Source organism: Lagopus leucura, unplaced genomic scaffold, assembly GCF_019238085.1.
Source record: "Lagopus leucura isolate 7727_CA_CO unplaced genomic scaffold, USGS_WTPT01 Super-Scaffold_1, whole genome shotgun sequence".
NCBI classification, from domain to species: Eukaryota; Metazoa; Chordata; class Aves; order Galliformes; family Phasianidae; genus Lagopus; species Lagopus leucura.
Window position 1 is genome coordinate 27,537,218 of NW_024962250.1, and position 55,557 is coordinate 27,592,774.

General features: G+C 40.0%; 1 protein-coding gene and 1 long non-coding RNA gene across 2 annotated transcripts; both read right to left on the minus strand.

The window, feature by feature from the left end:
* Positions 1-2,215: 2,215 nt before the first annotated feature.
* FBLN5 (fibulin 5) lies at positions 2,216-48,525 on the minus strand. The gene is made up of 12 exons (XM_042864146.1): positions 48,411-48,525; positions 48,048-48,239; positions 46,053-46,107; positions 44,305-44,356; positions 42,938-43,180; positions 20,391-20,513; positions 16,463-16,579; positions 15,461-15,580; positions 13,035-13,157; positions 12,373-12,499; positions 9,572-9,767; positions 2,216-7,655 (listed from the first exon to the last, which is right to left on the minus strand). The coding sequence occupies exons 2-12, from the start codon at positions 48,062-48,064 to the stop codon at positions 7,494-7,496; spliced, it is 1,335 nt and encodes a 444-aa protein (XP_042720080.1). The 5' UTR covers positions 48,065-48,239; positions 48,411-48,525; the 3' UTR covers positions 2,216-7,493.
* Positions 48,526-49,539: 1,014 nt separating this feature from the next.
* LOC122176811 lies at positions 49,540-55,229 on the minus strand. The gene is made up of 4 exons (XR_006177846.1): positions 54,813-55,229; positions 54,061-54,138; positions 50,405-50,585; positions 49,540-50,014 (listed from the first exon to the last, which is right to left on the minus strand). It is a non-coding gene; the product is annotated as an uncharacterized LOC122176811 (long non-coding RNA).
* Positions 55,230-55,557: the final 328 nt, after the last annotated feature.

Consider the following 55,557-nt stretch of genomic DNA (forward strand, 5'->3'; position numbering starts at 1 on the left):
ATTCCTCTTTTGAAAATAACTATGATTACAAAGTGTAACATGTTTATTAATCTCAACAGACTGCAAATAGGGGTGAGGGAAATGATTGTTTAAGCAGGAGTTCTGTGAAACATTCATCAAGATGGGTAGTGAATCCTTCTCCCTGCACATGTACCTGTTGTGGAAGAAACTGGTAGTATAAGGTGATGCTTTATGTTCCTTATGTTATGCTACACTACACTTTCTGTCATTCAAAGGCCTGAGTGAAGCTAAAATGCTTCACATACACCAGAAGAGAGACTTGTCTCAGAGACCCTGAACACTGAGACCATTCCTTAGTACTTCACATAGTCTAAGTTCATCCTTCCCTTGCCTCTGGTCATGACTACTGCTTCCTTAGTCCATCCACCAGCCTGTCATTTAGTCTGCACAGTAGTAGGCTGATCTGTACTTAATCCTGCTAGAATGGTAGAAGACAAGGATTCTGGATTTCAAGTAGTTAACCCTTTCTTTTTCAAACTTCACATAGAATGTCTTCATTCTAGAACTGTTTATAGACTATTTCAGCCCTTACCTGTCTAACTAGAATCTCCTTTTCAGTATTTTGAGTTTCTGACTTATTATTTTTTGTCCACAGCAATGACATGATAATCAAAACAGTGAAGAACAATTAAAATCGAAGCTCTTTTTTATTGACTTTCTAGTTGAGTTGAAATTTTATTGCTCAATAATTCTCTTATTAAAAAAAAAAAAAAAAAAAAAAAACCAACCAAAAAAACTATGGGAATGAGTGCTATAACACACAGAATAAGAGTGGGCAATTCCAAGAGAGCCCAACCCCAAGGAATGCCAGGAGGATACACTAGAGCCTGCTGCAAGTAGAGTGCATGTTATAGGCAAGAGCTTGAGAATACAATTTAAAAAATTTCATACATGTATAAACACAATGAAAAAATCATATATACATTTGCAATGAGATGGAAAGTGCAGCAATGACAGTAGAACAGGAAGACCTCAGACTGCAGCAAGTGAGGATTTGCTCAAACACAGGAGCAGAGAAATGTAAGAAAAGAAGCTGCCTACCTTCAGAAGACCTCAGGTAGGCAGGGATCTCTAAATGAAATAGCCTTGTTTCCACCACCAACCCTTAAATGAGGTCTGGGAAAGGGTGGAGCCAGGATCCACCCCCTTCTGGTCACTCATCTGCACTGCATGCACCTGAGCTCCCCTGGGTTGGCTCTGCCTTCCCGCCAGGTGCTCAATCACTAGTTCAGGCCATGACTCAGCATTTCTCCTACAACATAATTAGTAAATCTCTGTTTGGCATCATTAAAAAGTCAATGAAGATCTCTCTCCTCCAGCAGAGCGTGACAGAACACTGTGATTCTGAGAACTAGTCTCTATGAATTTTGTGCCTCATTCACTGACCTGGGTGCAGACTAGAGCTAGCAAGTCTTTCTGGTTGCTGCAGGGGTCCCTGGATCTCTGCAAAGCAACTGCATTTCTTTAGGAAGGAGACAGTATTTCTGTCCCCATTTCCCTATCTGGGTGACATCAGATGTCAAAGTACAAAGAAATGTTTTTAAATGATGAACTAGATTCATGTTTTCTTGGGGATATTGATTCAAATAACAAATCAGTGTAATCTTGGCAGGCCTTCTACCTCCCTGTTTGTGCATTATCTACAAAATGAGTTCATTGGCTGAAATAATTATTAGGAACAATGGTTCCTGCAGCATACGGGAGAACTCTAGTACTGGACTTTTGAACTGTGTTTGTATTATACATAGGCAGACAGGAGAAACACCCACCACCATGTGTTTTGAGGATTTTGTCAAAACTAACCTTTGTTGCCATGGTTTCACATGTCAAATGCAGAACATTTGTGGCAATTTTATGATGAACAATCTCCAGACCAATGTTCCAGTCTTGAAAAACACATGTGCATACAGAGTCTTGAGGAAGTCAGCATGATCCCTCACGGATTACAGAGATAACTGTAGGAACAAGTTCCACGAAGAAGGTGTGAGCTGCGACTCTGTAAAGGCTTTAATGGAGTTTGATAGTTCAAAAATGTGTCAAGTGCCTGAGTTGGCCTTTGAACACCAGGGGCAAGAAATCATTCATGGAAAGACATCAGTGAATGGTCTGAAATATCAGAGAAAATCCTGAAGTAGCAAGGGCTGTCTCGGAAAATATTGAAGTACCCAAAGATATTTCCCACAGAGAAAGAGAGTGCAGTCATACTACTGTTTATTTACTGGAAACAATCTTTCAAGTCTACTGTCAAAATAATACATATCTGTTTACATATATACCACTGACACTGAGATTCAAGACTTAAAATAAAACTGAGCTAAATCCAGACCTGATGTTGGGGTAGCAATCGCTGACTTCAGCACAGTCACGATCACATTGTCCTATAATTGGGACAATTAATGTCTGGAAACTGAGAGAACCTCATCTGAAGTGTGAAGAGTCTAAAGATGTATCCCACAAGCATGTCCTTATATCTATTCTTAAAAACCTTTGTGATTCTCAAGACCGTATGACACAGACCCAATTTCAGGAAATATGACTCATCAGGACTTAAGAGAGCTTCCGATACCTTCAAAATTGTGGAGTGGCTATTTGTTTTTCAAATCCTTTTTGTGAAACGAGGTTCTGACAGCAGGCTGGGCAATTCTTTCAACTAACCACTTTGCTGAAAGGTTGCCTAATGATATTGTGGAGAGAAGGGTGCAAAAGCAGCAAATGGGCCAGCTGCATTTCCAGCAAAGCACGAAGAACTTGCTGGGAGAAGAGCAAATGGGCAGGGAAATAAACGGTCTGTCTTGGCTGTGAGACAAGTAACAGAGGTCAGTTAGAACATAAAAGAGACACAAAGCCTACAACTCATATCCAAAAAAGCAGAATGAAAAATGTTGGGTAATGCTACAGAAAACGTGGAGCTCCCTCAGCATGCATTTGCAGTGCATGACCATAATGAGATCACTTGTCCAGGACAAATACACAAAGGAGACTGGAGAACCAGTAGGGAGTTGAAAGATATTGAATATTTGTGGAGATTTTGGTTGCTGAAGTGTTTTCTAAGGATTCCTTTGCTACTCATTATTTGCTTACCAGTGTAAAAGCGTATCTGCCTTGTGTGATTTCATGGATATTACTTGAGTTACACAGGGATCAGTTTGGCCAATGGAAACTACTACAGGGATCTCAGAGGTCTGAACAAATCTACAGTTCGTGAGGTTTCCACTTCTAATTGCAGACTTAGACACATCAGATGCACCCTACAGTGAGACAGGTGAGGAAAAGGACGTCTGCAGGATCTGAGACAGCCCCACACAAATACCTCTGTGCCATTGCACTCTCTATTACACAAACTTTTGAGCACAGGTTGCCTGTCTGGGCAGACTTTCTAAAGAAATCTCATTGTAACTATCAGCTTCAGTTTTCATGCTTGACACATGCTTTTGGGCTGAGCTAGTCAGAAATGTTTCGAAGACATAAAGCAACAGAATGTGATAAGTTTAAGTCACTTGTAAACGCTCGTTTCAGAGGAGGATACACAATTTGCTTGTATTGTGTCATTTTATAACTCTTTAGCTTCCAAATGCAAAGCCACATTACTATAGTTTTAGTTTCCATAAATTTTCATTTGTATACAAATACATCACAGTGCTTTATATACACACAGGGAAGATCCTTGGTATACTTATTATCTTTCCATTGAATAGCAGCAGTCATGCAAATTAACACCAGCTGAGGGTTTTTCCATCCAGATTTATTTCAACAATGGTACCTTTCAGGCTTAAATAATGTTAGGGCATACTTTTATTTCTTTTTTATTTTTGAAACACCTTTGCACTATGAAATTTTCATTAGGTTCTAAAACAGCTACATAAAAGATCCAGTAGCAAACTCTGAGAATGAGCCAGATTGGATCACTTGAGTGACCACAAAATGTATCGATTCTGCTTGTTCTAGGTAGAGAGAAGTGAATGCATGTGTTTTGATAACTTAAAGCCATGTTTCTGAGATAATGAAAGCTGACTCTTATAGGGGATGAGACAAGATAAAGAAAATACGGGCACAGGCTCCCCACTTGAAAAGGAGAAAGTTGTTGGTTCTGCATGAACAGCGCAGTACCTTGGTGATGATAGATGTGCAGCCGCTCATAGCTCAGCTATTCCCACCAAAGCTATTGCAGTCAGAAAAGCACAAGTTGAAAAGTGATTCTGTGGGATCCAGCAAACTCTTAAGTGAAATAACATTTTGTTGTCTGTGTTAAAAAAAAAATCCACTTCCCTAAAAATATTTCCAAGACGAATATATCAGGTAGGACCCATCCAGCTCTACAACACTAGATCCTGTAAAACCCTGACGTGCATATTCCTTTTTTTTTTTTTTTTATTTGGCATGAATTGCTGTAATACACGAGCCTGTAACAATCTATTGGAAACAGACCTTTGAATAGGAAATGGAGAGTTTAGATGTTACAAACTGCGAGTAAGTTATTATTTTGAGATTGGCATATATTTTGGCAAAGTTAAAGTTGGCTGGAGTGATAGTGAGTGATGAAAGATGTTATGGCGATTGAGAAGTGGCTGAATTCCTTTGTTTCCAGACTTTACGCTTTTTTTTTAAGGCACAAAATGTTTACATAGAAAGTGTAATATTGTTTTATGAATATTTGTTGCTAAAACCAGGCGTTCGAGCCTTACCCTTTTAACAAACTGTTTAGTAATGGAATTCCTCTGTTATTTTTTTAATATTTCTTAATTAGGGTTAAATCAGGTTGGTATGTGGGAACCATGGGAGAACAGCCCAGAAGTGAGGAACTGTCTGATATCTTACAGAGTGCACTTCCTCTCCAGGAGGTGATGTGACAGCAGGAGGAGAGATGACTCCACTGGGCATGAAGAAGTGATAACATGGAGGCACAAAGAGGGTGAGGAAGGGCTTTTATGTTCTGGAAGAACTTAAAACATTGAGTTTCATTTACGATACTGCCTGCTCCATATCTGTGTGTTGGGCTACCAGAGCCTTCTTTCCTATGTCTGCATTCCATAACCTGGGACCCATGAGTTATAAACTAAGTGGTGGTTATAAACTAGCATTCCTCCTTGATCATTTCTATTTTCCCCTTCAAGGCTGGCATCCGGTGAGCCTCAATACACTCAGAAAGCACATTCCTGATACTTCTCTGTCCCTGCAGGGTTCCTCTATATTTGTACCCTTCAGTTGGCTACTCACAAAACTCATTGGCTTCCTGCCCTCTGCTTAGCCCCCTAAAGCCTGGAGTCAATCTTGAGCTGGTCTGTTTTTATAGTAAAAGACAGCCTGCATGCAGAGCTCTGAGCCATGGGAACCTAGTGTGGTGCAGCATCAATGAGAAAACTTTATTAAGAAGTGGAAGCTGCTGAAGCACACTCAACTCAGCTTTTAGCTGTTGTAAACCATTGCATCAGGACTTTCTCAAGCTAAGTACCAGTAAAAAGAGCAGTCACTTCTACAACTAGAGAAAAAACAACCCCAAACTAACTTGTAGAGCTTATCGAGAGCAAGAGTCAGCTGACGCAAAAGTGTCACACAGGCTGAGTTGTGATAACTTTTCTGAGTCTGTGTTCTCCCATCTAATACTTGGCTTTAATGAAGCCCTCCATATAAGAATGAAGACCTACTCTGCTCCAGTCTATTCATGCTATAATCTTCATAAACTCCTTTCCCAAGTAGCATTAAACAATCCCAATCCTTAAAAGGACTCAGCAAAGTTTATGTTTTGTGCTAGCAATGCTCAAGAGCAAATAAGACAATTAGGAAAAAGTCAGGGGGAAATAGCAAGTACTTACTTCAGAGAAATGTAGAACAAAGCATATGAAGCCTCATCCTTAGTAAATAAAACACTGAACTGCCAGTGACTTTAACAACATGAGGATAATACCTCCAAACTATACAATTAATTTTATTTTCAAACACCTAAATATATATATATATTTAGTCTAGCACTGTGAGGCTTCAGCTGGAATACTTTTCACAGTTTTGGGCAATGCACTTTGAGAAAGATGTGAACCAACTGGAGAGAATCCAGATGAGAGCAATAGGAATGATCAAAGGTCCAGAAAATGTGATGTATGAGGAAAGACCAAAAGAATTGGGTTTGTTTAGACTACAGAGGAACAGTCTGAGGGGAGACGTGACAACAGTCTTCAGACATGTTAAAGACTGTTGCAAAGGGGAAGATAAACTGTTCTCTATTTCTACTGGAAGTGTGCTAAAAAGCAATAGACTTACATTACAACAGGGGAGACTCAGATTAGACTTTAGGAAAAACTTTCTATTAATTACAGCAGTTATACCTGAGAAGACATTACCTACGGAAACTGTGGGATCCTGTCATTTGGGGTCTGGGTACTGGCATAGGTGGGTCTGCTTTGTGTCAAAGGCATGAATGACATCACTATTCCAACTCCTTTTCAGATTGTTTTCCCTTATTTTAGGAATGTAGGAGAGAGATTCTGTGCAAACAGAATAGTTATTATTTCTTTTCCTGAAGGAATTTGGACATATCTGAACTGAGTGGTTGTTGAACAAGAAGTTACTTGCAGTCTTAGCTGTAAAGTTAGTATTGCTAACTTACAACCATTACAAACTGTTTGCAACTATTACACTGAAAAACAGTGAAAAGTTCTGATTCTCACCTGCTCTTAAGTCCCTGGACACAATTCTGGCAGTGGAGACCTGTGTCAAAGAGCCTGGCTCTAACTAAGCATAATGCTCTAATCAGTGTAAAACATGCCATCCAGTGATGGATTTCTATGAGCTCTGTTATACAGAACGATTTAATACAGGAAGGAACCCAAAGATGTGACATGTTGTTAGAAAGTAGAAGATTACATAGTACAAGTATTTTGGAATGAATTTACAATGAATTTTAAGTACAGAACAGAATCAAAGAAAAGCAGGTGAAAGTAAGACAAATGCAGAGTGAATTGAAACAAAGTGCTTCACTGATAATTTCAAAGTTAATTGTAAATTAGCACTTCTGAGATCCCTTGTTTCAATAGGTGTCTTTTTTTGTTTGTTTGCTTGGTTTTCACTTGTTTGTCAGCTTTCCATTTATAATGAAAAAAATATGCAAGATTGCAAAAGCCAGCTTTTTCTGCAGTTTCTTTGGTGCTTTTTGCTAAGCAGCCTTGGAGCTACAAAGGTTCACAGTCTTTGAAACATAGACTCATACCCTAGAAATGTTTACAGTGGAAAAAAGAGTCCTTAAAATATATGACCACATAGAGAATCATACGGGATCTGCTGCCGATACACCTTCAGAGGTCTGCATCCTGGTGGGGGTGTGCATGAAGAGGCCTCCCTCCTCAGACAGGCATCTGTCACTGGGTCTGTGGAAATACTGACTTGGTTTTGAGCTGCTATACGTACTGGCTTCTGAGGAGAGAGTTCTGCAGAAGAGGAACCATGTCTTTTGTTTTAATGTTTACAGGGCACCAACGCAAGGTTTAGAATGAGTACTGTGATACAAATATCCTCAGCCGGATGACAGAGCTTCCTCTGAAGTTGATGACGGTGTTGACAGTGATCATTTCCAAGTCCAACTGAACAGTGCGGGGCCCTTTCACAGGACGGGTCATCACCAGCGTAGCACTGATTGGTCCTGTTTGCTGTGCACAGAACAAGAGGAAGCAGGTGAGATTTTCAGAAACAGTTTTGAAAACTGCCATCTCAGGCGAGACCACATGATGTGCATGGGCTTTCAGCTCATGTCAGTGTTTGGCTCCATCTCACTCTTTTGTGTGATCCATTGACTTCTACACTTTTTTAAAGCCTTTGAGAGCCCTGCACATAAAGGAAGCTATTGTGCAAAGAAATTTGCTATCATCTGAATAGAAAAAGATGAAAACATGGATTTAGAGCATGCACAAAAGATGTCACTTGTTTCTTGAGGGGGTCATATATTATTTAGTTTGATGTAAAAACCACTATTACTTTGAAGCAGCAAACTCCAGGAAGGGGTTATGTTACTGGAGCTTCGAGAACAGATGTTCCTACGTGAATGGAACCAGGGCTTGCTGTATAATTGCATATGTTAACATTGCAAAACCTCACCCTCTGAAGAGAGCTTTAAATATGTGAAGGCATGTTAGAACATTTGTCTTGTAGTAAGTGGAAGCAGAGCTTTGAAATGTCTGTCTGGAACAGCGGATTATGAATATTTAAAAAACAGTTTCTGAGGTTAAAACTGAACGCAGTTTGTTTCCCAGCAATTGCTGATGTACATAAAGTGTGACCTGTTTTGCTATGGAAAGGAGTGTTTACACTACCTCTGATAAGTCAGGCCCAATAAGTGGTGAGGAATAGCTGCCTGGTGAGCCAGCAGCATCCTGAGCACTGTGCATCCCGTGCCCTCAGCTCTGCCCACTCCTGCAGGGTGCAGAGCAAGGGACAGGCACCACCTGCTGGCTATACACCCGCATGGGAATGTGCTGCCAGGGAAGGAAAAGGGCAGCTTGTGCCAGCAGAGTACTTTAGGTGACAAATGGATGGTTATGCGATAAATGAATTCAAGGAGACAGCAGACTTGAGCAATGGTGCTCATCAATGCAGCCTTAGCAACTGCCAGTTTGACCCAGGCTAGACGAAATGGTCAGTGGGATCAGAAATGACTTTACAACAGGAAAGAGCTCATGGGATGTTCATAATCACTCCTGGACCAGTTATCACGTCAGAATTTTGGAAAGTTTTCTCTTTTTTTGGATGCTATTTAACATTAAAAGGCTGTCAAGAAGAACTTGTTTTTGAGGATCTATTGAAATCTGTCACGCTACCATTTTCTGTGAGGCGCAGGAGCCATCGGTAGCTGCTGAACACCATTTATTGCGAATATCAAAGCCAGGTTTTGACTGGGGTTAAAAATAAACACACTGAACATCATCGTCTTTGGTAGTTGTGCCTCACTCACTCACTGTGCAGGTGATTCCCATTGCCTCTGTGTTAGAGGTGGTGAAGATGACAGGAGAACAAGGATGAGTTCTGAGGAAAATTTGAATTAAAATAAGCATCTCTGTTTTCCCCAACAATGCCTACTGACAGTGTGTGTTTTCAGTGAAAATAAACATAAACACTACACAACAAAAAACCACCAGCAGCAAACAAACACATAAATGAAAAGAAAGAACTTAAAGTCAGTTCTTAGGACAAAGAATTTCTTTCTAGCTTTCAGATATTATTTTTTTTCAGTTACCAAGGGAGAGTATGAAAAAACAAGTGAACAGTGTTGACTCTCTAATTGACAAATAGCGGTAGTCTATAAAATTTTAAGAAGTTTTGGCACAACACTTTATCCTGGACACAGGAAACAGCTGCTCTTTGACAGGGCTACAACCATGGACTTTTGTGAATCTGATGGCTCATAAAATGAGAGCATTTGCTTTGAGTAAGTTACTAAAAAGCAACTGCAGCTCCCACAAACCAGTTTGTTGCTCTGCAAGTCTGAGTGTAAAAATAGTTCTGATGTCAGGAAGAAATGCAGCTACTAAGAAGATACTCCAGGTTTTTTCCCAGCCAGTGCCAGACTTACCCGCATGTAGAATTCCCTGCCCTCATTCCCTGATTTGATTTGGAAGATGTAATAGGCTCCAGGGTATCGAGTTGTTGCTTGCATCTGAAAGATGTCAGAAGGCACTGAACGCCCAGACAGAACATCCATGACTCTGAACAGGATGGTGAATGGTTGATCTCTGCAGCCGGGGTTTTCAGCTGGACACATACAGCGGCTAACAGAGAGATAGGATTGTCATCAATGGTTACAAATCCCTGCCACACTTCATTCTTAACATGCTAATACAGCTGCAAATAATCAGTCGATCAACCAATGAATCAAGTTGTCAACCAGCTAAAATAATCAATTTCACTTGTAATTAATTTTTTCTCTGATAGTGTTCTCTGCACTGCTACTCCAGTTTGCCTTCATCCCTGCTTTCTTTTTCTTGTCCTCCAGCTTTTGCCAAAATATCTTGGCAGTACCTATGTCGTTAGGTCACTTAGATATCAATACTTTCTTTGGTGTAGAATTCCTTGTGTTTTTTTGTTCTGATAGTAATTTATACTAGTAATTATGGGATAATTTCAATAACAGCGTGACGTAAATACTGTATCACTATTTAATAAAAACAAATAGTGAGATTTCCTGGATTGAAACCAAAGGTCACAGATCAATCACAAAGCTCTGAAGAAGAGCAGAATAGCAAGTCAAGCATATGACATTTCTACCAACAGCCTCCAATCATCTGCAGTGTCAGGAAACTCTTGAAACAAAGATGTCTTCCGTGTATTTGCCTTCCTGCAATGTATTTCTTACCTATTGTTGTGTTCAATTTCCCCTTACACATCCATGACACCTTGTGGCCAATAGCTCCACAGCCCCCGCCTGCGTGCCCACTTTCCTCTCCGCACTGCTCCTTATTGACTTTGATCCTCTCAGCTCTTGAAAGCAGGCTCAATTCCTGCTCATCCTCCATGTGCAGCTCGTGGCTTCATATTTGACTTTCTCCAAGGCTGGAGAATGCTAACCTTGATGCTTCTCATAAGGAAGCTGTTCCCTGCTTTTGATGCTCCTTGTCACCCTTCATAAATCTTTGTCCAGTCATATCACACTGCTCCTGTGAGGAGGTGATGACACTGGTGATCATCTTGAAGATACAGGAACACAGCTGCACATGCTTTAAGGATATTCCGCACTTCAATTTCAGATTGTTCTTCTGACCGCTACTCAGTACTACAGGTCATGGAACCATGTGGAACAATCCTCAAACCTAACTTGGGAGGGATTATGATCAGGTCATCGCTATTTATTTTATTTCACCTGAAAATTGGGGTTGTTTTTATACTTTACATTCATCTACACTGAATTTGAATTTAGCACAATTAGAGGCTCCTTCTGAAATTCTCCTCTTATCTTTCAACCTCTTATATATCTGTGCCAGGTATTTCTTACTTATGGCTGCTTAATTTCCATAGAAGCATGAAGTGTAGGGTTCTTTTCAGAAACCTTTGGAAACCTAAGCAGACCACATCAACCCATGTCCCTTAGCCACAAGCTGCTAATTTCTTCAGAGAGCTTTGATAAAATGCAGGATATCCCTTTATAAAAGCCATGTTGGGGAATTTACTGGATGGAAAATAAGGCTTTTTTGTCTATTTTTTTTTTCTATAACCTCCATCATTGACACCAGCTTCAGACAGTTCCTCTGGCAAATTCTCCATAAAAAGGTTCCTGGCATTATGAACAGCCCATTCCTTCCACAGAGAACACAGACGCAATGAATTTGCTTGGCTTCTATACTGACCACTTCCAGACATATGCCACAAATTAAATGCAGTCACATCTAGATAGAGCCAAAGCCACCAAATACAAAGCTTGAAGAATCAAGAACTTTGGTGCAAGCTGATTTGTAAGTACCCCACAGTTGGGCTCTGAAGAATTTAGACATTTAGATACAAAGGCTTTAGACATTTCAAGATCTAGTTTAAGATTTCACCACTTCTGAAGGTACATAGCCCCAGAATTGACAGAACAGAACTTGTCCACTCTTCAGCTGCCCTAGTTCAGAAAGCAATGTAAAAACACAAATGCACTGTCATGGGAAGCAGTGAATTCTTTATCTCTTGCTTTTCTACAAAATACATATGCTACCAAGTAATCTTAAGAAACTGGATTTAGCACAAACATGGATGAAATTCTGTGACTTGCACCATATAGAGAGCTGTGGCTGAAACATTCTAAGCTCCAGGCAAGTATATACAAAAATGTAAAAGAACTGAGCACTATTTAGAAATGTGGGCTCCACCACCCTATCCTGCAAAATACATTTGCTCAGAGGATTCCGAGTTTAGACACTAACAGTGCTAATTTCAGACTGTGCAAATCAATCTGTGGACTGCTGGTTTTCCGCACATCTAACCTTTGAGCAGTAGGAAACTACTTGTGTTCTGCTATAATGAGCATCTAATGTTTTTAAAGCACTTCCTGGACATGAGCTAGTTAGTGTTTACAGGAAATACTCACATTAACAAACAGCATTTAAGCATATATGAAGTCAGTAACATAATTGAAGTGTCTTTATTACATTACAAACCTTGCTGTTTCCTCTACTCACTGATAAGTGTTTTTCCAGTCTAACTTCCCACACATCTGAGTATCATATCATATCCCACCTGGTGACCTGGTAAGGAATTGCAATTTATTATTTGTATAAAGCTTTCTAACAGTAAACTCTCCAGACACATTTCATGGCTGTGTTGCAAAAAGCAGCTTATTTGGTTCACTAGATATGCTTTACACAGTTAGAATTTGCTTTTGTGGCTGTGGGTATTACTCACTTCTCATTAATCTGGATATAAGGTTCCTCGCATCTTACTGGGTCTAAACATTTATATTCTCCTGGGATATTGAAACACGTTTGTTGTAGAGTGCAGGTGAAGTTCCTAATTTCACATTCATTGATATCTAAAACACAACAAAACAAGAGAAAAGCTAAAATAGAGGCGTATGCTTAAGACACAGCTGTTACTGTCCAATGTCCACTGTATGGCATTGACCAAAAATTCACTCTTGCACCATGAGAAGTAGCTTTTGATAACTGGTCCCCTCCTAAGATTAGTTTTTACCCCACTCATTTCTCCTTGTTGGAGTGCTCCCCTATGCAAAATGCTGCAGCAGTGAAGAAACTGCTGCTCAAGCTCTCTGACCTCAGAGAAAGTGAAAACTAAAGAGAGACACGCAGCAGAGGGGAGAGCATTTGAGGGCTTCACTGTGTAGCTGTTTCTTAATCAGTAAAGCCTTCCTCAGACCATTGCACCAATTGACCTCAGTGGGGCTGTTCATGTGATGACATTCTCACCAGAACCACATAATTGGCCCCTATGAGTATGTCACTATGCAATGCCAAGACTAAGAAATGGAGTCCTTGAAAACCTCTTTCCAGACACTGGCCTTGTTTTCTAGTCCCTCTGGGTTTTAATCAGTGCTGGAATGCTCTTACCTTGGCAGCTTCTGCTATCATCAAGCAGATTATAGCCCGAAGGACAGACACAGTAGTAAGAACCAGGCCCATTCACACATTCGTGCTGGCAGAGGAACTCTGAGAAGCTGCATTCATCCATGTCTGCAGTGGTAAAACAAAGTTTAGAACCTTTGGCTTCACAGTTAAAAGCATAGTCCCACAAGCAGGTGGCCATCCAGGCGTGCCTATCATCCCAGCTGGAGGTTGGCATCCTCCAACTACCTAGAGCTCTGAGGCAGCCTGGCAAAATGCTGGTAAACAAGATCTTGGCTAAACTAAGCCAAAGCTGCTGCTCAGCAAGATGCATGACTCTGATTTATTTTTCTTTTTGAATACCTGTCACCAGTTGGCCATATTTTTAGTTCTGTTTTACATCAGAGATAGAGGTGCTCCAACTACAAAGCTGCAACTGTAATTTGTAAGGAGAGATTTGATGGTATTTTTCTTTTCCTTTTTTCTTCTTTTTTTTTCTTTTTTTTCTGGAGAGCATACTTCCCTTTCTCAGAGCCATATGGGTCCCAGTAGAAATCCTGTAGCCAGCCCCAGCCCTGGCTGTTTTATGTAACCTAGCCTCTAGCCAGTTACTTGTAACGCATTCTAGCAAGACTTCACAGCTCATCCCAGCTTGGGTCAGACTTACTGGAAGGCCCAGTGGTCTCTCAGATACCAAGGAAGCTAAGCAGTCTGTCCAATCTCTGATTAAAAGCAGTGTATGATCTCTTTTCCCCCTTTACTCATGAACTGACCAGAAATCATACGCCGTGGAACCGTGTTCAAATGAGAAAGATGAACATCAGAGCTGCAATGGAGGCATGGCTGACTGAGAGGAAAACACATACAAACATACAAAGGCGCTAGAATGAGGGAGGCTGCTGTTAATCATTTCCTTCTTTTTCTGTGCAGGGGAAGAGAGAAACAAAGACCAGAGTCCCAGCCAGGAACTCCCAAGTTCGAATTCCCAGCTCTAATATTGACTCTCCCAAACAAATCACTTTCACTCTTCAGACTGAATTTCCCTTTCTTTTCAATTGGATTCGGTCCATTTATCCACTTCTGGTGTTTTGTACAGATGTATTGGAGAGTGTTTGAAGTCCAAATATGCTAAAATAGCTTTATGTCTACAACCACATAATCAAAAGAGATTAAGGGAACTCTACACCTGCACACTTCTGTTGTTGTGTCACCTGCTTCAGCAAGTTCTCCGAAAAAATCACCTTCCTGACAAAACATGGACCAGGGTCTACCTCCATAAAGAGACTGAGATATTGCCCAGCCCTCTAGGCCTCCTAGCCAAGCCTTCCAGCACCATCAGATTCATAGAACCTGTGCTCAGCTGCTGTCAAATGCTGGAGGTAAAGGCACAAAGGCCATATGTTTTTGCTTATGAGTGACCCAGGGCAGACACCTTTGCTATTTCTAAATCCTTCTGCGGTGCTGCCAACTATTCTCACTGGGACTGTTTCCTTAGTGAGCCCCAGTGATATCTAGCAATTCCTTGTGAGGTGAAGGAAGCTCATCCAGAGGAATGTGACATGCTTGTGACAAGTGTTTTCTGGTATAGAAGGGTCAAAGGAAGGTTTGCACCTTCCCTCAGAACAAGGAGATGTGCATGAAAGAATAGCTTTGGGAACTCTAACTGACACACATACTGCATATCACTCTCTGTTTCTCTCTCAGAAACAGCATGTTACATCTGTTTACTGTAAATTAAAAAACAAGTATTTTCCAGTGTTTTTTCTTCCAAAAAATATTGGCTGGATTCTCTAATTTTATCAAGCTGTGGGAACATTAAGCACAGAAATACATTTCATCTTCAATTAAAATAAAGCAATAAAATAAAAACAAAAACAAGAGAGGAAAAGGTAGAATGACATAAGCAGTTTCATCTGCTATGAGCTGAAAGATCAGCAATAACTGCTAAGAAATGGCACATAATTTTTCAAGTGCAGACAGAGCCATGCAGGGGAAAATAGGGAAGGCTTAGGCAGAAGTGTGAGATCATAAGAACAAAAAGGGTACGTGCATTCAACAGACAAATGGAAAAGTGCTTTATGAATGAGTATTTCTTTATCGTGGAAAAATGTTCTAGGACTGTCCCTAGTTTACTTGCTTTAGTAAGATTCCCATTCAGCATTGGAAACCTTATGTTCCGCTGTTATCTTAGAGCTTTTTAATTTTCAGTTTAGTTCTTTAAAACCTTTTGCAGCCCTCCTCCCCTGCGCTTTTCTTGGTATTTGCTGCATACTGTAACTGGAAGGAAGATCACATTAATTGCAGTTATCCTGCTGCTAATCGTACACCAAAGCAGAAGACTTCTACAAAAGCCTACACAAAACAGTACGCTGGAAAAAGAAAGCATAATAGAACTAAAGAAACTAAAACAATAAATAACTGAAGACAGTTACCACTGCAGTTAACTCCGTCAGCTTCCAGTTCGTAGCCAGGTTCACAGCGGCAGAGAAAAGAGCCATAGGTATTGACACAAGTCTGAGAGCAAGGGTTTTCTCCCGTACATTCATTCACATCTGCAGGAAGATAATACCCTGAATCAGTAACTGCTCTCCAAACTCTATTTTTAATTCATTACTATAAGGCATTTCAAATGGATTACATGTATAGTAAAAATAATTTGTTCTGAAAAACATAACAACGTCAGTGTTATTTATTGAGATACCAGATGATGTCAGAAAAAACGTGTTGGAAGCAACACACGTGGAATTCAAACATTTTGGCAATGTCTTCAAAAAATAACATGAAAGATAGGGTGAAATATTTATTATAAATGCATGTCTGTTTATCTTGCAACATTAAAATCATGGAAAAGATTCTGCTATAACCGACCCGATACAAAATGCAGTAGGATAACCTTAGGGGAATAACACAATGAGGACTGATCCTTATGGGAACTCTGGCTGTGAGAAAACCATTTTTTATTCATTTAGGACATTAACAATTTCTGGAAAGTTCTTTTATCATTGTCATGTATCATCTTATGGAGAGGTTGTGTTGACTGTGATTCAGGTAGCACATCACAGCAAAAGCTGTTCTCATGCTCAGGACCCTCATCTGAAGCTTGGGTGACTCGGATGTAATTTGCTTATCTGGCAGGTTTCCTGTCTTAGGTAAAAGTGCTTCAGATCTTGGTAATTTCAGTAAAAAATCTAGGGGGGTTGGGCCTGTTTGCATATTCCTACTGATATACTGCTCAGGTTGCATCTGTAGCCCTCCTGTGTGCTGTGACGGCAAACAAATGTTCACAAGGGAGCTACAGAAATATCTCAGAGAAATCTATCAACATTTTCAAAGCAATGCTGTGGCAGTTACTTGCATGCTAAGAACTAAGCACATTTTAACAGCGTTGCTGGTTGGGAGCAAAGATTTCAATCATGGTTAAGAATGCATGGTACCTTGGCACGATCTTCCATCATCGTTAAGGGTAAAGCCTGGGTTGCACGTACAGGAGTAGGAACCAGGCACGTTGGCACACAGCTGCTGGCAGTAGCCGTAACGGCACTCATCTATATCTATGAATGGGAAAGAGAAAAAGCAGAGTGGTTGGTGTTTCTACATGCAAATACAAAGCATCAAACACCCTGAATCAATGGCACCAACAACAGAGAAATAACAGTGCGGTGGTTACAGACCTAACAGCCAGACTTTCAGGTGATCAGACCGAATTACAGTTAAAATGTATTTTTGCTCAAAAGAATGCAGCACTGCATTTTTCTCCACGTCTGACAGCAGATGCTATGAAATGACTGCCATTGCTGTAATGTTGAGCTCAATGCTATGTTATCAGAAGGCCCCTTTAGGCATTACCTGGAAGTCCACCTGACACCTGGTACTGCCCATCAACACAGACACAGCCCTGCAGCAAAGCTTTACCAGAATCAAGGGAGAAGAATGTTTTATTTCCATGCATACCAAAGCTACTCACAAAAAAAACCCAAGTATATCTTACTAAGTGCTCCTTTTTTTATTCCAGACTGGATGTTCTCAGAAGAATTGTTTTTCAATAGTCACATTTGCATTTTATGTAAATCTTTAAAAGATAAATTACAAGATCAAAAATGCAAACAATAAATTTGCTACCAAAATGAAATAGTAACTTGGGCTTAAATAAAGCATTAAAAATACATGCAGCCGACTGTTAAAAGTCGAAGAAAATGCTGTAAATTATGTATGCTGGAAGTGCTAGAAGAATTTTGTTCCTGGCCTAGGAACCGTAGTAGCTGTCACTTTCAAGGCTTTACATTCCCTTTAGTTTTTGGCTTTTGATTTATGGAGATTTTTTTAGTGGCTGCTCTCAAAGCTTTGCAGCTTTGCAGCCTTCCAGTGATGGTCTAAACATCGAATTCCTGTTCAGATTCTTCTTATGGGTGACTAAAATAAGATTAGAGCAAGTCTTACCTCTCATTCAACACCCATCATTGCTAATCTCTAGGGCCATTGTAATGACAGCAGAGGACAAAGCAGGTGCTGGAAGACCCTCTCTTTATAAATGCTTTCTGTAAGTATGACCATGGGAGATTGTTTTATTGAAAGAGCACATTAATTTTTTCCCAGTTTGAAAATAGAACCGTGTATGGAAAAACTGTAACTGTGTAAAAGGCTGTGGATAATTTGGAAAAGTGATGATCCTGCCATCTGAAAGACTCACACAAGAAGACACAGTTTTGAATGTCCATTCCTAAGGCTCTAAAGAGAGTAGGAAATGAGAGCATTTCATCAATGAAATGCTAAGCTAGGAAGACCAAACAAGTGTAAAATCTGCAGCCAGTCTGCTGTAAATAAAGTTTGGTGAGTAAAGTTCTGTGAGGAAAGGCACAGGTTTTGGTAGAGTGACCCTCATCGTGCATTCCAATGCACAAGAAAATCAAAATGACAGTATTTTCCCTATGGTTCTCATGCATACAGTTACATCTAGATGAATTCCAGCAGCTCATTATTTGTTAGCTAAATGCTTCCTGTTTTGGTGCAATATGTTAAGACTGTTTTGGGAAAATGAATTCTTGAATGACTTGAACTTTTACATGATTTGGTAATACTATAAAAACAACAACATTTTGAATCTGATGGATAAGTAGCTACATCCTGTAATTCAGCTTTACATTGTTGGCTTCAATAGCACGGTTTTGCCAAGTCTTGTGAAGGCATGCTGAAAATATCAAAGCTTTGGAAATACTCTCACTGTGTAAAATAACAAGGACATTGACACTTGGTTTTACCCTTACTACCTTTAATTTCCCACCACATTTCAAATAGCAGGATAACTCAAAGGCCAGGGTCAGCTCTGGTATGTACAACAGCACTAGGCTTGGCCCAAACTCTGCAAAAGTAACATTGATTTTAAGTAAATTAATACCTCATTTCACTGACACATTGCATTACTTTAAATACAAGCACTGGATTTTGTGGAAGTTATCTCGAGAGCATTGCAATTTTTGAAGGAAGAACTTCTACAGAGTTTCTTCTTGTAGGTGGTTCTTGTGGAATTTACTGTAATGTCTCTTGCTGTGTAAACATTACTGGGATTATTACAATAGACAGCAGTGTAGCTTTTTGTAAGTGTGGTATACTAAGAGTATTCCCTAAGGACCTGTCTCTAAAAACTCAAACCAGTCCTCTGATTGCATTAAATGAACAGTCTTTAACTGCCTAATGACAGAAAAAAATTACCTCTTCAAGCCCAATGGAAAGTATGGAAAACAGGCTTTTTGGAAGTAAAAAAAAAAAAAAGATTCTAAACAAAACTTGCTTCTAGCTCTTTGCACTACCCTGAAATAATCCACCCATGCATGCATAAAGTGGGCAACAGTAGAACATTATTGCTTATTTTAAATGGCACAAGCAGATTCTCAAATCAGTTCAGCAAAGCAGTCACTTCAGCTCTCTGGTATATCCATCAAGCAGCAAAGTGCTTTAGATCCATGTCCAAGTCCTGAATGATCCACACAATCCTTAAGTTTGGGCTGTAACTTGGAGAAGTAAATTGGTAACACAACAGATGACATAAAGCAAAATCCCCCTCCCTGCCCTCTCTCACCTCGTCCCCATCACAAATACCTGTGCAAGCCCCAACTCAAGGTTAGCTCCATGCATCCACATATTCAGGCTGCTCCTCACCTCCAGTTCCTTTGTGTATTCAAGAGAATACAGATGCTCCCTGTATGGGCTGGTTATAGTTTCCTCTAACCTGGCAGAATAGAATGGCTCCTTTCTGACATTATAGTCAGCCTATTTTATTTATTTAATAATGCACTTAGCATGCATTCTATGATTCTATTATTTTCCACTTTTTTTTTTTTTTTTTTCCCCCCAACAGGAATTACCAGAGATTAAGGAGCAGGAGGCTTGGAGACTTCATTTCCCTTCATTACATGACATTGATTCCCTGCCGCAGCCGCAGCCATGCAGACCCCCATTTAGCTGAGATAAGCTCTGTCCCATCAGCCTCCCCATGCCTGCAGCGTTACGCAGCAGCAGCTTGCAGTAGTTAGTAGTTAGATGACAGTCCTGCACTAGAACTGGTACTTGGGAGAAGAAATTCAGAAAACATCTGGAGAAGCTCCAGGACTGAATGGGCAGGGAAATCCCATTCTTCTTCCAGCTGAGGTGTTGTGACAGAATGGTCCAGCTCTGGATAGCTGGCAGGCAAACAGCCCACGCCCAGGGGAAAAAAGTTATAGAACAAATGTTAAAAAAGGTTTTTTTTGTCGTATCTCCCTTAGAGAGCTGTACCTAACATGAGCATCTCCTTTATCATCCCACAGGCATGTCAGACAACATGCAGGTCTGGGGAGACTGGAAATCTTTCCTGTGCTGTTTGTTAAAGGATGTTTTTTTCAGCAAGGCTGAGCTAAAAAGGATGAAAGGACATTGCTGCAAGAAAAATAATAAAATTTAAAAAAAAAACTGCCTGAAAGCTGCAGAAACTGCACCCGTTGGTGCAAGTTGGCTGAATGGATTTATGAGCTTGTTTCTTGGTACTGAATAGTTATCCCTTCCGGTCTGGACTATAACTGCGTGAAAAGGACATGTCTGTTTGGGAAGAAGCCTTTTTGTACACATCCTCTTACATGACTATTACAAAAGGGAATGTAAAAATCCCATGTGTAACATAGCAGCTGTCGTATGGCACTTACATCTACATTTTGTTCCACCAGGGAATCCCTCTGCCAAGCATACTGTTGGCACTTGCAAAGATGAAAGATATTAGTTTCTGCACAGCCATAGCCTTAACTCCATATTTGACACTCAGTGAAATGAGTTCAACCATTCACAGGTACAGATATAAAACAGATATGCAAATCTCATAAGGCAAGAGGTCCTTACCTAAACACTGGCCTTCTAGCAGCCAGTAGCCTTCAGTGCAGGAACAGGTATATCCCCCCTCAGTATTGATGCAGATCTGGGTGGGATTACACTGGTGAGAATCGGAAGCACATTCATCAATATCTGCAACACAGAAATACAACAATTAATAGTTGAAATGGGAACAAAAGGTTTGTCAAGCTGTGCAGGGAGTTGTAGTGTGTACACAGGTCTGTGCAAGGAGACAATGTGCAGTAAACCAGAGAGAATGACTGTAACCTGAAGTAAATTCATAAAAGTAAATGTCAGATGGCAACGAGAACTAAGTGTGCTCATCAAACCTTTCCCTTCTGCAGATGACCCACTGTGTCACAGAGAGCCTTGGGAAAGGCATGCTTTTCATTACTTCCACTCTTTTTTTGTCACTGCACTGGGATTTCCATGCTTTGGGACACTGGTCAGCCCTGGGCAGTGGCTGCTGCAAGGGATATGTAACTCAACTGCACAGCAAGAGCTGAGCAGAGGCTTGAGAGACACACAAACACAACCATTGTGAGGATCAAATGCATACAGAATGTTGCTTCCTACCTTTACCAACACATAATATCTCACTGCAAATTTTTAGTCAGAAGGTTCAAGCAATATCAACCTTTACCTGAGAGAAAAAATGTATACTTCTCTAGAATCAATTTCCTGAAAATAGAACTTTTTTTTTTTTTTTTTTTTTTTTACCATCCCCATTGTTTTTAATGTATTTGGCTTTTTATTACAACCCCTTAGGGTGCTTTGTTGTGGGCCTTTCTCTTTTTTCTTTTTTCTTTTTCTTTTTTTTTTTTCAGAGGAGGTGAATAACATTCCTACATTTATATAAGCCAGGACACTGGAACCTAACAGATTAAAAATGCCTTTCAGAGTCATAAGTTCAATTTGAATTCTTCCTTGCTCAGTCTTTTCCCTGATATTTCTGGCATTGTGTTTGTCTCTACATGTCAGAAGCAGAAATATCACAAGATAAATTGTGTCATTTTTTCAGCCAACTCAGATTTCTATGTTTTATTTACTGATACCTAAACTAATTTTTATTCCGGCATACCATGCACTGGCCTTCGCTGAAGTCCAATGTCATCTGAGCAATGTTACTCCCTTTATCACTCCCTGACTCTCATTAACCCAGACTTTTGTTGGGTCATGATTGAGAATATCTCACAATGCACTGGGCTGGATCAGGCAGAAGAGGGCAGGAACTATAACTCAATGAGGTGTAAAATCCTAGCAAACATGAAATAACTGATCCAGTCTACCACAGCAACATATCTAACATGTTCTGATATATAAATAAATACCTACACACTACACAAATGCAAAGAGTCTGGAGTTCTTATCTTCAAAAAATCTGTATCAGCAATTTACGGTGAGTTAAAGCTATTAAGATAACAAGAGTGGCACAGTTAGGGATAATTAACTATGTCAGAAATCTGTTCCCACGTCTTTATTGGCTAGAGGAAAGGCTGGCAAAATGGTGGGGGAAGTAGGAAAGCAGTAAGATAAGAAGTCTAGACTATAAGGATACATAAATATGTTATGCAGTTCATCTATTGCTTCTAAGATTGGGCTTCAGTTCTGGATCCTCCCTTCATACAGCATATCACACGTAATTGGTACTATTTGAACACAGATATTATCTAACCATAAATTTCGTAAGAATCACATTAATGTTTTCTAAATGAAAAAACTTTCTATTTGTTATGCTTACTTATTGTTTAAAGAGTGGGCCCTTGGGATCTAGCCAACCTTGCTGCTTCTAGCCTCTCCTGAACTTAAAAATAAGAAGAAATTTTATTTTTTCATGTTCACTGTTTCTAGTGTTACTAATAGGTGAAACCCAGCGGAGACAAAATGAGGCTCATGGTCTTACTGCCATGTATTGAAGACTGCAGTTCCTCTACTTGGCTGTGGTGTGTTTTGCTTGCGGAAAAAGCAATGGGTGGCTGTGCAATCAGTTTTGTTCCTAAAGCCATCTTTGTAATGGTTTCATGAGCAATAGTCACTCAAGAGAAGTAAGGCATCACTCCTCTTTTCATTGCTATCAGACAGATTTCTCCCTCCTCAGAAATAATCAGAGCCTTCTGGACATGTTTCTGTGCAAGAGGCTCTAGGTGGCCATGCTTGAGCATGCCAGATCAGATGACCTCCACAGATCCCTTTCGACCTTCAACTAGCTTTTGTCTCTGTGATTTGACTCCTTGCTTAGTCTCAGCCTGCACCTTCCACAGTGGTCTTGGAGATGCATTTCCATTTGAATGCAAAATTTTTACAACAGAGGATACCTGTGGAGTTCCTGCTGCCTCAGGAAAACCTGATCAGCCTGAAGTTTTCCCTTAAAAATACCTTGTTTCCTCTCATTATGAGGAAATACTTCACTGACTTCATTAATGATATTGTACGCAATAGGTATAAACAGCATCGCTAGTATCTTACTGAAATTTTTTTGCCTCTTCCTGAATGCATACAATGGTTCTACATTACGCATCTCTGTCTTTCTCTAAGATTGCTCCTTACAGTGATGTCCCATTAAACTCTGACAGGCCCAGCTAATGCAACCAGGTCGATAGTTTTGGGAGCTATTTACATTACATCGGCTCACAAAGTTAAAGCTGATATTTGCACTGTGAGAAAAATATCAGTGCAACAATTCGTTACCCATTAGGTATCCTCTTGGAGAATACTCAAGCTGGGACTCTGTGTCTTGCTCAGGCCATTTACAGTGTGAAAAACAATGAGAATAAAATCAAAATTATACATTTAACAGGAAGGGAAAAAGAAGTTATATCAACTGGAGAGAAAACTAGCCATGCTTGGCCAACTCTGGCCCTGTCTTGGCTCTTGGTTATGCTGTCGTATACTATCAAATTAGCAGTTAACAATATTCTCTCATCTGACCTTCTAGTTGTTGCATTGGTATTACTGCTCCACAGCTAGTTACAGGGCAGAAGTCCAGTCTGAAATTAAAATTTGACCTGAAGTGGGAACAGTTTGCATTGTTACTTCCCAAATGAATATTGAGAGCAACCACACAACCTGTCCAGACCACAGATATCTTCCTCTACAACATACCGTGTAGAACAAACACTGAGCACCATGACTCAAACCCATTAGTTTTAAAAATCTTCGGTTTACTGACTGAATGAGAGAATAGGTTGGAGGAATTTCTACACACACTTGTCAAAAGGCTCTTGCTGCAAGAGCCTGAGCCCAAATATTCCATCACTCACCAATATCCATCACTGTCTCTTAGCTCAGAATGTCCTCCTGAAGAATTTATGTTGGTGGTGATTTGGTCTAGCAACCCTGGCACGTGATGTTTTGTTTACTTGACATTTGGACAGAGGTGAGATGGCTGGGGCATTGGGGTTTCCTTTAGGGATTGGAAGGGTGGAGAGAGTGTTTTTTTACATTTCTGGTTGACTGGCTGGTTTTTTTTTTTTTTTTTTTTTTTTTTTTTTTTGTGGAATGTGATATGTTGATGCTTTGTTTTTATTGGTACAGATTGTATTTTTAATGGATTGCAAGATGCCTAATGACTGGATAGATATCATTTACAGTGTCAAAATAAATACATGAACTAATTGTGTTCAGCATGCAAATTACTAGCTTTATGTTTTATAATCTGTAAAAGCTAGTGGTAATCTTCAGATTCTTGTGAATTTAGCCATATAATAGAACAATGAAAGAAATCTTTAATCTCATTGTCTGGAAATAAATAACTATAAAAATAAGTTCAAAGCCATGCATATGGAAAACAGGGCAGTTGGAAAGAAAACCTAGCTATCAAACTGCAAGATACTACCACATTTCACCAGGGAGGCTAGCGCACAGTGACCTTTTATACTGACTCAGTAACAATACAAGAAATCACAGCATAAAAAGTAAAACAATACATCAGCTTACTGAATTAAAACCAGACATATTCAATGCTGGCCATATGGAATAGGCTAAAACTAGAAGACTAGAAAACTCAAGAGAGAATCTTAAGGGTAGAGTCATAATGTGAGTGTCTACGAGATATTCAGGATTTAGTTTTGGTCGAATTTTTTCCACATTTAGGATAAAACACAGAGGATCACAAATGGGTGGAGTTAAGAACTAAAAAAGGGAGCAGTAAAGATAATTTGCTAGATATGGTCAAATGGGTACATTCGAAAGTTCATTTCAAGGCAGACAAATGCAAGGTCATATCAAGAATAAAAAAATGTTAGTAATGAAAATAACTCCAGAGTCGTTAAAGATAATAATTTGAACATGAACTTTTCCTGACACGGCACTGCAAATACAAACATAAACATAAGAATGTTGAGTAGACACAGGAAATTGTTCTTACCACTGTATATTGCATTAGTAAAATAATTACTGAAATACATTTGTGGTGTCAGCAGCTCAAATAGCGATATTGCAAAGAGATCAGGAAATCTCCAAAGAGCACTTCCAAGTCACAAAAGCCTGTCTCACAGCAAGACTCCATTTATTCATCTATTTTAAAAAGATTCATGGTATATTTGACACTGATTTATAAAATTCTGCATGGAAGCAAAGTTTTTAGATGGTCACTAAAGCTAGCGAAAGATAATGAGATGAAATGCTTACACATTTAGAAGACAAATTCAAAATAGATGTAAGGCACAAACTTTAGCATTACTACTCAATAACCATTTGAAAAACTTAGCAGAACATATGTAGATGTTCCATTACTTTAGGGCCTTATACATGAACAGTATTTCTTCTCCAAAATGTGAAATAGAAAAAAATCATGCACTTGCAACATCAATTTATGTCTAAGGTTGTATGGTCACAATTACTGAAAAAGAGACTAGAAATTTGTGAAGTTCTTCCAAGTTACTTTTCCTTTGCAGAAGAGAAAAATAACTTCATTATTGCTCATTTTAAAATTATCCATGTTCAATTTTTCATCAAAATTTTCATTTGCAATTTTATTAATAAATTTAATTTTTAGTGAGAGGCACTGCATGTCTAGTGTTTGTAGAAACTGTAGAAAAAAATACTGAAAACTCAGAAACTGTTGATAACTTTCTTATGTCAAAAGATGCTAAGTCATCAACCTCCAGATGCTGAGCGCATTAATCACCTTTCTTTCAGAGCACATAGAACAATTACATCATTATAAAGCATGAAACAAGGGCAAGAGAAAGAATGCAAGTTATCACCCCAGGTAACCTGTTGAATCAAAGAGCCCACAGATGACTAAACTACTGCTTAGTGGAAATGGATATGCAGGAACTAGGAGATTGTTTGGCAAGCTGAGTAGGTTTAGGATGTGGAAAGCCAGGGGAGAAAGCCAGGAGGAAAGAAGAGAAGGAGCTTAGACAGAGAGGTGCTTAGGACACTGCCTCTCTAGAAAACTAGGTTCAAAAATTGTAGGCAAGGATGCTGTTTGCCTTTCTTGTACTCAGAAAAACAGAATTTTGTGCATAAACAGGACTTTAAGCGTTAAAGAGTACAGCAGACAATAAAGTCCTAAAGATATGTTTCCAGCCAAAACAACACCCTAAAAATTAGCTGATCAGTTCAGACACAACAACATCAAAGTCCTGCAGGAAAAGACTTTATTGACAAACCAATGCTTTCAAAAGGAATAAAGGAAAAATATACTGATAAATTTTATTTTGGAATTTTTGAGCATGTGGTTACATCCTATACAACAGAGAAAACAGACCTGACTGGAAAGCTTACTGAAGAAGCCTCATCCCAAGAATTATAGAACATTTAGGATTGGAAAAGACCACTAAGATCATCTAGTCCAGCTGTCAACCCATCACCACCATGCCCACTGAACCATACCATTCAGTGCCACATCTACCTTTTTCTTGAACGCTTTCAGGAATGGTGAATCTACCACCTCCCTGAGCAGCCTGTTCCAGAAAATGATTTGCACTTCTCACTGCAGGAGCCAGGAACACCTTATGCATCCACCTGTGCTGAAAGCAGTGGGCAGTAAGTACACTTATCTCTCCACAGGTGAAGTCCATGCTCACGGTGCCATAACTGATGCACTCTCTTTGTGACTATCCCTTTCTGTGCTGGCTGGAAAGGTGCTAATGCCCCTAGCAGAGCGCTATCACAAAAAGACATGGACTTACAGTTGAACTAGAACTACATTATTGGAGACTTTGGCGATTAGGATAGAAACTTCGCTTGGACACTGTATCCAAGAGGCAAGCCAATGTGGACAGAAGATTTCCAAGACGATATACTTTTGGCAATGTGCACTGTTTCACAGATGGACTGTTACATTTTGTTCTATTTGGAACATATTTAGCATGCATGACTTCCTTTCTTAAGTAATGAATTCTGATAATAATGCACAAATTTCTGTGGGTCACAGTAGTAGCTATTGCTGTGCTTCATCCTTTTGACCAACCATTGTGAACAAGTTTTTACCATCACAATTATTTGAGAGCAATTAGCACTGAAGGGCTCGATGCAGTAAGGCTGAGCAGTTGTAAGAGCAAGGTCTTGCAGAGAACGTTCTGATGGAAGCTTTTCTTCACCTTCTACCAGGAGATATTGTTGTTCTGGGGTCCGTACTTCCTTATTTTATTCCATTTTTATTTTAGTCCTGCCAATGTACCAACACCAACACAACCCCAGGAATTCACATTACTCTTGAGATACAAATTTCTTGCAGAGACTCAAATCTGTGAGCTCATTCCAGAATCTCTGTCTGCTGAAAAACTGAAGCTCATTCAGTCATTTATAACCCTCAGGGCTCCTTTTTAAAATAATACAAAGATTGGATGTCTATGTTTTGTAGGGGTAATTACAGGCCAGGACTAAACATCCGAGCTCAGTAATGTGGGTTTCAGATCCAAAATTACTTGGAAAACAGAACTTTCCCCAACTTCTCCCCCACTCCTTATTTGGACACTGAGAAATAATTTCCTCAGTAGTAGATTTTTACTTGGTGAAATCACATGTTTTCTCAAAAGTTTTTTTTTTTCTCCAGATAATTATATTTGATAAGAAAAGGGAAGAAATAACAATGCCACATTCCTAAAGTGTAAACCAGAGCTAAATTCAGGCTGCTGCTGTGTGGGGTCAGTGGCTTTTTCCAAGGACAACTGACCCTGCTGAGTTTGGACACGATCCGAGATCAACTCCCTAAACACCTGTTTAATTGCATATTTCAGTGTCTGAGAACTGGACGCAGATTGTTGAATTAGTTTTCTATTTGCATCCCACATGCATTACTGTTATTGTTTGACTTATAAAGAAGGATTAAAGTGCTTTTTTCACATAGATGGTCAGTCTGGAAGGGGATACTAATGTGAGCCACAAATGTGTACTCCTGCCTGGTATGAAAATTGCTCAACATGTGTCACAGGTTCTAGATCTCCTGCCAGCTATTGGAGCATTTCCGTAGCTAGCACACTTTTAACATTGCTCAAAGATAATAAACATCAGCTTAACTGTGAAAGAACTTTGCTCTCTGAGCACAGTTCCAGTCCTGCCTTTGTGGCTGAAGTTTGTAGGACAGCAATTGATATAAAGTATATAGCAATGGAGACAGAAGGGTGGCACCATCTTTCTGTTTTGTTTAGAAAAGTGCATTGCATGATTCAGTCTCAGCATCATCTGCACGACCATAGCTCCTCACTATCAGGAATTTCTAAGATCACAGCTGGTTGCATGGATTCCTCCCACGAAAACCTCTGCATGAAAGTACAGTCTGCATGTTAATTTTGGAATTGGAAATAAGCAAAACTAGTACTTTCAGTCGAGAGCTTTGCTTAAGCATCAGAAGCCCATGGATTGAGGTATAACTGTGCTCTCTGAAACCATGATTTCCCAATCAACATTCTGCCCAAGTAATGAAATCCATGGTCAATGCATGTTATTTGGGAATCTCAGTTATTTTCATGTTGCACTTATTGCTATTCCAAGTAGCTGTGGTACAGCAGAACCAGAGTGACCTGAGTATCCTGTAGAAGCAGGGTCAAGAATTGCTAGCATTCCAATTCCAGTGGCTACACTGCACCTGCTGAACTAAGAGGTACCAAGCTGCTGCTGCTCACATCAGTGGTTTCATCTTCATTGGCAGCAAACACCTTTTTCAGCTGTACAAATAGAATGTTACTGTTGTATTGTCCCTTTCTCAGAATGACCTATTTCTTACGATCATCTGCTACACTGAGATCTGCTCATATGGTGGTGAGAGCATTTACTGAGAATAATTCCAGCTGCTGGGAGGTTATGTAAGTGACACTTTGTATTGCAATGGAAGAGAAAGAGGAGTGCAATGCGAGCCAGCAAATACACAGGTGACTGAGACACGAAGGTGTACTTCTAGCAAAAGGTCCTTGCAGTCATCCTTTTGCTGCATTGCTTGAAATAATCTCATAGAAGTACCTCTAGAGAAGACTTGCAGAATTTCACAGAAGTAAAACCATTAACACTGAAGAAGTAATTTTTTCCTATGGCTAAATTGTATATTTTTTCTGCAGTTCTTTCAGATAGTTTTAAAAGACCATGTCAGAAGGAATATACTAGAAGTACAGGAGTTTAAAACTATTTATAAAGCTTTTAAACATATCTGTAAAATGCTATTGGCTTCTTCCAACAAATTCTTTTAAAGACTTTTCTGTTAGAGAACAGAGCATGAGAGAACTAAAAGAAGAGAACTGCTATTCCTGCTTACACTCCCCAGGGAGCTCTGAGAAATCACTAGCACAAATAGTCCAGCCAGCTGGTTTAGCCAATTGGTGGTCAGTTTACATTTCCTCTAATAAGTGAACTTCTTGAATGTACATTTTAACTGAGTCATTAAGAGCTCCTTTTCCAAATGTTTTGGCAGGCTGAAGAGGTCTGAGACTGTGAGCATACCACAATAACCAGTAAAGAGAACAGCCCTACTTATAATATAGCAGGAGAAATGGATCTAAATGGAGTCAGAAATTAAAGTTACAATGAAAACACAGAGATGCAAATCTCCACCTATGGGGCAGGCAGAATCTTTTAGTGAAACGATTGTGTTTTTTTCCATCAAAATGCATCTTCTTCTGACATACAACGTGGCAAAAGCTTTAACCACCACTCAAGCATGCTGTGCAGGCAGCTGTGAAAGTTAAATATTGCAGACCTGAAAATGCAAGGGATCTCCATTATGGGGAACACGAGTAGTGATAAGAAATTGATCTCTAATTGATCTCACACAAAACTTCAGCATTCATCACCATCATCTCATTTGGGAATGGACTGGATTCAAAGCAGTTTGGCTTGGCAACACACGGGGACTCTTGATGAAAGTGACATTGCTGTAGATCGTCTCATGTCACCTAACCTATTTGAGTTAAAAGCACACACACCAAAGACTGTATTTCGTCTTTCTTGAGAAATCAAAGACTTTGCCCCCCTGAACCTAGCTGACCAAACCATGGAAAAAAACCTAGCCATACCATGAGTGCTAACAGAACGTGCCCATGGACAGCGGAGAGGTTTTGTCTTGGCTATAGGAGCTCTGCAGAGCTGATTGATTATACCTGACTACCTGACTCAAGTCACACAGCTGTCTGCCGAAACTCAGACATGAGCTGTGCAGGCAGTTTGAAGCTGTGAACGACTTAGGATGGGAAAGCTTCACATCTTGGCCCACAGTAGCAGTCCTTGCCAGTTGCTCTAGGAGAAAGCATGATTGACTACGAAAAAAGTGTTGTGATTGGCACTAAGGAAGTTGAGCAGCTTATCAGGAGAGAAATTTGTTTTACATATTTCAACCGAATTTCAGATCTGTCCATGTGACAGCATGCTTTATAACAATCTCAAAAGTATCGCAAAGCCGAGGTAATTCTTGTATAAATGTTAAGGCCTTTTGGGCTCTTTTGTAAGCAAAGATTGGGTAGTGGACAAAAGCCAGTGGAGAATAAAAATCCCTGAGAATTATCCTATGCAAATACTGGCTTCCAAGCTCAGACAGCTGTGTTCTCATTACTGTTAATAGCAAAGAGCTATGCATGTTGGGCAACATTCCCTTTGAGTGTATACATAGCAAGTAATCTATTTATTTATTTCTGTAGTGGTGATCATTGGAAAATGCCTATAATCCCTGCTCAAGTAACTGGCTTTAACTTAGATTTGGCTGTTTTATAGTGATTGAGCCACATTTGCTTGGAATTCTTCCTTGCAATGTTCCAAATTTGCTGCTGTCCAACTGGGTTGCAATTCTTCCCAGATAAGTGAAAATTGTGTGGATATGGGAGGTTTGGTTTCCTCTAGTTAGTGTGTGATGTGGATGTCTACTGGCAATTCTCCTGCCTTCCTTACTCTCTGTTCATGGCTCCCTAGAAAAGGATGTTTCATCTGAAAGAGCTTTTTCCCTTCCTCTGTTTTTAATTTCATTCAATTACTTTCAAAACATAAACTAGTACAGAAATTTTCAACATCTGTGCAATCTCAGGAAAAGGGCTCAAAGCAGATGTGCCCAGCCATTAGGATTCATCAGTCAATAAATTGAAGAAGGTATGGGCAGATACTCTTCCTCTCTAATGATTTTGCCACGAATCTAATGTGTTGATCTGGATGGCCTTGACTGAATTTGCACTCAGTGAAATGGATTCACTTTGCTGAGATAAAGCCCTTCTCTTCTGATTATTCCTTGTACTTCACTCTACCATCTTCCATTCAAATACCTTACATCAGTTTAAGATCAGTGCAAGAGCTCAAAGTCTCTTCTAAATCAATGCTAAAACTCAAAGAGAGTTTGAGGCACAGATAAACTAAAGGCTACATCCAATATCAGGCACAGGCTCCTGCACTTCAGGCACTGAAGTCACAGAATTGCATAAGACTTATCAGGGTGACCTAAAGAAGCCATCTAGCCCAAGGTTCCTCTTAATTCAGAAGCAGTTCAATCAGGCTGCTCAGGGCCTTCTCCAGCTAAGTTTTCAGTTTCCCCAAGGATACAGCCTTTAGCCACAAGCTTTATGAGCCTCTCTTCCAGTGACTGACCATCTGCACAGTGATGATGCTTCCCCTTACATATCAAAAGAATCTCCTGTATTGCAAATTTTGCCCATTCATGTTCACATGCACTTTTGAGATAAATCTGGCTTTCTCCACACCTCACATTAGACAATAGAAAATAGCAAGAAGCAATATCCCCTTGCCAGCCTTACCTTCTCAAAGCAAACCCACCCCAGAACCCCGAGAAGACTCACGGCTTCACATAAGCATCTTAATTTAGCCAGGATGCAGTGCTACATTCTTTTTTATTTTTACCACGACAAAAGCTTTATCTCTAAAAACCCAAATTCTACTATCAACTGAAGTCAAAGTTAATTTTCCACAAGTTTTTGCTTCCAGCAAATTCTAGAGAACTTCTGATTTGATCTCAATATACATATATTTAACTTTGATGTCATAACGCTTGTACCCAGATTAGCTGTAAACCTTGTTATCAGTGTGGTTCACTTTGGCAATATTTTGTGAATCTCTGCTTAAACTACTGGAAACTGTTAAGGTGGTCTCCCACCAAATGAACTATTTCATTGGATGTACTCACACAGATCTGAATGCTTTTGTCCCCAGTGCTCAAAGGCTAGTCCAACCTCTTTGCCCAGAATTCAGAAATGTCCAACTAGCCCTAAGGGCCGAACGTGTGGCTGATCATATCACAGATGTCACAGGATGTCCCATCAGCTCTCACAGACCCCATGAAAGCTCAGAAAGATGCATGTTCACACTGGACTTTCTCAAGCCAAAATGGTTCAATTCCAAGTGGCCTGGCCTGAAAAAACATGTTCTTTTCATATATTTTTTTTTAAATGAAGTAAATAAATAAACAAAAAAGTAAATGTTCTCAACCAGCTGGAACATTTAAAGTCTGTGGTTATTCCTGGAGCAAATTTCTCCTCTTACTCTGAGTTTCCCATCATGTGGACCTGCTCCAGCAAAAAGCTAAATCGTATTTTTTCCTTTATCGTAATACTTTCCCTTTATTAGCCACTTATTGCTAAAAGGCATGTTTTACAGGGCCCAACCTTCAGCACAGACCATGTCTAGAAGTTGCTTGTGCAATTAGAGTTTTACTATTTGCAGTATTTCTTATCATTTCTAATCATATACAGCAGACTGCACTTAATTCAGCATTTCAAGGTCTTCTCTGAGTCAGAAGGAATGATCTCGCAATGGATCATGCATTTCTGAAACAGTTTTATGTCCCAAGCATCTAGAGGCGAGCTTGAGATTTTAGTGGAGTAGTGTGTGATGGTATTTTATATCTTGTAATGATAGACATTCTCATCAGCTTCAGAACATACTTATTTCACTTAGAATTTTGCCCCAAAATGCATCTTTACTGACTGAATAATATAAAACAGCTTTGTACTACAGCTTCAAATAGAACTTCTTCATGGGGAAGAATACCTCTTCCTAAAGCTACAATCATTAGACAAGACTGCATGAAACCAACAGTTAGCTATCAGTATGGGCTGTCCCATCACAGAGTCAGCTCTGCTTTTGGTTAAAATAATTTCAATCTGCTTCTGGATTAAACTCCAAATACAATACTTAGTGATTTGCTGGCAGCAAGTGTAGTATATGATGCTGTGCTCTGCCTTTGAAATAAATGAGAGATCCAAAGTTGCTCCAGTCTATGCCTGTTTTGGGATTCCCCAAAGGGGTTGCAATAGCAGGAAACCAGCAGCATGCTTCAGCTTTTGGACGGCACCTCCTCTCCCTGGCCTGGCTCCTGCTCCAGGAGTAAGGAGTGGCAGTCTGGCAAACAGACCTTGCACTGCTCCAAGATCCCTCCTTCGGAAGGAGAGCCCTACGCTGCTCATCTAAGCTATCTCAGTTTTGCATTCCTTCACCACAGTGACAATAACTGTTTTTTAATGGGTGGAGGCTGTTACCCATGTTAATGAATTTTACAGTGCTAGATAAAGCTAAGAGTTTTCTTCTGCTCCTCCATACACACTGGAAGCTGGAAATATGTCAAAAATACAACATAAATTTATCCATTAATATCTGTCCCACCCTCAAATGTTCAAGACTCTTTTCTCGCTGACTTTTTTTTTTCCAGGCAGTATTTAAATCTTTTTCCTGATACATTTAGTACTACTCTACCACCATAACATACTGTACGTCTGTGCAACCTGACACATCACAGTGTCCTAAGGGATTTTACTATGTTCAGTCTAAAAATAATTTTCCCTCACTTTAGCAAATTATACCTTACCTAGGAATAAGCACTTTTGTACCGCCCACCATAAACAACTGTTTCTCTAACATTTGCAGGTCCACCTTACCCTCAGCTTTATAATAATCTTAACGATCTAAATCAAAATGACCCTCTTTAGTGCTCCTCAACTGCTCTATATTGAGATGTCCATAAACTTATCTACATTTATCTGGTAGCAAAGTATTTACACTTAATGTCAATAGATAGGGTGGTTCTCAGCAGAAATGTTTCAAAGAACTACTCCCTCTGTGTTCTGAGATGAGAAGTCTTAGTAACACCGAGAAACTGCTCAACGTTAACTGCTCTCAGTATTACTGCTTTCTACTTTTCCTCCTCCACCAGAGAGCCATGAGTTAGATTATCTTTTCATCCACTGCTCGGTTTCCAGTCCCTTAATTTCCTGACCACAACTGTAGCTTTTCTGAACTCTTGTGTATTCAGTCTTCCTGTTCTCTTGTCACCTACAGGTATGTAAAGCTTATACCACAAAACCAGTTAATGCCTTTGATCCAACCAGCACTTTGCTGGCTCAACAGCTAAGGTTTCATTTGTGCAGTAGAGTATGGGTTCCTTTTGACTCTGCATTTTTGTGAGGCTCCCCTCGCCCCCTCCTCCTAGGCTCTCTCTGTTTAGCTGAAGAATCTCTTGCACTTCCAGCTTCTGAACACCTCACAAAGATTAGCAGATTTATTCTCAGTGTAGTGGCATGTTAGTGATGTAGAGATGAGCCACAGAAAAACTAAGGAAATTTTTCAGAAAGCATTATGCTTTTGTACATACTGCACTGCTAGGCACCCAAATGAAGACACAATATGCACCCTGATTTTCAGAAAATGCTGAATGCTTCTGCCTGAGTTTCCAGCTGGATACTCAGATACTGAATTCCTCAGACAAATGGTTAAAAATGAAAGCAATATTGAGTAAAAAAATGAGAGGCTTTACTAGCAACCAGTGGAAAAGGGCTGAAGAACAAACCAAAGGACGTTTACATGTTAAACTTCCACTAAGAATGGGGGTCAGTGAGAGCAAGGGCCCTAGAAAAGCTTTGAGAACCCGAGTGTTCCTTCTAGCTCTCCCATGACCTATACTACCAACCTACCAACTGGAGCATCTTCATCCTCATACTGCAGCACAGCCTTATGCCACTGAGCACCTGTAAACATAACTCCTGGCTGAGATGAACTAAAAGTAGGGAGGGTTTTGCTGGTGTTAGAACTGAAGATGGACTTCAGTGGATTTTGTCATCCCCAATGGGCAGCACGCCCTAGGCAAGAGGCAGAGCACTAAAACTTCTCCCCTGAACTGGACCAGTGATGTGTAACTCCCATTCATCTCCTAGTAGCTTTATTTTCTTTGAGAAATCCTCTTATTTCATTGAAGTACTAAAATGGGAAGCCAGTCAATTGGCAGATGAAGTGGTCAGAACATGCTAAACTCCACACACTGTCCAGCATGCACTTATATTTCTGCATGGCACCTCTGCCATGGGTCCAGCGTCCACAGGACAAGACAAGGGAACAGTGCCAGTAAATTACCTCTGCCTATACCGTCTGGCAAAACGTACTGCCCATGTGGCTGATTTATACTGGTAAAGGAGCCAATTCATATTTTCTATATATTTTGGCTTAACATCTTGATTGTGACATACAGCCATGGCCAATTTCAGGTTGGAACCGAGAATAAAGAAACAAAGCTCACCCAAAAAATATAAGTGAGAGGCCAAGACAAACGGTGACTTTTAAGTCATTGAGAACACTGCCATCTCTAGGTACTGTGGGTGCTGCAAATACATGCAGAGATTAACGTGGGCCCAAGCAGAGCGCTCGTGCTATTAACAGCACTGAAAATAAATAAGCCTTCCTGTTAAGGAAAGTCACTCAATTCTACCATTCGGCACTGAACGCTGCACATCATTCCCCAGGGATGTAAAGAAGGAAGCACTCACACAACCCTGAGGCTCCCAGCAGAATGTTATGCATGGACCATCACCCACAGCCAAAACAGACACTACAGCTAAGCAAGAGGAGTGCAAGCCACAAAGCCAACAGACTGAGGAAGGGTACTTGTGAAGTCTGTCAATCTTCCAGCACTGTTAAGTGACTCATTTTCTTTTAAGTCCTGTAATTGTGGGCCAGTTTGGCATGACAGCTATCCCACAAAAGAAAACTCTCAATTTGCTCCAAAGCAGACAGAGCTAATCGGTACATTGTGGCTGTAACTGATCTGGCACTGCTGGAATCTCTGGAAGTTAAGACAAAATAATGGCAAAGCAGCCACAAGACCCCACATATCAACCCTCTTTCAGTACTGAGTCTAAGGAACCACATGGGATTGGAGCCCTGTGCTGGCCAGCACATGCCTGAGGACATGGCAGGCTGGGCACAAGTACTGCTCCTCTGAAATGAATCACATGCAACATCTTGCCAATGAGCTCTTGCTGACAGCTGAAGTCTGTGTATTATCTGGCTTAAAGCCCAGTTGACCAATAACCCCCCAGTTCAGAGACCAAGCTTAAGCAAAGCCATTAATCCAGCTGCAACCCTGTGAATAAGTTAAATCTCTTGGATTCTCTTTCCCTCTGCAGTCTTCAGTGCAAGTGAGATGAGATTCCTGTGTTCTTGCTGCCTTGTCACCAAAGATATCATGCACCTCCAAGGAAAAGAGAAAGCAGGAGCATATCATGAAATAGAGCAGACAGTCTACAGAGATGCCAACCTTCCTGAACTTGGGCTGCTGACTATCAAGCAATTAAACCAGTATGATTACAGTTCAGTCGAGTTCAGTTATGGCTATAATGTAGACACGTTTATTTCATTTTCCCTTCTCCACAGCACTGCAAGTAATACAGCCTATCAGCGATGCCTGAAAGGCACTGAAATGCAGAGTGATGGCCTTACACCTACTATTAGGCTTTGCCATACCCAGGAACATCCTATTTTTCACTCCAATACAAAGAAATGCCATTTTCTTAATATGCCAGCTTTCTTGGCTTATATGTTTCTTGGTTCAATTTTACTCAACTCTGTGTAAGTACTAGAAGCTTCACAAATAAATGAACTATTTGCCTGTGCTTTAACCACTAGACCATACTCTTCCCACACTGTACTTAGCCAGGAATGAAGGAAATAATCCAAGCCACAGATGGCTCAGTTTAACCTACAGACACATACAGCAACCTTCTCTATCAAGTGAACCCCTCCACCACAAATGGTCACATTTCAGTGAAAAGCAGCATTTGCACGCTTATTCCCCTTTTAAATTCTGCTGGGTAGGATGTGCTTATCAGTGCAAGTTCATGTAGGAGTGACCCTCCTAAAAAGGAAGTAGCTGACTCTTGCCTTTTCTCAGCCCCAGCCCATCCTCTACACTGGTTCATTGGTTTCTTAAGAGAGGAAGGAGCTCTGAGCGGTTTCAGGTGTACCTTTCCATCCATTAACATCTTATGGCAGACCCAACCATGGAAATACTCAAGATGGGGCTCTGAGCAACCTGATAGAGCTGTGGGTGTCTCTGTTCACTTGCAGGGAGAACTAGATAACCTTTAAGGGATCCTTCCAGCTCAAAAGATTACATGATTCTATGGGTAACTCACAGTTACCTTCAGAAAGACTGTTGGGCTTGTGAATCAATCAGACCACCAGACCAGAAGCACTGAGTCTGGACCCAGAAGAATAACTGTGTTTGTCTAGAGCTGCACATTGTGGATTTATCCACTAGAAGTATATCTGTACTGTGCAGTGTTAATGATCCTTTTTCAATCAGTCCCCTGGCATATGGTCCCCTGTGTTAAAGCACATAGTTTGTATTTTCAACATCTTCACTTTACCTGTCTTGTCTCATCATTGTGTTAGATAATCAAGGGACAGCCATCTTCAGTTTTGTTAGAACATGAAATGAGCACAGTATAAGTAGATGGTGGCTGAAAATCAGCAGGGCCAAATTGCCACTGCAAATTTTGCAGCACAGATATTCTTGAAGTAAATGGAAGGTAGTGAAAAACTCTGGCACTTCATCTCTACTCTGATCTATGCAATATAAACACAAACAGAAATGCCCAGTGATAGCCAACCAGTCTAACACACTAGAGAAGGAAGTTCCACATGCCTCACTTTGAGCTTAACTGTTGCAGGATTATTAAACAAGGCCTTTTTTTGCCTGTTTCCATTTGTTTGTTTTTTTTTTAAAGATAGTTGTCAGGAATCTACCACAGCAGCTATCATCCATTGTGAAATTATTCACAACCCTGAAAAAACATTATTTCAATTTAAACAAGAATCACCCAGCCCCAACATATACAGCATGTTTGTCAAGAACCAAATCCTCTAGCCCAAGTCTTAGCCATCTACTACAGCTTCTTGTGATTTTTAGAGGCAACTTTTCTATTGCAGTGGTAGTATGAGGTTCTTATTTGTATTCCTCCATACAATAGCTGTCAGAAAAAAAACATTTAGGAATAAAGGCTAAACATCATGGCCCTTAATTTAATCAGGAAATGTAATCAATTACGTAACTTTTCAGGAGGCCGCCATGAACCTCTTGCAGAATCTATTCTCATGCAATCCTTCTGTTTCTAGTTAATTTGGACATGATGGCAGTGCTGCCTAACAGGCATAATGCACAGTGATCAGGAACTGGCCTCTGAAATAGCAAGACTAATTAGCTGGACCAATTAGGGTTAAAGAAAGCAATAGCAGGAGTTGATTCCATTTGTATTTCCTTTACACAACTCCTTCCAGGGCACCATCTTCTTGCTGCATTTCCCTCTTTTCCCTTCTGTTTCTAACACCATAGAGGTCACTGTAGATATGCTACTATTAAGAGACAACCTGGCTTCATGGCTAAGGCATTGGATAAAGAATTCTGGGCTCTAGTCCCAGCACAGCCGTTGTCCTGCTGCAAGACCTGAGCACCTCATTTCACTTTCTTGTATCTTCGTTTCCCTCCTCTCCCCCAGATACACACATCTGGTTCCGTGATTTTACTTGAAAACACATCTAGGCATAGGCTGTTCCTAATGAGGTTGTGCACAGGTCAGGTCAGTATGATTGCAGGCTTGGATGTGGGTTTTAAGTATGCTTGCAATAATATAAATGATAATGATGTAAAATCCATCTGTGCAAAGGTGATTTTTTGAAGGAAGTAGTTTCATACCATGAACTTAGGACCAGGGATCTGTAGCTGGGGAATGTAGGAGATTCTGGCATTCTGAGAAATAAGGAAATGTGAAGCAACGACTACTGCACAGAGAGGCCTTCAAGAACAATTCTGACTTATGATTGGAAATAGCATCTTTCAATGTTCCTGTTGGTTTTTTTTGTTTTGTTTTGTTTTGTTTTCCTGCTTCTTTTTAGTGTTTGTTTCAAAAATGAAGATGACGTCTTTTTCCCCCCATTTTATTTTTTTTAATTACCTCTTCCACTGTCTTCTCTTCATTCCATCTCTAGATAATACTTATTTGCCTTACACTTATATTTTCCCAAACATGTACTTCCATATTTTTGCAGTCTGTTTGCTCTAATTCCTGGATTCAACTATCACTAAGACACCTTCCCACCTACAAGATCTCCTCACATTGTTGATGTTATCAAGAGGAGTAAAAGCAAAACTCATAGTCAAACCATTACAATTCTTTCCACAATGCCCAGAGGAATCTGTGTTTGAGGCATGTTTTAAAGATTATTGTAAATTGGGAAAACAGTGAGGTGGAGTAAAGGGAAACTGGAAAGAACTCTGGGCTTATGAATGCATAATGCACAAACATGGGCCCTCACTCCAGTGTAATCTTGCCAACAGTTAGGAGATCAAGTGCCACGAACAAAAAATCATCATAAAGACTAAACATTCAGTATTTATAGAGAAGTAGCATTGGAAGATAAATAGTTCAAGCAGTGCTCTTGCATTAGATGTTCATTGCTTTTTCCTGTATCTGGTCTTTTATTTCAGCATTACCTATGGCTGTAAATAATTCCTGATCTCCTTTGGAAAAAATTTACACGTACTTCATACAGTTAAAAGGACAGTATGCTTATACATACAAGGCATAAGGCCTTCAGCAACTCCGGCAGTAAAAGTAACAAGCCCATAGAAGATTTAAAACGAAATTATCGTCAAAGTATTTCTCTGCCATTTGCCACAAATGGCTACAGCTGATTCTGCACCATGCAAAGGAGAATGGGGGGCAGAGCAGGACCGACAGGTGTCATTGAGAAGCACTTGTGCCAGGTAAGTGAAAAGGTGCTTGGTAATAGCAGCAAACAGGACGGCAAAGGAACAGTGGAAGGACACCCAGCCCCTGTCTGTGACCGTGCAGCTCAGAAAGGATGAGGCCGTAAGAGATGGAAAGGGAGAAAAAATGTTTGTATTTCTTTTTTGCTGTGTTGGAATATATCAGCCCCCACGAGAGGGAATGTTATTTGAACCACCTGTGGTGCACATTCTTCAAAGAGCCAGGGACAGGGGGCCTTGGCAGGCGGGCCAGGTGCCAGGCGAGGACAGAGTGACCTTCTCACAAAAAAAGAAATAAGAAAAAAAAAAGACCTTGGTAAATCTTACACTGCTTTTAGATCAAATTTTTATCCTGTTTCACTTTGGAAGCCCCCTGAACAAGCTCACTGTTTCAAAGCTGAGGCTGAAAATCTCCCAAGGAAGGTTCCTGTGTTTAATAAACTGTTTTGACTGGAATTCAAAGGGAAAGTAAAGATTTCTGTTGGCCTAGCAATAGAAAATGTGGCCCAGACCTGTAACCCCATATCTGACCAGACGAAAATGTGCACTCTGTTAAAAACTGGATATTTCTCAGAAACAGCATTAGAATAGTTCTACTTCCCCTAAAGCCAACAAGCAAAAAGCCTCATCATCTTTAATGGAAATACCTGTGACTAATTTTTTATTTGGAAAGAAGGTCCTGGAAGGAGATGCCAAAACATCAGCATAACAAACCTGTAAGTTATATAGTGGTTCAGCTACTGGGTAGAATATCTTCCAGTTTACTCTGTTCAACCTTTTCAACACAAAATTAACCCCTGAAGTGCTTCATACTCTAACAGCATACTGAATGCTGACAAGCAAGGAAGTATTGAGCAACCAAACTAGCAGTAGCATAGGCAGTGCTCATAATTTGCTTATTATAAGACATAGCCTTGACTCAATGATTAAAACTTCCTCGAATGACTCGGGTAAAATGTCAGTGCTGGCTGGGAACCCCCTCAAGGTGCCCTGGTGCCTCATCTCCATGGATTTCACATCACCCTCACTGACTGCGCCAAAATCCTGCTAAGAGGGGATGAGAACTTTCTACCACCTCTGCACTGAGACATGCAGTACTTCATACCTTTCTCCTGGTGCCTATGCTTTCCATTCAGTGGCACATGCGTACAAAAGTAAATACTGCATTAAGACAGAGAATGTATCCACAAGATTTCTCTAAATGAAAACTGAAAACACAGCTCAGCAGAGGCACATTCAATCTGACAGGTCTCGTTTTCTTTAAGTTTCATTTTCCTTCCTCGAACACAAACATGATCTATCTATCATCTGCCCAAATTCAAACCTCATGAAGACTTTCAAAGATTTCTTTCAGCTAAATGTGATACTCAAATGACAGTCTGTCTTTTCCAGTCTATACTTACTAATGTCTCTATTCCTCAAACTTTTCCTCACAATTAAATTGCCATATTTGAAAGTTAAAAAGACAGAAGTGAACGGACCTGACTGAAGAAGGAATTAGCCTCACATTTCTGCTAGCATGAACAGGAACACATATGACTTTTATGGGCAGGAAGTTGCATTATAAACGTTTCCAAAATCCACCTGTTTTGATTTGTGTGGCTTTGTGTGCAGCAAGCCAGCCAGAGTGAAATACAGAAGTTTCATTTCCCCTTTGATTTCAGCACTTCTTTTCTATTAACTGTCCCATTTCCTGACTCATCTACATCAAAGTTACCAAAATGAAAATACTCTTGGAAGCCTACAAATCAATAGACAAAATAACTTAGGATGATCACTTCGCCAAGATCAGAAGGACTAGTTGCAATTTTTAAATGGCTGGACAGTATGTATGCTTATTTTTACTGCAAACACACCAGTTATCCCAGGATTTTAAAACTCTTTGCAAAACAAAACAAAACAAAACAAAACTTTTTCCAAGTACAGAAAAATAAGCCTAAAAGAATCTGAATTTGAGTCTACAGTCCAGCATCTCCCATTGTGCACCACTCTTCACATGGGAAGCAAATGAGGAACACCATCTGAACACAAGTCCTGACAGAAATTCCAGAATATAGAGGAGAGTCTTCCCAAAAGACAAACCAGTTTTATCTGTTGTTACAAATTAGTTGCAAGAAGTTAATTACATACACAAATACAAAAACACACCTTATCATTAGGACTACTGAGACACAGAAATAAGCAGTGAACTACATCTGCAGCATTAACCCTGAGCAGTCACCAGAGATTGGTTCGATCCTTATCTCTTGCAGCCAAGTTTGTCATCAAGTATTTTGGCTAGTGGAATTTCCTTTGACTTAGTCCAGAAATTTTTTTGCCCATTCCTTCATAACATATCATCATAAGAAGCAAAGAAACCAAAGGGATATATTTTAAATCCTCCTTAAATTCGAGTAACACAAGTATAACTTACGTATGTTGAATCTGGGATAAGACGGAGTAAGTAAAATCAGAATCAAGATAAAAGATGCAAAAAAAGAAAAACTACCAACACAAGAAAATTTTCACAGTTTTTGATTAATTGTTTTAAGATCTTGTTATTCCCAATATTAAAGCTCTTCTGGGGCAGCAATTCTGTACCAGTCACCAATAGAAAATATGTTCTTCAAAGGGCTCACAGTCTAAGTGAAGAATGCAAAGCATGGGAGGAAACAAATCTTATTTATACCACCTACAAGTGGAAGACCTAGTCCAGAAATGTGGACAAGGTCACGTATGATCAATGTTTCATCAGTCCCAGTCTAATGTCTCAAATGCAAACTACATTCTCTCTCAAAGACAGACTCATAAGCATACAAAATATGCTTTCAATGCACTGACAAATCACCTGCCATTAGATGTTTCATCACATAATGGTTAATTATCTCATAAAAGTGGGTTATCCGATCAAATAATGAGACTAAAACATTGCTTTGTATAATGACTACATGAAAGATACAGACTGCATCCTCTAAAATAACACAGCTGAATTTCAGTGTATCAGACTCAAGTGCTACAAGAATAACGAAGAGACAATTACAGGACAATTGTTTCTGCATTGTCAGACAAGCTATAATGTAAATAAATATACAACATAAAGATTACTACTACTCACCAGCACACTGATTGTTTTCATCCAACTGGTAACCAAATCGACAAATCAGAGGTCTTGTAACAGTAGGGTAGTTAGGAACAGGGCCTGGCGCTGGGGGTGGTGGATAAACATTTGAATAAGGATTCAGATATGGTGATCGATACACTGGATTTGTCCGTGGTACACATAAATAGCCACCATTCTGGTTGACACACACCATGTCTCCTCTACAGGCTTCAGGAATAGTCCGACATTCATCAATATCTGGAAGGAAAATTGTAAATGTTAAATGAATGACTGCTTCTTACTGTGACCCATCAAAAAAATAGTTAGCACATTTCTCTCAAGACTTTGCTAAAAATTTGATTCTCTGAAACAGAAGAGCTAATCTTTCTTTGTGGAGTCTTGCTTTGAAGTTATATCATACTAAAACCGGAAGCATCCCACATAATCAACATATCCTGTGTTCCAATTGTTTTAATTCAATATTAAAGGGCAGAGGAGCAGAAGGAAAGCCTGCTTTGTTATCTTATAAAAATGTTTGGCTTAAACACTGATTTACACATGGCTGCAGCATGCTACTGCCTGTTCCTGCTTGTGGGTCTCTCCAAACCACAACACGCAGATCAGAATTTCAAACACTGGTGGTTTGGTTTGCCCAGCTGTGAAACTTGGATCCTGATTTGGAACTCCTGGGCTCCCTCCCATAGAAAAAGTTAGGGATGTTCGATCTGGAGATGTGAGTTAGGCCTCTTCCCTGTTCCTATTAAGATTATTGTTGAATCAAATTTAGAAATTTCCAATTGATTTACCAAAACAAACCTTTTTTTTTTTGGTTCTTGGAGCACAAATGCATTAGGCTGCTGTGACAGAGTAACTGCCTTTTGCTGTTATTCCTTCTAATTGTTTTCATGAAGAAAATGCTGCCCTGTAGACTGGAAGCTTCCATTCACATTCATTGATGAAAATATGCTATAGGGCTAAGTGGGTGTTTCCCTACAACCGCCTCAATGACTGACCTAAAGTTTCAACACAGAGCAGTGGTAGACTTCATCTGTGGTCTCCAGATGGAGGCTGCCAACAAAATTAGTCAGTACAGAGTTTAGAGAAGAAAGAAAAGGAATGTGTACAACCCTTGCCATCTGGGGACTGGACTGAACTCCCCAACTTATCTCAGTGCATTACAGGTATTCGAGAAGCCCTGAGCCAATTAGTATCTCAGTTGTCTAAGTTAGACATTTACTTGGGCTACATGAACGAACACACACACTTATCACACAGAGAAAACTTTTCAGCTAAAGCACACCAAAAGGAGAACAATTTTAATTTGATAAAGTTAGCGTTTCTGAGCCCCAATTTAAATTCATTTATTTAATTTAAAGTCCTACCTAAGCATTGCCCAGAGGCACGGTCCAGGTCAAACCCATTAGTGCATTGTTGCTAAAATGAGAAAAAAAAGAAGACACTCAGTGACAGTGCAATGAGAGGGTTTCAGAGTCAAATGCTCATTTGGATTATTATGCTTAGTACAGTTGTTCAGCACTACACCACAAAGTTCTGTACACCAAAATAAGGAAAGGACAGACAGCAAGGCGTAAACCTGAGACCTCCAACACCCGTGACAGCCCCTTAACTCAGAAGGTAATTCCCACAAGTGGTGACTGGTTAGGTTATTCTGCTGGGATAACCAACATCTGGTGTGCTACTCATTCCATACTGTTCTTCACTTTTGGAGTCTTTTTTTTTGCTAGAACAAAGGAGCTCAGTTTAATGGCACTAGCTATCTTCCCTAACGCATTCTAGAACGCCACATGTGGACAATTTAGTACTTACTTCTCAACAAGTTAGCCACCTGATCTGTATGGAAGCCATAGATGAAACATAACAAACTTTAAAAAAAGTAAGACTTTTGGTTTACACCAAACCTTTAAATTTTCTGAGGATAATTCTTTACACAACACATATTCTATGCATGCAAGGTTAATGGAAACCTTATTCCTTCCTATCCTATGCTACTGGTTGCCATCAGGGCTGGCACTTGTAGCACCTAATCATTGTCCCTCAGCATTTCTAAAACAATGACAGTAATGGCAACTTTTGTCAAAACCCATTAAAAACATTCCCTGCTCTCCTCTGTTTTTACTGGGCCTCCAGAAATTCAGCAGTGGGCCGCACACTTAACGCAAGTGGATCCCTCCAGTAAAATAGGCTGTGCTAAGGAAGGTGAGCAGGAGGCAACCAGAGAACAGGAAGCAGTGATGTAACCAGAAGGCACAGGGATGGAGTCTACTCAAGATTCTTCTTTTTTTTTTTTTTTTTTTTTTTTTTTTTTTTTTTTCCTACATCAATATCAGTAAAGATGCCATGTGCAGGAAATATTTTGTGTAACAGAAGAAAACTCACAACTACATTTCAAAGACTTTTGGCAAGACTATTTAGAAACGCAGCCCTGGACATTGAATATATCTGGATTATCAGCTAGGAATCCAAACTTAGCATACCTTTGGGAACTGTTTTTCCTAATTTAAAATCCACTTGGAGCCCAAGAACACAAAGAACTAAAGAGAACTAATGTTTCTGCTATTTCAAGAACTGGACTGCTCTACTTTCACTCACCCTTAAAAACCCTGCCTCTTGAACAAAGATGGCTTTGGGCAGAAATTAAAGTGAAGACCTAGGATGCAGTCATTCAGGCTCATAGTCCAAAAATAAAGTCTTAAGACAAGAGTCTGCCAGACTGCTATGCACAGAACATGCCTGTTTACACGAATAAGTTTTCCAAACATGGGTGTTCCCCACCACAGAACTGAGCTATCCTTGCTCTCTTGGGATGGCTTTAATTTTGTTTTTCAGAAGTGTTCGGTTCAGAAGCAGAATCAGGTTTTTAGTGAGGTCCAGGTTTCTACAGAGATATTTTGCTGAGCTGGCAAGGATGAGTCAATAAGCTCAGTCTATGCTCAACTCTAGAATCCCGTTGGCTCCCAGTCCTCCCCTCTAAACCCTTAGACCACACAGCTTCCTTTTCACTTAAACCCGAGACCACAGAGCTTCCTATTCACCTGCTAGCCAGTTAAATCTCATGCCATATAGTGCTTCAGTATATAACAGTACACAGATCCCTCCGTACACCTCTCACCTGTGCTTTTCCAGGATTCGAAATGCAGATGATCAGTGTGAAAGCAGTCAGTATCCTGTAATGTGCACAGAAAATAGGCTGAAAACCTTCTGATAACCAGGCTCATTATACAGAATTAATTACACACAGACAAACTAATCTCTAGTGACATTTCAGTGCATTCCAGAGTTTTTTGCTAATATGTATTTGGCCTCTGGAGAGGGAGTAATGCAACTGTGAGCCACATGCAGATCTCAGTCAGTAATTTTACTACAATTTTATAGAACTGTGACTAAAATCAGACTGTACTTGTCAACTAACTAATCTGTTTTTTATGACATTTCCATGGAGAAGCTGTTTGATGAGGAAGTGCATAATATTCAATAGAGCATTGTTGCCCCCTCTGTGGCACCTTTCTTTTGACAACAAAAAGTTTTTCATGCGTGTTATTTGCTTTTTACAGATGGGTAAACCAGAGCACAGGCCATGGCTAAGCTCATCGTGCAACTCACTGGCAGGGCCGCAGATGACATGCAGGAGGTCCTGAATCCAAGCCAGTTGCACTAACCGCTAAACCACACTTCATCCCCTGGAGACTATATTTGAGATTAATCTATTTTCTTAGGGTCCGATTCTGTCCTTCTCTCCAGTCCTCAGTGATATGTTGCTCTGCAAGTACATACACTGTGCCAGGTCATCAGATACTGGAAGCTGCTATCCTTAGTGAAGATCTCCCACTGTATCACCTCGGCACCTACTGGGGCTTGCTGGGTCTCTTTGCTGCAACTGACAGAGGAGAGTCCCTCACTAACAGCTCTGTGGCTATACACAAGACTCTTCACCTGGAGCATGGAAGTTCTCCAGTCAGCTAACCTGCACCCCTATGTATTTATTCACTGACAGAAAACCAGGAAAGGACAGCAAGAATTGATTTTTCTCTACGTACTGTTTGTTTCAGTCCTCCTTATATAAAGTTTCTTATCAATACAGTTAAACCTAAATCTTGCATAGCTTGGATTCTAGTTTTGAATGGCAATTGTATATGTTTCCCACAAACCAGCACAGAAATCACAAGATATTTTAGGTAATCTTAGTTCTGCTACTTCAGTGAGCTGCCAACTTTCTCTTTTAGCGCTGTCTCCAATTTCCAGTGCAAAGTGAGCTGCCGAACAAGAGCTACAAATGCCTCAGACAAAACCACGCACAGAGACTGACACATTTGAACACATTTGCTTCGAGCGTGGAGACAGACACAAGCTCTGAAAAGCTTGATTCTTTAAGCCTTTTTGAAGTCATTTTAAAGTAGCACAGAATACAAAGACTGTGCCCTCACTTTGCATGTGGCAAGGAAGTACAACAGGTTGTAGCCGAACACTAACACACCTAGCTGCCTCGCATACCTGGGGCTGCACTTTGCGTTATTGCAGAGCAGTGCAAATTAACAAAACCCACTGTAAAGTCAGTCAGACAAAATTCGTATTTTTTCTAGATGTCTAGACACTGTTACAGGATAATATATACTTCCCTCCTGGGGTGAAGAGTGACCTTATTGCCTCATACGTGTTCTGTCTGCATCACAATTTGCCCGTTACTGAGCTCTCATGTCCCCTCAAGTTATTAACAGACATGCAGCACACCCTGTCAGTGCTACATTCAACTGGTCACAGTAGCTTGTCTGGTAGGCAGAGTATTTTAAAGTAGTAATTAACTTCTGCAGTGGTAACTTATTAGCTTCAAATTAATCACTGCAGCCAGGGGACCCATTTGCTGTTGTAATTCAGCACTCCTACAGATGCTGGGATTCTTAAAGTGCAGAATATAAGCACGCATCAAGAAGAAAATAGAGAGAGTGCAGCTTTAATAACGGTTTGTCTTTCCCCTCCTCTGACCATTGAGATCCCTTCTCCGTGCAAATGGCTTTAGCAAGTGGATTGGCGTACCGAATCCTTGCCACAGATATTTTCCACACGTAGCTTTCCCTTCAGTAAGTACAGAAGTTTCATGCATAGCACTTACCTTTTTAATCCTTGCATGTCCAAAACCGTTGGGGAAAGGTGGAAAAAAACAGAGCTTATGCTGATGAATAACTAGAAAGTGTTTCCAAACATTACCCTCTGCTAGTACTTCAGTTCCTCAGTCATTTATAGTCCAAAGAATGAAAGAGCAAGTAACGGAGAAGATCGGGAGCAGTCTGTACCTCCTCAGACTCTGGAGAGAATACAGAGAAAGCACCTGGTTTTGCTTAGTTCTCTTCTGTAATTCAGCATTAAACCAATTGGAGGAGGAATGTTAAAAATGAACACTTCATTTTCTAAGTATGTTAAACAATGCAAATGGGGGCCTCAGCCTGGGACAGCTGGTTTAGATTACAAAGCTCACCAACTGGCTAGACTCCTCACAACAATCTCGAGGAGCCTGCCAGGATAAAACACTAACAGCTTGAAGGAAAGCCTCTCCCGCTGCAAACTTCTCAGTTAAATGTGCCTCAGAGCAGAGAGCACCGTTATTGGACAGAAACTCTTATCAGGGGACTGGAGAAGGGAAGGGATTGTTTTCCTTGTTCTGAGAACAAAAAAGTCAGACTTTTTGAGGCCCTCTAGCTGGTGTCTCGGACGATGAATATGCAACACCCGCTGCTTCGTGCCAATGGCATTGCGATGAAAGTTCTGACCCTCTGGGAGGTGAATAACTTGAATTCATGACAATCACAGCTACAGGAACTATATTCCTTAGGGATTATTTGAAAACAGGAATAAACAAATTAAACGTTCAAAGGAAAGCAAATGGTTTGTCTACAAACACTGGTCCTTTTTAGGCTGACCCCATGCTTAAGGGGGCAGTTTTGAAATGAAATTTCTCAGGAAAGACATATCTTGCAGATCTCTAGTTATGAGTGAAGAGGAAGGAAATACGGTCCCTTTTCAGGTGTTTTGCAACTTTGCCCCAGGCACAACTTTGGTAGGTCAAGCAGAACACTTGTGAGATGTGAGAGGTAAGCAAGCAGATGCTGCAAAGATTATCCTAGACCCAAAGACAAACACAGAAATTAAATGCAGACGTAAACATAAAATGAATACTTTGAACTTCTGTAGAGCTTCCATCTGGGAAAATCTTTAATTCCCAAGGAACTAAAAAGTCTGACAAGATCAAATCTCTGTCGCATCTCTCCATTATTATGGAGAAACAGTTAGAACAGATTTTTCTAAAACTGGCTTCAAAGTGTGGATACACAGCGTAAGAAACAAAGATTCAGCTGCTTCAGGGCTGCTGAGCACCCAGAAGTCATTGGTGCTAATGGAACAAGAGCTCCATATCTCGCCAGCTGGTTGTGATTGTCCAAATGATTAACAAACAAACAAACAAACAAATTACAGCACCAGAAACTCAGTGCTGCTTTTGACAGCTTGTCTCTCAGTGACTCGCTTACATCACTCGCATTGCATGGAAATGTAAACTCTCCCCTAGGGTGTCAATATATTGCAGGCCAACAAGAACCAATTAATTTATTTTAAATAAATTTCTCCAGGGCTTAAGAAAAAAACACACAAGAATTCTGGCAAAGCTGGTCATGTTTTTTTTCACGGATCAGAAAATCAGCAAAAACTGGGTGAGTTTTCATGTAGGCAAAAGTTAACGGTCAGAAGAGTCGTCATTCCATCATAGACCAGAGTTGCTCAATGATCTGGAGAGCTAGCAAGCCTACAAGTCACCATGCTTGTTATATTCTAAGTGCATGAAGATTCACGGAAGCTATTAGAAACATCTCTACAGCAAAGCAGATGCTCTGATGATCCATACTTGTGGATGAACTTGTTTCATATCCTTCTTAATACTTCATTTGTTGATCCATGGAAGTTTTCTTGCTTTCCATGGCAAAATCATTAATGCATGCCAGAATCTCGGCATGGGTGCAGCACAAGTCTGTTCCTGGCTCAGACTGAAGAGCTCTGATTCATCAGCCATCTGGAAGAGGTGCTCCAGTACTGGAAATGGGAGGTAAATCCAGATTCAATCAGCTAAGCGGCTCCCCTAAGAAGGGATACTGTACAAATGTTTTGATTTTTCTTTTCTCAATAAGGCAGCTGGAGTGGATAAAATCCAGAGTATAAAAAGAGTACCAAACCACATCTTGGTTTAGTTCATAACATAGTGATTTTTATTTTTTTTATTTTTCCTAAATAAAAGGATTTGTTATGGCTAAGTGAATTTTTTTGCAGTACCTTTTGGTAGCTACTACCTGCCATAAAATAATGAGTTGTAGCCAAACCATACTCATATCTGTCTTTGATAAGAAGAATTGCATAAAGAAAAGCATTTTTGGTACACAAAAACTCTTTTGTTCACCCTGTAAAAGTGGGTACTATTCAATGTACCTTTCAACACCACCTGCTGACATCCTCACCATGTGCAGGATGGTGGTGAGACTTCAGGTGGAGCAGCACACTTATTTCAATGGTCAACTGTTTCCTCATGTTCCAAAATCCACTAGTTCAGATTACCGTGACTTTGTCTTCTTGAGGAGGTGTAGAATAATTCACAGTACAGAATCGGGTTCTGTTAAGTAATGGAATATGGTCTTGAAAACTTGCTTTGCACATAGCTAGAGTTGAGACCATAGCTCTAACTATGTTTAAGACATACATTTTGAAAATCGTGTAATATATGAACATAAAGGGCACACAAGTTACATGGTATCCCCTAAACTCTACCCTACTTGGATGAGAAAGTGGAATGTATGAATTGTGCCATGCTCCTGTAGGTAATGCAGAACACTGCAGTAACAGTGATCCACAACACTGGAGAATGTGACAAAACAGCTTCTGAATGCAAAGACAAAAGCTGTATTTAGGTCACAGTACCCAGTGAGAGTTAATTACACTCAGCATTCCTGAACAAAAAAGTCTGCTTCACAAATACAAGTCATATTCTACCTTTACTACATTTCATCTCCTTTTCAAGTTCTGCTATTACATTTACTTCTCTAGAACTGTATCAGCCAAAAATGTTTCTTAGCTCTTGTGAATTTTTTTTAGAAGTTCACCCTCTCTGAACATTCCCAAGGACATTGTCAAACTGTGAGAGCAGTCAAATTATGCAGATACGTGTGGCGATAGGTGTGCAAGCCTAAACATACTGAAAATAACAAGTCATAGACATCTTTTACCGTCCCACAGACCTGAATTCAGGACTTTGCCAATAACTGACACTGTAAGGGCCTATGTCCAAATGTTAGATGGTTAAAACATTCATTTGTTTCTTTACAAAATCTTCTGGGACCAAATTTCCTAACAGAAAAACTGGTAAAACACTTAAAGTATGACTGCTGGGCATTTGCAGAAACAATTGCATTTAGACATCAGCCAGGCATCAATGAGATTCACAGGCTGGGATCAATCTGACTTTGGAGGTTGATTAAAGCATTCCCAGAGATAACTAAATAAGAAAGTTTCTGATGTTGTCATGTATCAATACAACATGTGACAGGCAGCAATCTGAAATACACTCATCTCCCCCTAATGCCACCTGAATAACACTGAGCATGTGGGAAATTTGGTCTCAAGCCCTAATTCTGCATGAAAAGTACCAGGCTTGTTTCTTCCACCTCTCGGTACAGAATTGCAGTTGAATACTCTTGGTGTTCGGGGAGTCTTCCCTCTCCTTTTCAAAGATAGATTATGTCATGCTATCTGCTGAGGTCAGCTTCACCCAGTGTCTGAAATAAATGCTGTCTCATAACACGAATAGCATAATAACCTGATCCAGATGGCTCAGACTAGAAGCTCAGAAACATATTTCCCTGCCATATTTTCCTTCCCTAGCCAAATACAACACAGGCTATAATTAACAGTGAAAATTAACTTAATACGTAACTTCAAAAACATGGCTGGTGCTAACTAGAACATATAGAGTCTCTGAGATATCCCATCATGTTGCACTGATCTGCAGGTTACGCTGCTGTCATTAGGAAGGAGATGACATAACATTTCCTGATACACTGCCATCTCTGTGGGTACAGTTGTCTCTATACAGTAAAGTTACCATCTATGTGAGATACCCATAGAAAAAAGAGCCAGTGCAGCATCCCTTCCTTCCCTCCTCTGTGGGGGTGTTATTTGTCTGAAGCAGGCTTTCTCTATGGCTGACAGCACTGTATGATGCAGTACTGCTGCTGCTATCACTTCTCCCCAGAAACAATAAGTGTGGTGCCATTTTAATGTTTGCTGCAAATATTCTCTGACAACTCCATCAGACCTCATAATCTGGTGTTTCAGTTTTGCCTTATCTAACTTCTTGTATATCTGCTGATCTTTGGTTGCTCTGATGCTTGTTTCTAACAGCACATTTATTTTAAATAAAAAAGTAATCAATGGAAAACTCAGGCACCACTGGCTCCATTCTGCAGTGCAGCAACACGAAATGTGGGCTCTGACTGAATTACTCTATAAACATATTATTCATCCCTTGAAATAAGGAATAGTAGGACCTAGCAGGTATGTAACAAAACCCAAACAGCTTAAATGAATGCCCTAATAACTACATCAGCTGTAAGACAAAACTACCTCAGGTATATTTCCTTTAGTGAGACCAAGTCTGATGTTCACTTGCTTAGCTATAGTCTTTTCTTTCTCCTTGGAAAAATGCTTACCTTTTGTTTCTTTTTTCCCCCAGCTAAAAGTAAAGCAAACAAGCAAACAAAAAGGTTTTGATAACTTTTCCAGGAAAAATACAGGCTCTTTCATAGCAATTTTGGTGCATGTGACAACCCCCAGCAGGTTCCTTAGTGTTACTGTTAATTTCTATCAGCTTACAACATTCATTCTTTTATTCTTCATTTTTTGAACTTTATATGACCTACATTTATGCCTTTAAAACTATATTACTGTTAAAAGCACATAGAGTATCACCTTGTACACAAGGACAGAATATCTCCTTCAGAACTGACAGCTTCACCATAACATGTTGGCATGTGAGGTTACAACGCTCAGGCCTATGTTTCACCACTGGGATATGCCCATTTTTTTTCTTTAGAATCTCGTGTTTGAGTACAGCTCTAGAAACTGCAGTTCACATTTTGCCTGAAACTAGACAGACATTCCAGTTTGTTCTTTATAAGATTGGCATGTAGATTATCTAGGCTGTAGTCTTCACTGCATTTCTATCAAATGCTCTGGACAGTGTGGCTGAAAACAATGCTCTTTAATCTCGTGATGTTTACCAGCCCCCTTTAGAAGGAAGCATGAATTCTTTATAACCAATTTCAGCTGAGAATGACCTCCCATAAATAAAAACATAAAACTGCTAATACCTCTGGATTGGGACTTAAGTCTGTTTTGCAATATGAGCAAGCCAACATCCAATCCTTGCAAGTGCCTGTGATACATTGGCCATTAGTCTCCAATTATGATCAGACAGTTGGAAATATGTACTATGTCTCCCTTAGAAATATTCAGGACCAATTTGTTGTATCTTTAAATGCCTTAAGACTGCACTGTTTTTTGCAGTTTCTCAAGTTCTTTCCTCACTTATGCCCAGTATGTTTGCTGTGGTGCACGTCTGTTCCCAACAGCATCAGGCTTCACATCAGAACAGCCAGCTTGTGACAGCAGCTCAGCATTCCACAGTCCTGGAAGCATTCCCTGCCTGCAGGAACATGTATGCTGGTAAAGCTTCAGCTTCACCTGTGCTCCCTCCTCTCTCAGCTACATTATTTCCATCACACGAAATTAACATTTTTGGTATTTTTTCCCCCAGATGTAGCTGAGCAGCCTTTCTCCTTTTTCTTTGATATTTCTTTTAGTTTGCTTAGCAATTCATTTTAATCCACAGCAAGACATTATCCTCTATAGCAATAAGCACTTACTGCATTTTCCATTAAAACACTTCAGGTTCAGAGCAAACCCAAACAAGCCTGTGGAAATGCCATCTCCCAGAGAGGGTGTTTGAGTGTTCTCAAGTGCATTATTTTGGTAAGGACACCTGGCAGAACCCTGCTGATGAACCCAGAGCAGAAAAATATTTGAGATCATACCTCTCTTCCAGAGCTTGTCTCTTTTCAGGCAGTGGAAAACATTCCCCTTTTGAACACGTTTCACACTTATAGATGTACCTATAAGCAATTAATTCCAATAAAACGATCAACAAGGTGCCTACACTTTTTGGATCCTTTCCTTATCCAATGGTGTTATGTGTTAGATAACTATCTATCACTGCTTTAGACAAACACAGAACTGGCAGAACATTCCTGTGTGAGGAAAGGTCTAGTTTTGACTCACTTTTGTACTTACTCAATTGCTTTCCCAATGATTTAAGAAGACATTTTAAAACTTCCGTCAGTCATTTTGGATTTTGTTTTGTAGTAAGTAGTCTTCTAGGTCAGATGTATAATAAAAGAGAGTGTTTGGTTTTTTGTTTTTTGGTGGGTTTTTTTTGTTGTTTGTTTTGGGTTTTTTTCTTAAAAGTGATTTTCTACTCCATTGCTACAAATTGTATCTTTTTTTCTTTACATTTACCTATTCGCAAAGGAGGGATTACACCATTTCATAATTTACCTGCTAGTTTGGGGTTTCATGAGTTAAGTAGACCATTTGGAAACAAATTGGCTATGAAAATGGGAACACCTAATTGTTTTCAAACTCATTTGTCACCATGCAGCAATGAGGACTCTGAAACTGAAGAAATGTAGAGTTCTGTGGGTACCATTTCTGCAAGGAATCCCACTGAGCAGGGGATGCTCAGAGTAGAACTCTGCTAGCACTGCTGTGCATGTGCTGCAATACTCACCAAGTCTTGCAAAAGGATGCAATTTACTGTACAGATTGTCTCTTTTGCCATTGTCTTTTGCTTTGACTTGTGCTGGTTATCACAGCACAACTTACTCAGCAGGACTGGCATTTCTCCCTGCAGAAGCAATGTAGCTTTTCTGAGTAGCTCCACTCCATCCTGGTGCGGCTGAGGCTAAGAACCTTAAGAAGCCATGCAGAAAACTAGTGGAACCGGACTCTTCTCTTTACTGAGGTGCTTGCATGGCTAACAGACCCCACTGCTGGATCCTGATAAAGCAATCAGTCCCATTTTGTTCACTGTTTTAGAGCAAAAATCAAGAAGCTGGATTTGTGCCGCATGAAAATAGAAAGGAACAAGAACACTGACAGGTTGAATGTAAAAAGCATGGAAAAGCAGGCCAATAAATTGAGAAACAAACTGTAAGAGACATAAAAGCTAATAATAAATTATTTTTCAGACACACCAAGAGCAGGAAAATTGCCAAAGAGTTTGCAAAGCCAGCAAATGAACAAGGTATAAAAATAGCACTCAGAAAGATAAAATCACAGAAGAAAATTAAATAATTTTTCTTTATCTGTGTTTGCTAAAGAAATCTCAGGAGGTTCTCACTGTGGAATAAAAAAAAAGGGAGAGAGAAAGAAAAAGAGATGATATTTTGGAGAACTTACATAAATTGAAGTGCCAGTGGAAGAAACTGTAGAACAAATCAACAAAATGTAGACTAACAATTCATCAGAGCTCA

Coding starts and splice junctions, on each gene's coding strand:
- FBLN5 (XM_042864146.1), bottom strand. Junction 44,357..46,052: donor CGAATCCTGGAAAAGCACAG/GTGAGAGGTGTA, acceptor TTCTCATTTTAG/CAACAATGCACTAATGGGTT. Junction 13,158..15,460: donor TGACGGAGTTAACTGCAGTG/GTAACTGTCTTC, acceptor TTACCACTGCAG/ACATGGATGAATGCAGCTTC.